Source organism: Pavona decussata, unplaced genomic scaffold (genome assembly GCF_977016875.1).
Source record: "Pavona decussata unplaced genomic scaffold, jaPavDecu1.1 SCAFFOLD_240, whole genome shotgun sequence".
Lineage (NCBI taxonomy): Eukaryota > Metazoa > Cnidaria > Anthozoa > Scleractinia > Agariciidae > Pavona > Pavona decussata.
This window is the reverse complement of record NW_028145645.1, coordinates 429,625-501,713: the sequence shown is the minus strand read 5'-3', so window position 1 is coordinate 501,713 and position 72,089 is coordinate 429,625. Positions and strand designations below refer to the sequence as shown.

Here is a 72,089-nt window from a genome sequence, read left to right as displayed (position 1 = left end):
ATTGCTTTGTATTTTACAGCGTTATAGAATAATTGCGGCTTAATTATATCTAAAAAATGCGTGATTACCCCCAATATCCTTTTTGGATTCCATTAGCCCTTGCAAAGATTTGCTTTTCCTGCGTAGTCATAAACCGTGCAAAAATACGTCTGTATTAGCAGGCACTGTCCTCAAATGGTTAAGGCGTTTCCAACAGATAATTCACTGTAACGAACCAATGCAATAGGCTCTTCCGCCTTATGTTCAATCAAGTGTTCTGATCACAACGCTGAAAACGCGTTTTATGAAAACAAATGATTCCGTTTGTCGTTAACATTTCATTCACCGCATGCCTCAAGTACGGAAAGATTACTTTTATTTTAAACTGGTGTAAATTAAAGCTATACAGCAACACAAGATTTCTACATGTAGTGCATATACTCTTAAATAAATGCATAGTTGATAAGAGTGAGAGTCCCTCGCGAACTTAATAGCCTTTCTAAAGGTATAAGTTGCACACTCTGATCCGTTCGGTCACAATAGCTGTTGCCAGCTGTTCTAGCTAACTTCATACTGTGAGCGACATATTCACTGGCTCCCAACATAATTAATTAATTTTCCAATGTTTCTGTTTCGAAAGTTCGAGGTGACATTTCTCTACAAAATACTGTCAATACTCAATTATAACAATTTAACCAGAACTTCTTGGGTAGATACATGGTTAAGGCGTTCCGAACAGATAATCTACCGAAATGAACAAACGTCGCTACACAACTAACTACTTCGGCATTTAATGTTCGATCAAGTGTTCTGCACAACGCTGACAAAGAGTTTCGGTTTGTCGGTAATGTGTAGCTCAAGGCTTTTTGCAGCAAGTATGGAAAGAAAGCAATACAAATACACAAGATTTCTACATGTACTTACCGAAGATTGCTCACACTTCAGTACGACTGGAAACGCATTCGCAATGCACTAATAGCTTCACACAATGGGGCGGCATACATGAATAACCATAATGGACGAGAAGCCGAGAGCATGGTAAGAGTTATTTTAGTCAGGCTTCACTTTCTGTTGATGCTGACGCGGAAGATGGAAATAACATGTAAATAGAACCTCTTGTCAATAAAGATCATCAGAAGCCGTCAGCTACTCCGTATGTTAGACCTATTATATCGCCTTTTCCGGATTTGAGTTGAGTAGATATCACATGCTTGGCATAAAGGGGAAGTTTCAAAAGTTTCAAGCTCTGAAGATCTTTTTTATTTTGTTTTATTTCAAGACAATTGACGCACCCAAGGGTAATTATTAAGCGTATCAGAAGTGCTTGCGCCAGTTCTCAAGGGCTAGCTTGTATATATCAATATTTTTGTCCGGAAGAGTAGTTTAGCAAGCAGTTTGTGCCTTTGATATTCGTTGAGAAAAATGTTATAAAGAGCTAACAAGAGAATTGATTTTTTTTTTAATTTTCAGTTTATTCAATCTATCCAGCCATTGTTTGAGATAACCGGCAGACTTCACGGTTGGGGGTCGGCCAATTTCCTTCAGTTTTTAGTTATTTTATTTTTTCGGTCAGTTATGTTGAGGGGAAAGTAGTTACATATTTGGGTGTATCAGCTCACTTTTCAAAAAATGATAAAAAATCCCATACGAAACCTTATAAATCCAATATTTTTCCTAAACCCTATTAACTCCACATTATCTCACCCCAATTACTGCATAAATTATCTGAAACCACAATTACTGATTTATCCACCATCTTGATTTTTGAATTCAACCCTAAACTCAAAAACCTAAAAACCTAAATCCTCGGTTTTCAAAAAACCTAAATTTAGGTTTTTCAAAACCGGTTTAAACCGGTTATTCAATTTTATGTAACCTTATTTATATTCGAAAAATGAGTAACACCTTTGATCACAATGATAAAACATATTTTATTCATCCAACATTTGAAAATTACGGAGCCTCATATGATGGTTACATAATCAACCGAAAAAGATTGGAACCAAGAAAAGGATATTTGTCTGAGAACGGCTATTATATAATTTCTCCGGGACGTAACAATACATGCCCCGCTCATCGATTCGTCTATGAGGCCGTAAATCAGACACATATTCCGTCTAAAATACAGGTAAATCACATTGATTCCAATCGCCAGAACAATTCAATTGAAAATTTGCAATTGGTAACAGCATCTGAAAACATCAAATATATGCATCAAGCCAGAAAAGAATTTTTGAACAGTCCATATAATGAAGATGAATTGAGAGTTGTCAATAGATTAATGGAATTTCCACCAATGGAAGACAATGATTGCGAATTTACACGCAAAGAAAATAAGTTGATAAATAAGATGTATTACAGAATGTGCCATGACATGGATGATACTAATTTTCCACTTTACAATGATTAATGATGTTGAATACAATGCTAATTTAATCAACATTTTGATTTAACTATGAATGATGTGTTTTTGGAGGGTCATTTAGGCATGAATTTGAAAACCAAAAGGGCTTAAAGACAAAATGGGTATGGTAATATTATGGGAGTGAATGAAAAAAAAAATTGTCAGAGTCGACAAAGCATATGTGTGTTCTCAGGCTGGTGAGAATGCATCTTCACAAATTCCAGCAGCAAAGACTTTATTCATAATGAAAAAACATATTATGTACATCCATTATACGCAAATTATGCTGCCTCAAAAGATGGATACATCATTAATCGCAAAAGATTAAAAGCGAGGAAAGGTCAAATGATGGCTTCTGGTTATTTTAATTTAAATATGAATAACAAAAAATGCTACACATCTCACAGATTTGTTTATGAAGCTGTAAATCAATTAATAATTCCACCTGGAATGCAAATAAATCACATTAATTCTAACCGCCAAGACAATAGAAGTGAAAATCTTGAATTAGTAACTCCTTCAGAAAATATGAAACATAATTGGCAATATAAAAAAATTAAAGAATCAGATGATGAATTTACTGATGAAGAAATGACAATTATCAATAGATTGTATAATAAAATGACAAACAAAATCAAAAATGGTAACTTTCCATTTAAGAAACAATTACAGGAACATTTTCCAGACGTTGAATTTTGGTGATTTTTGGACGTCCGAAGTATCCAGTTTGTTGGGTATTTCGGTCGTATGGCCAGAACAAAAGAAACACGAAATAGGAGTAAGATTGGTGCTCCGAACACGCAAATTCCAATCGTAGTTGAACAAGTTGGTGTTCAATCTACTATGCAAAACCCAACATCGCAAAACACAATCCACACACAAAATAAACACATTAATAAAAATAATCTGTCGTATAATATTATAATGAACAAATCCAATTTAGCCAAGTTAACTAAAGATCAATTAATAACACTTTTACTTGAAAAACAACATCCTGTTCCAAAGCCTCGAACTAAGAAAATGGTTCCAATTCCAAAGCCTAGACAATCTGTCAAACAAATGGTAAAAGATTATGAGAATACAATCATCAAACCAGCTGTTCAATTTAGAGATGGACCTCAACCTTTGCCGAGAAACAACATAATTCCACCTCCGATTCAATTTGCTGATAAACCCAAAGCTGCACCCAGAGTGAAAAAAGTATCATTTGATAATCAATTAATACCCAGACGTCCAATTCCATTACCTCGAAAAAAGAAAATGGCTCCGATTCCAACACAAAGAACTCAAATCACAGAAGTTGCAAGAGCATTCAAGGGATATACAAAATCTTATGAAGTTGGAATTAAAAATGAAACAGATCCTTTGATTCAAATGAGTTCAACCAGATTAGCTATCGCTCATTTTATGAAACAATTATTAACTCAAATGAAAGGAATTAAATTTATTGAAACTTTGACAATTTATTTTGAACAACAAAAAGGACACCAAACTGTCTCCAGAATTGGATATTTTAATAGTAAACCAAAAACAATAACTAATGCCAATGATTTTCAAGAATCTTTGGATGCTAATGTTGAACAAATTATGAATAATATTCACAAATGGATTAGTGAAGGTTCAGCTTGGATAATTAAATCAATCAATGGACATTACATCAATATTATCAAATATGAGCCTCTTACTGGAAGTTCTTACATTAAACTTCCAACTGAACTACAACATAACAAACATGGATTAATCAATCTACAGAATAAAGACAATGAATGCTTTCGTTGGTTTCATGTCAGACATTTAAATCCACAAATTAAAGATCCACAAAGAATCAAAAAAACTGATAAAGTATTTGTCAAACAATTGAATTATGATAACATTGAATTCCCTGTTTCAGTCAAACAATATAACAAAGTTGAAATCAAACTTTATCAATGTCAATATGCTTTTCAAACTTACGGACATTTATTAAATGAAATAAAAGAAATAATGAGAAATGGACATTTTGATAGAGATGATTTGACAAACAAGCTTACTCAAAATGATGATTTCATTTTGGATAATTCGCCGATTATCGATAAATGGGGTGACAAATATGATAAAAAATATCAGATATTCACTTATGTTTGATTAATAATGTGCATGATTTTGGGGCCAATAATGTCCATAATTTTATCCCAATAAACATTGTATAATTTCATTGTCTTTTTGGATTTTGTCAACTCAATTTGGGAAGAATCGATTTTCATAAATTGCAATATTCTATGCAAAAGATATTTCAAACTGATTATTCTCTTTCTTTTACCATTGATTTGTGGCAGTATTTTGTTTATTTCAACGAATATTTTATGAATTTTGAAATTGGTTGAACAACTGATTTCAACTTTGTTTTTCAAAATAATTTGATCTAATGTATGCGACAAATGGTATTTTCTATTATACACTGTTTTCTTGTATATTTTGAACAAATTGGCATGAAAATTGATGTATTCTGTTTTGAAATCCTCACCAATCACTTGTCCACAATGAATGCAAGTCAATTGACCAGAGATATCTCGAATGTTTTGATTTTCACAACAATATGGCATATTTGATGTTTTATTGGATGATTCTTTGTGATAGTCACAAAAGAAGCAATAATCATAGCAATGCAGGGATTGACAGACAGATGAATCCACCTGCATGGAATCATCTTTGATGGGGATTGGCATGTGTCTGGCACCCATCGTACCATTCTTGTTATTTGTTTTATGGGGCATACACCCAACAAAACATTCAAAAATTGATGAAAAAATAGTCGAAAATTGATGAAAAATGAAAATTGAAAACCAAGTTTTAAACACAAAGTTTGAGGCACAAGTTTTGTCACAAATTTTGTTTACAAACGAAAATGTCCATAAGCATATGAATCAAGACCATTCGGATGTAGATATCGTTTATCATCAAAACATGAAAATGATGTTTTGTTGATGGTGTAACTACCAAGTTCATGATGGTTACTCCTGATTGTTTTCATTTGGTGGTACAATTGTTTTTCATTAAACAACACATCTTTGTAATCAGCATGATTGATTTCTTGTTTTATTACATTCTTTTTGATTCCTTTGGCTGTTTTGCCACCATTGTTGTTATCTTTGATGTATGAATACATCTTGGATCTCAATCCCACAAATTCAGTAATGGGTACACCAGCGGCTTCATCTTTGAATTTTCCAATAACTTTTTTATTTGTTGCATCAAAATATTGGTTATCAGATGAGTAATCACTGTTGTCAAACATATCTTTGTGTTTCCAGAAATCTTAATACACATGTTCGGCTTCAATTTCGTATGTCAAACTATCAGTATCAGTGAATAGTAATTTGGCTTTGTTACCATATTTTCTTTTGATAAAGTTGTAATGAAAGTCATACATGAGAGTCTTACTTAAATCAAGGATACACATACCAACGTATGCTGGTCGATTGAGAGTCAATGATTCCTTGATTTTGTGGACTGCAACCAAGTTTTCATTAAATATTTTGCTATTGATGAATGTTGGTTTAGAAGTCAGTTTCGATAATTGTTTCTCATTGGTAACTAATTTGATATCTTCCCGTTTTCTGATATTCTCCATGGTTTTACCAAAGACACTGTTATTCATTAATTTGAAGAAATCTTTCTCAAAAGCATTCTTTGCATTAGTTCTTTGACGAGTATTGAAATCAATATATGTCTTCAACCAGGGTGATTGGTCAAATGACAGAACACGGTGAATTTTAGTTAATTTGAGTCCCAATTCACGGTATAATTGTAAGTTTCTATAATGCAACACATATTTTGTTTTGTTTCCCAATGTTGGAATCAGCTTGCTGACTTGTCCACTTTTGATTCCAAATTTTTCTGCAATTCTTTGACAATAATCTGACAGCATATCTTGTGTCACTTTGATTTGTTCAGCGCCACATGGATAATCATTGTGTAAATCATGTAATTCACGAGGATATTCCAAATCAACTTCCAATAAATATCCAGTTTTATTATTTACATCAACAGTTTGCCAATTGATATTTTTTATTTGTTGTTTATTCAACCATTTGAAATTCCCGGTTGGTAAATATTGTGACATAGCCCATCCATAAAGATTATTTGCATCCAAATACATGAGATATTTGCTTGATTCATTGGGATTCCAATTTTGCATGTATTTGTTGTTGGCTTTACCGTATCTATTGGCTATGTAACTGATTCCTCCACGAAGGCCCTTTTCAACAAATTGATACATATCAATATCCGTAATGAGTTCCAAATTGACTTCAGTTATTGTCAACATTGCATCCCAAGATAATCCCGGAGATGTAAAATAATGACATGGATCCAATCTATAATATTCCAAACATGTTTTCCTGAAATTTTCAAATACATCAGCCAGCAATAAAACATCAGATTTGAGATATAAATCATGGTATTCGCCCATATTTTTCAAATTAAAAGTATTCCAAACATTTTGTGCATGACTGTATTCTTCATCAGTAATATGTGTATTATTCATTTGACTGTAAAATCCATCTTTGGTTGGTAATTGAGTATCATTGAATTTATCAAAATTACTCATATAATCGTACGGATAAACTCCTTTTTGTTTCATTAATTGCAGTTTTTCACCTTTGAAGACTTCATTGGTATATTTGTATGCATCTTCTGGTAGATTCTTTACAAGATTTGCCAATGATTGATTCATAAACTGAAGACTGTCGATAAATACTAAATTATAACCCAACATGAAGGCCATGTATTTTTCCATATTATTTGGGATTACATTAATTTTGTGTTGTCTGGTTTCACCTTTTCTATCCACATAAGTATTGGTCTCAATAATTTTACCAATTTCTTGCATTATAAAATGACTATCATATCCTTTCAAATTATGAAATATTACAGGGATTTTGTCAGCTATTGTAAAATCCTTGTTACATTGATTATGGGCTGAGCCACGGAATTCGCCATTAATATGACAATGATCTCTGACACGTTTATCTGTTTTCTTGTATTTTTTATCACAAATATGACAAGATGTTGCTTTTTGGAATTTGTCTTCATCTTCTGGAGACATAACTAATGGTTTATTGAATTTGTATTTAATAGTTTGTCTGCAGTATTTGACTTCAGCAAGCATTGCCTCCATGAATTTGTAAACAGCTTTTTCTCCACGATAATATTTTATTGGTTTGGAATATTTGTCATCATAGCAGCAAACAACTTTGTATCCATAACCACAATCAGTGTGTTTTTGATAAGCTTCAGTAAAAGATTGTTGGTTAGATTGATTACAACCATAAATTGGTTCAGTGATTGCTTCAAAATCTGCATAAATCACGAATGGGGCTTTCATTTGTTTTTTATAATTTGTAAATTTTATTTTTGAGCCAACTTCAGGCATTTTGATTGATTGTTCACCATTGATTTCAATACATACTTCCTTATGCTTGGTTAAAACTCGTTCTGATGAAAAACATTGCAAACAATGCATACAAAAATGTTTTCTTTGATGTGATTTGGTTTTGTGGTGCATACATCGATTAAAATCCTTGATAAGACAGTAATGTTTATTTTCATTTTCTGAGATTAACAGCAAATTCAATACATCATCAAACTTTTCTTTTGAAACATAAATTGGATAAGCTTGTTTGTTCTCATATCCGAATACATTGATGTTGATATTGTTTTGTGTTTCAACTTTGTTATATTGTTTGACTGAAACAGGGAATTCAATGTTATCATAATTCAATTGTTTGACAAATACTTTATCAGTTTTTTTGATTCTTTGTGGATCTTTAATTTGTGGATTTAAATGTCTGACATGAAACCAACGAAAGCATTCATTGTCTTTATTCTGTAGATTGATTAATCCATGTTTGTTATGTTGTAGTTCAGTTGGAAGTTTAATGTAAGAACTTCCAGTAAGAGGCTCATATTTGATAATATTGATGTAATGTCCATTGATTGATTTAATTATCCAAGCTGAACCTTCACTAATCCATTTGTGAATATTATTCATAATTTGTTCAACATTAGCATCCAAAGATTCTTGAAAATTATTGGCATTAGTTATTGTTTTTGGTTTACTATTAAAATATCCAATTCTGGAGACAGTTTGGTGTCCTTTTTGTTGTTCAAAATAAATTGTCAAAGTTTCAATAAATTTAATTCCTTTCATTTGAGTTAATAATTGTTTCATAAAATGAGCGATAGCTAATCTGGTTGAACTCATTTGAATCAAAGGATCTGTTTCATTTTTAATTCCAACTTCATAAGATTTTGTATATCCCTTGAATGCTCTTGCAACTTCTGTGATTTGAGTTCTTTGTGTTGGAATCGGAGCCATTTTCTTTTTTCGAGGTAATGGAATTGGACGTCTGGGTATTAATTGATTATCAAATGATACTTTTTTCACTCTGGGTGCAGCTTTGGGTTTATCAGCAAATTGAATCGGAGGTGGAATTATGTTGTTTCTCGGCAAAGGTTGAGGTCCATCTCTAAATTGAACAGCTGGTTTGATGATTGTATTCTCATAATCTTTTACCATTTGTTTGACAGATTGTCTAGGCTTTGGAATTGGAACCATTTTCTTAGTTCGAGGCTTTGGAACAGGATGTTGTTTTTCAAGTAAAAGTGTTATTAATTGATCTTTAGTTAACTTGGCTAAATTGGATTTGTTCATTATAATATTATACGACAGATTATTTTTATTAATGTGTTTATTTTGTGTGTGGATTGTGTTTTGCGATGTTGGGTTTTGCATAGTAGATTGAACACCAACTTGTTCAACTACGATTGGAATTTGCGTGTTCGGAGCACCAATCTTACTCCTATTTCGTGTTTCTTTTGTTCTGGCCATACGACCGAAATACCCAACAAACTGGATACTTCGGACGTCCAAAAATCACCAAAATTCAACGTCTGGAAAATGTTCCTGTAATTGTTTCTTAAATGGAAAGTTACCATTTTTGATTTTGTTTGTCATTTTATTATACAATCTATTGATAATTGTCATTTCTTCATCAGTAAATTCATCATCTGATTCTTTAATTTTTTTATATTGCCAATTATGTTTCATATTTTCTGAAGGAGTTACTAATTCAAGATTTTCACTTCTATTGTCTTGGCGGTTAGAATTAATGTGATTTATTTGCATTCCAGGTGGAATTATTAATTGATTTACAGCTTCATAAACAAATCTGTGAGATGTGTAGCATTTTTTGTTATTCATATTTAAATTAAAATAACCAGAAGCCATCATTTGACCTTTCCTCGCTTTTAATCTTTTGCGATTAATGATGTATCCATCTTTTGAGGCAGCATAATTTGCGTATAATGGATGTACATAATATGTTTTTTCATTATGAATAAAGTCTTTGCTGCTGGAATTTGTGAAGATGCATTCTCACCAGCCTGAGAACACACATATGCTTTGTCGACTCTGACAATTTTTTTTTTCATTCACTCCCATAATATTACCATACCCATTTTGTCTTTAAGCCCTTTTGGTTTTCAAATTCATGCCTAAATGACCCTCCAAAAACACATCATTCATAGTTAAATCAAAATGTTGATTAAATTAGCATTGTATTCAACATCATTAATCATTGTAAAGTGGAAAATTAGTATCATCCATGTCATGGCACATTCTGTAATACATCTTATTTATCAACTTATTTTCTTTGCGTGTAAATTCGCAATCATTGTCTTCCATTGGTGGAAATTCCATTAATCTATTGACAACTCTCAATTCATCTTCATTATATGGACTGTTCAAAAATTCTTTTCTGGCTTGATGCATATATTTGATGTTTTCAGATGCTGTTACCAATTGCAAATTTTCAATTGAATTGTTCTGGCGATTGGAATCAATGTGATTTACCTGTATTTTAGACGGAATATGTGTCTGATTTACGGCCTCATAGACGAATCGATGAGCGGGGCATGTATTGTTACGTCCCGGAGAAATTATATAATAGCCGTTCTCAGACAAATATCCTTTTCTTGGTTCCAATCTTTTTCGGTTGATTATGTAACCATCATATGAGGCTCCGTAATTTTCAAATGTTGGATGAATAAAATATGTTTTATCATTGTGATCAAAGGTGTTACTCATTTTTCGAATATAAATAAGGTTACATAAAATTGAATAACCGGTTTAAACCGGTTTTGAAAAACCTAAATTTAGGTTTTTTGAAAACCGAGGATTTAGGTTTTTAGGTTTTTGAGTTTAGGGTTGAATTCAAAAATCAAGATGGTGGATAAATCAGTAATTGTGGTTTCAGATAATTTATGCAGTAATTGGGGTGAGATAATGTGGAGTTAATAGGGTTTAGGAAAAATATTGGATTTATAAGGTTTCGTATGGGATTTTTTATCATTTTTTGAAAAGTGAGCTGATACACCCAAATATCTAACTACCGGGGAAATATTTTTAATATTCAAACACCTTAAAGTTTTCGAGATCCGACCACTCCCCCTCCCCCCCCTTCCAAAAAAAAAAAAACAGAAACAAAAACCGAGAAATCCGTATGTGGATCTGTTCAAAGAAAGATCGCCTGAAATCTTGAGCTCTAATTGGCCAAGATGTTTTCTACGAAATGTCTGTTTTGTTAATTGCAGATCATCGTTAAGAGAAGTTGTCAACTCCATCTACACCGGATTTTTTCTTTTTTTGGGGGGGGGGGGACTTCTGTGGCAGTGCTGGGGGCGGGGAAGGGATTCCACCCCTCTTCTTAACTTTGCAAGTATAAAAGCTATGACAACGAGGAATGGAGGAGAGATAGTACATACAAAGATGTTTCCTTTGAGGTCCCCAACAAGAAGTGATGACATCATATGACGTTGTAATCACATCATGATTGTCAAATAGCGGCCATCCTGGATATGGATTTCTGGATTTCCCCAAAACTTCAGGAAAGCGCCGAAATTGAACGAAAAGTAATCAGAACCAATAAAGAAATACATATATGGGCTAAATACATATAAGTTACCGAAAGAAAAGTAATTTTTCTTTATTTTAAAAATTAATTTTCCATTTTCTAAAAAAAAAACCAACAAAAACAAAAACGAAAACAAAACAAAACGGCCTGTTGAAATTCAAAGTCAAATCAAAGTCAATGAACAGTAACCGATAGCACCAAATTTTTCCCAGATAAATCTTACTAAAAAATCTTGACGTGTTAGGCCGTTTACTCAAGTATTAAAAAGGTTATCCAGGTTCAAAGTCGCCCCGGGCATAATTCACCCCACCCCACCCCCCCCCCCACCCCCTCCCGCCGTGTTAATAGGGTTAATATTTGTATGTAAAATTTTAATAACATTGATTTCAGTTCTCATTTTTCTGAACTCAAATCTGTATGCTGCAGGGCTTAGTCGCTCGATAAATAGTAAAGTTTAATAGGAATTGAAAATCAAATAAAAAAAAAAAATGGGAGATACACAGGCGGCCCAAGCACGAAATAAGACGAATAAATGACACGTACGCGAACGTGACTCTTGCCTTCGAGCGGTGTTGTGTTACAAAGACTCGATTTGCAAAGGTTTGTATGAGAACTTTACGGGTTTGATTTAATAACCTAAAATTTAATGTTCTGTGAATAAAACTGCCTAGCCTTGTATCCGTGTTGTACTCTTTGTTGTTTCCCGGCGTTTGAGGCCGTTTTGAAGCGTTTTCACCACCAGCGCTAACTCGCGCTTGGGCTGCCTGTGGGAGATACTGCTTCTATCGTCTAGATCTTGTTTACTCCAAGGATAAACCCGTTTTGAAGTGCTTCGCCGCCATGACACTCGTGTGTTCTAAAGTATTTTCTGGCCGCGTGCAACATAGAGACACTTTCCGGCGCTAAATTCGAACCCCTCAGGGATGATAATTGCGGATAGAGAAGGTTTTGTTCATTTTTTCCACATATTCAGACCGAGACATTCATAAAAAGAAAGTTTTACTTCATGGGCACTTTTTAAAGTGTCTTAAAAGACATATGCCTTAAAAGACATACCTTTGCGTGTAAAAGAGAAGGAACATGCTTTCCAGCTTTTTCTTAATTAGTTTTCGTTGATAATGTTTTTTTTTCGTATGTAATAGCAGCCGGCAATGGCTGTTAGGAAAGTTAATGTTGTATGCTCATTATGCATGTAACCTGCTAAAAAAAGTTCTTAAGTTACCGAATTTTCGGCAGCCCATGCACTGCTGCCTTCGAGTTTTACTAAAATTTTGATGACTTTTTTCACCCTGCAGAAAGCATCAGGAGTTTTCCAAATATTCAGTCAAATTAAAAAGTTCTTTTTTCCAAACACGTTTTCTATTAATTCAGATGTAGAAGTTTTCTTCAACAGATTCTTACTACATGTTTTGTTTGATGCTATTGTTACTTCATACTAAAACCAAATAAATAAGGTGTTTAAAAATCAAGCAAGATTTTTCCAAGAATCCAGGTGCACCCAGCGGTTTAATTCGGTGAACATCTGTTTAGATGGCCTCAAGCACCCAGCGTGGTGGAAACTAGTGTTTTTTTTCTTTTGGTGAAATGCGACCTTTTAAAATATCTATCTTTCTTTAGTTTTCGGAATTAAAAAAAAGGCGTTAGAAGTGCGAGTAAAGGCGACCTGAGACGAGCGCGGAAAAATTTGGAAGACAAGATTTGCCCCCTTAAACTCTCTACGACTTTAATAGCCAGCTAAAAAATCCGGACAGATCAAACTGTGTTAGCTGGTGCAATTATCCATTATTATTAAGACATCAGAGCTATTTAGGAGAACAGAAAACTACTTTTTAGGTGTCATCCTTAAATTTCTCAGTTGGATGCTCCTAAAAAGTGATCTATCAGTTGTGATAATGGTATCAATTTTTCGTCTGGTAGTTTTCTAAGGAAGACGTATTCGGGGTGGTATTATAAATAAAAAGAAGGGAGAAACAGCGAGCACATGTTCAGTCATAAGATGATTAATTAGAGTAAGAGAGAGAGGGAGAGGGAACGAGAACTAACTTAAATTGCATTGCAGTGGATTATTCACATTTTTAATTTTATCGTTGCACTTTCTCGTTAAAAAGCCAATGGTATTTATACAATATTTTAGTAATTCTCATTTATTGTTAATTTTATCGTTACACTTCCTGTTAATAAGCCAATGGTATTAATACAATATTTTAGTAATTCTCATTTATTGTAAATTTCTCCGTTACTCTTCCTTTCAATAAGCCAATGGTAGTTACGACTTTTTAATCATCATCCTCTGTTCCGATCGGTCATTTATCTTTAAGTTCCCTGTCGCAGTCCAAACCACGGGCAAATTCACAAATGTTCCTTCGCATCTTCTCTCGCTTCCGCTAAAAATTGAAAAAAACAATATACAATATTACTAATTGCATTGCAACTGATTTCAGTTTCGAGTGAGAATAGCTTGAAAGGATACCTCAAAGTTCTCGGTTTTCTTTTGGAAAGAAATAATGAATTCTGATACATGAATCGTCCGAAGTTAGCGATATAACTTACAATGCATTACACAAATTCAGTTTGGAGAAGGAGAGCTTATAAGACGGTTAGTATTTTTTTCATTGTCGTGAAAAGAATTGTGAGTACTTTACCATTCTGCAAGTAAGTGTTCAAGATAAAGCCAAACTGAAAAGTTGAAAACACAAAATGAAATGGAAGCCCTTTCAATTTACAGGGGCCCGAAGATCAGGCATAAATGGCTAATATTGAACTATCGTTTGTCGCATGTTTACGTTTAGTAAACACCTCGAAGTTGATCGCTCACGCCCTTAGAGGAAGTGTTTGCTCACTAAACCTTTTTTTTATTTACAACATTCTCTTTTTCGTGATTGTCGTGCATTCTTTAAAGCCAAAGTAGGTAAACCTGAGACAGCTGAGAGCTTCCCAACGCCTACCTCCGTTATTTCCTTGCTGCTCTCGTCCTCAAAGTATCCATCGTCGACACGCTCCTGGCGGCCCTAAAAACAACAACAAAAAAAATGGTTTGAAGTTTTCTTTCGTATTAATACCTTTGATGCCCGTAGAACAATTATAAAATAATAATAATAATAATAATAATAATAATAATAATAATAAAGGCGTGCCTCTCAGGACCTCTAAACATTGCTCGCACGTTTAAAGTCGCAATGTGAGCACTCGCAAAAACTCAGTCGCCAATTGGGCCTTTTTATTTGAGAAAGACATCTTTAACTTTTACTTGATCTCTTCTTTGTAATAACCATCAACGTTCATCAGCGTCGCTAGGAATAAGAAAATCATGACGCAACCCACTGCTGTAACTTTCTTCATTGTAACGCTTCCAAACGTTCTGAGGTATTTCTAGTGTTCACAATTTGGCTTTCCCTCCCTTTGCCGCTCGACAAGATTTTATATTTCGCAGAGTCATTATACAAACGACACTATATTGGCCAATAAAAATGTAAGAACTGTATGGCGCTGTCAATCACTAAAAGCATTTGTCAGTTTATCGCCTCAAGTCTTGAGCTTTAATTGGCTAGTTGGCAGTAAGGCCATCGAATGGTACCGTTTGGTAACAATAGCAAGCCGTCATAGTTGCAAACATGTTTTTATAAGGAAAGTCTCTTTGGTCATTAGCAGATCATCGTGTAGAGCAGTTGTTAACATCTGTTTGTAAAATTAAAATAAAATTAACTAATCCCATTTCTCATTATTCTGAACTCAAATCTTTATGCTGTGGGGCTTAGTCGCTGGTCTCTTACGATTGATGAATTATATGACGTTTAATAAGAAAAGAAAAGAATAATGGAAGATACTGCTACTGCGGTCTTTTTCTTGTTTATTCCAAGAATGAAATCGTTTTAAGACATATCTTTGCACATAATGGAGTGAGACCATCTTTCCAGCTTTGTCTTAAAAAGATAAAAAATATTCCATCACATTATTTCAACGCGAATTTTTCATGTTATAGCAGACAGCAATGGCTGTTTGTAAAGTTCATGTTGTATTCTCCTTGTACGTGTACGTGCGGTGGAAACGGAGTATAAAGTGACCAAGATCAAAGCAAAGCAAAACAGGGAAAATCTCTGTACGCGATATAAAGCAACATAATCGAATACCGACTCTGTCCCAGCACTCACTCATGTTTAGAGGTTACTACAAACACGCGTATATTGGACTTAACTGAAACTGTGAATACTCGAGCTGGCCGATATTCCGGGTAGCAGAGGTCAACTTACTTATAAATGACTGACGGCTTGGGATTGGCAACTAAAACATATAGAAGCTAAATTTACTTCTGACAAGGGTAAAACAAGAAACTGCAACATTGCAAATAATTTCGTTTCACCGAACACAGGTTTAAAAACACAAACATCGAACACAGTAGAATTTGAAATCCCAAATCACCGCAATACCGTAAGGTTGCGATTTTATTCACCGAAATATCGCACAAAAAAATGATCAACACCGCAAATCCCAATGTCGCCCTCTCAATACTCAAAGTTTTTATTAAAATATAATCCGAATTTCTTGGGTGGTTAAGGACGGTGCCTACTTGTGTTACGGCGCATACGTTCTGCGCATCTCGAGATACTCGGGTTTCCTATGGGTGGTGCCTACTAATACAGGTATATTTTTGCGGGGATTAAAACCATGCGGAGAAAGCAGAACTCAGCAATTGCTCTTGGTATCCAAAAAGAAAATTGGGGGAAATACTGCATTTTTCAGAGATAATAAACTTCAATTTGGAAAAAAAACGCCATATATTGCTTTGTATTTTACAGCTTTTTAGAATAGTTGCGGCTTAGTTATCTCTAAAAAATGCGTGGTTACCCCCAATTTTCTTTTTGTATTCCAATAGCTTTTGCAAAGATTTGCTTTTCCCGCATAGTCATAAACAGTGCAAAATACTTCAGTATTAGTAACAACCGTCCTTAACTGAATGGTTAAGGCGTTCCCAACAGATAACTGATCCACTTTAACGAACCAGCGCAATAGCTTCTTTCTCCTTGTGTTCGATCAAGTGTTCTAACCACAACGCTGACAACGCGTTTTATCTGATAAAAAAGAAATGATTTAGTTTGTCGTTAACATTTCGTTCACGGCTTTTTGCCGCAAGTACGGAAAGATTACTTTTATTTTAAACTGGTGTAAATCAAAGCCATACAGCAACACAAGATTTCTACATGTAGTGCATACAGCTGGTTCGACAAAGGTTGTCCAAAAAAGCGTAAAAGCGTACGCGACAATGCCGAAAGGTTGTCTGGGAAATACCCAATAAATTTCGACACAAGCTCAAAATCCATATTGCCCGCCATCTCATGTCTTCCCTGTACGGTCGAGGCATTTATATGGATTCTGAGCTTGTGTCGAAATTCATTCGGTATTTCCCAGACTACCTGTTGGCATTGTCGCGTATGCTTTTACGCGTTTTTTGGAAAACCTTTGTCGAAACAGCTTATACGCTTAAATAAATGCATAGTAAATAAAAGTGAGACTCCCTCGCGAACTAAATAGCCTTTCTTAAGGTATAAGTGGCACAGTCTGATCCGTTCGGTCACAGTAGCTGTTGCCAGCTGGACTAGCTAACTTCATTCTGTAAGCGACATATTCACTGGCTCCCAACATAATTAATTAATTTTCCAATGTTTTTGTTTCGAAAATTCGAGGTGACATTTCTCTTCAAAATACTGTCAATACTCGATATTTTTTATAACAGTTTCACCCGAATTTCTTGGGTGGATACATGGTTAAGGCGTTCCGAACAGATAAACTACCGAAACGAACCAACTAACTACTTCCGCATTTAATGTTCGATCAAGTGTTCTGCACAACGCTGACAAAGAGTTTCAGTTTGTCGGTAATGTGTAGCTCACGGCTTTTTGCAACAAGTACGGAAAGAAAGCCATACAAAAACACAAGATTTCTACAAGTGTACTTACCAAAGACTGCTCACAATTCCGTGTGACTGGAAACGCATTCGCAATGCACTAATAGCCTCACACAATGGGACCGCCTACATGAATAACCATAAAGGACGAGAAGCAGAGAGCATGGTAAGAGTTATTTTAGTCAGGCTTCACTTTCTGTTGATGCTGACGCAGAAGATGGAAATAACATGTAAATAGAACCTCTGGTCGATAAAGATCATCGGCCGCCGACAGCTACCCCGTATGGTAGACCTATTATGTCGCGTTTTCCGGATTTGAGTTGAGTAGATATCACATGCTTGGCATAAAGAGGAAGTTTCAAAAGTTTCGAGCTTTTATTTTGTTTAATTTCAAGACAATTGACGCACCCAAGGGTAATTATTAAGCGTATCAGAAGTGCTTGGGCCAGTTCTCAAGGGCTAGCTTGTATATATCAATATTTCTGTCCGGAAGAGAAGTTTAGCAAGCAGTTTGTGCCTTTGCTATTCGTTGAGGAAAATGTTATAAAGAGCTAACAAAAGAATTCATTTTTTTTTTAATATTCAGTTTAGTCAATCTAAACAGCCATTGTTTGAGATAACCGGCAGACGTCACGGATGAGGGTCGGCCAATTTTCTTCATTTTTTAGTTGTTTTCTTTTTTCGGTCAGTTATGTTGAGGGGAAATATTTTTATATTCAAACACCTTATAGTTTTCGAGATCCGACCACCCCCCCCCCCCCAAAAAAAAAATACACGAGTAATCCGTATGTGGATCTGTTCAAAGAAAGATCGCCTCAAATCTTGAGCTCTAATTGGCCAAGATGTTTTCTACGAAATGTCTGTCTTGTTAATTGCAGATCATCGTTAAGAGCAGTTGTCAACCCCATATACACCGGATTTTTTTGGGGGGGACTTCTGTGGCAGTGCTGGGGGCGAGGGGGGGGGGGGGGGGGAGTCCACCCCTCACCTTAACTTCGCAAATATAAAAGCTATGACAGCGAGGAATGGAGGGGAAATAGCACGTCCAAAGATGTTTCCTTTGAGGTCCCCACCAAGAAGTGATGACATCATATGACGTTGTAATCACATCATGATTGTCAAATGGCGGCCATCCTGGATATGCATCTTGGATTTCTGGATTTCCCCAAAACTTCAGGAAAGCGCCGAAATTGAACGAAAAGTAATCAGAACCACTAAATACATATATGGGCTAAATACATATAAGTTACCGAACGAAAAGTATTTTTTCTTTATTTTAAAAAAGTGATTTTCCATTTTCTGAAAAAAAAACGGCCTGTTAAAAGTCAAAGTCAAATCAAAGCCAATGAACTGAGTAACCGATAACACCAAATTGTTCCCAGATAAATTTCCTAAAAAAAACCTGACGTGTCAGGCCGTTTACTCAAATGTTAAAAAAGTTATCCAGGTTCAAAGTCGCCCGCGGGCATAATCCGCCGTGTGAATAGGGTTAATATTTGTATTTATTATATGGCCGTGTCTCAAAAGGACTGGAAACGATCAAATTCAAGAACTTGATTGGCTAAAATTGATAATGACGGCGGTCTAGATTTTCCCATCTAGACCGGCATCTAGACCGATCTTATTGTAACATTTGTCCTCCAAACGTTACAAACAAAAAAAAGAAAAAAAAATGGCTTGTTCTTGTTAATACAGTACTAAATGGAAGAACCAGTAGCCCTGAACGTGGAAGCAGGTAAAGAGAATGAGCAAACGTTGGCAAATTTGAGTCCAGCCGAGAAAGCTACGAGCAAAGATGAAGTCGAAATTGAGAAGTTTTTGTGAGCGCAAAAATCCAAAAACACTCAATACAAGACTAAGAGCGACTTAAACGTATGGAAGAAATTTTGTGAGTCAATGAGAGAGTCTAGAGCAATTGAAAACATACCTACCAATGAGCTCGACCTTCTTTTGTCTAAATTTTTTATCTCCGTTCGTAAACAAGATGGCACCGAGTACGAACCGTGTACATTGAGCGGCCTCCAGCGAAGTTTTCAACGCCACTTGCATGAAGAAGGAAGTCTAATCAACATTCTTAAGGATAACGAGTTCTCCATGTCCAGAGAGGTTCTTGCTGCCAAACGAAAGAACCTGGTTCGCCAAGGAAAAGGAAACCGTCCAAATGCCACAAGAGAGCTAACTGAAGCTGAAGAAGATGCACTTTTTGAAAATGGCCAGTTCGGTGTTCAGGATCCTAAATCATTACAAAGGGCTTTGTGGTGGTTTCTTTCCCTCCATTTCGGCTGGAGGGCTCGAGATGAGAGCCGTAAGCTGTGTTGGGGTGATGTAGGCTTGGCCAATGATCCAGAAACCGATTCTGAATACCTTGTGTGGAAGTCAGAAACACGCATCGGACAAGATGGTGGCCATCAAAGAGCCTTTGAACCGAAAGCGTATGCAAGCCTAAACAAGTCAAGATGCCCAGTTGAATTTTACAAAGCGTTTCGAAGCCATCGTTCCGAAGCCATGTTAGATCCAGATGCTCCTTTTTATCTCGGCATAAATCACCGACGAAAACCGAGTGAGAAAGTATGGTATCTGGATAGGCCCCTCGGAAAGAATGAAATTGGCAAGTTCCTCAAAGACGCCTTTGCTTCAGCCAAACTCGATGAAACAAACAAGAAGAAGGTTTCTAATCACTCCGTTAGGAAGACCAGTGTTGGACGACTCCTCGAAGCAGACGTTCAGCCAATTTTCGTTGCACAGCTAAGCGGTGATAAAAATTTAAAAAGTCTCGACAGCTACCATTCAGCATCTCTCAAGCGACAGCGTAAAATGTCTACTGTCCTGAATCGTGGACCAGATACATCCGCTCAGTTCGAAGAAAACCAAGCCAGTGCCTCCACTTCAACTCAGCAAAATGTCTTCACAGTCCAACAAATCCAACCTCAGGCAATTTTTGCCGGAGCACAGATTGACAAGTTTGAAGGCTGCACATTCAACATTAACGTTTTCTGTGGCGATCAGTCAAAGATTGCAAGGCTGAATGAGAACTGATCGCTGAGCGATCGCGGCACAGACAGGCATTAAAATTTGTTGGACTTTTGCTCGCATTTTAGAAAATTTTCATTGAGCCTGTAGGAAACCAACGGTTATTTTGTCTTCATTCATTGACGAGGTTTGTACAAAGTTGTACTTTGAACAGTTATTTTTGTCACGTTTGGACTGGAGACTAGTGACAGAAGTAAGCCAGCTAAATGCTTGAGCCCGCGCAGGGGAACAAATATACTTTTTTCCTTTTAATTTCCTGTTTGGCCATATAATAAACATCTTATTAACCGAGCTAGGTCGGTCTGTATGGGAGAATCTTGACCTCGGTCGCTGGTACAGACCTCACTGCGTTCGGTCTGTACTGGCGACCTCGGTCAAGATTCTGCCATACAGACCCCCCGCTCGGTTAATAAGAACTAAGTAAAATTTTAATAACATTGATTTCATTTCTCATTTTCTGAACTCAAACCTGTATGCTGCAGGGCTTAGTCGCTGGTCTGTTGCGATGAATAGTAAAGTTTAATAGGAATTGAAAATAAAATAAAAGAATTATGGGAGATACACAGGCGGCCCAAGCGCGAAATAAGAGGAATAAATGACACGTGCGCGAACGTGACTCTTGCCTTCGAGCGGTGTTGTGTTACAAAGATTCGATTTACAAAGGTTTGTATGGGAACTTTACGGGTTTGATTTAAATACCTAAAATTTAATGTTCTGTTGATAAAACTGCCTTGCCTTGTATCCGTGTTGTACTCTTTGTTGTTTCCCGGCGTGTGAGGCCGTTTTGAAGCGTTTTCACCGAGTTAGCGCTCCCCGGGGGGGGGGGGGGGGGGGCCCGGGGGTTAGCGCTGGTGGTAAAACGCTTCAAAACGGCCTCAAACGCCGGGAAACAACAAAGAGTACAACACGGATACAAGGCAAGGCAGTTTTATTCACAGAACATTAAATTTTAGACCTTTGTGAATCAAATCTTTGTAACACAACACCGCTCGAAGGCAAGAGTCACGTTCGCGTACGTGTCATTTATTCCTCTTATTTCGCGCTTGGGCCGCCTGTGGGAGATACTGCTTCTATCGTCTATATCTTGTTTACTCCCAGGATAAACCCGTTTTGAAGTGCTTCGCCGCCATGACACTCGTGTGTTCTAAAGTATTTTCTGGCCGCGCGCAACATAGAGACACTTTCCGGCGCTAAATTCGAACCCCGTCAGGGATGATAATTGCGCATAGAAAAGGTTTTGTTCATTTTTTGGACATATTCAGACCGAGACATTCATAAAAAAAAGTTTAACTTCATAGGAACTTTTTAAGGTGTCTTAAAAGACAAACCTTTGCGTGTAAAAGAGTAGGAACACGCTTTCCAGCTTTTTGTTAATTAGTTTTGGTTGATAATGTTTTTTTCTCGTATGCCAGCAGCCGGCAATGGCTGTTAGGAAAGTTAATGTTGTATGCTCATTATGCATGTAACCTGCTAAAACGTTCTGAAGTTACCAAATTCTCGGCAACCCATGCACTGCTGCGTTCGAGTTTTACTAAAATTTTGATGACTTTTTTCACCCTGCAGAAAGTATCAGGAGTTTTCCAAAAATTCAGTCAAATTAAAGAGTTGTTCTTTTTTTTCAAACACGTTTTCTATTATTTCAGATGTAGAAGTTTTCTCCAACAGATTCTTACTACATGTTTTGTTTGATGCTATTGTTACTTCATACTAAAACCAAATAAATAAGGTGTTTAAAAATCAAGCAAGATTTTACCAGAAATTCAGGTGCACCCAGCAGTTGAATTCGGTGGACATCTGTCCAGATGACCTCAGGCACCCAGCGTGTTGGAAACTAGTGTTGTTATGGGTAAAATGCGACCTAAATATCTATCTTTCTTTAGTTTTCGGGATTAAAAAAAAGGCGTTAGAATTTTATACAATAAAGAATTGAAAAATTGTCAAATACTTGTGAACTGTTCGTGGCTAGACTAGCCACGAACAATTCACGAGTATAAGGCGTTAGAAGTGCGGGTAAAGGCGATCTCGGACGAGCGCGGAAAATTTGGAAGACAAGATTTGCCCCCTTAAATTCGCTACGAGTTTAATAGCCAGCTAAAATAACCGGACAGAACAAACTGTGTAGCTGGTCCAATTACTCGTTATTACTAAGAATCAGAACTATCTAGGAGAACAAAAAACGACTTTTTAGGTGTTTTTTTTTTTTAATTTCTTAGTTGGATGATCCTAAAAATAATGTATTAGTTGTTATAATGGTATCAATTAATCGTCTGGTAGTTTTATAAGGAAGATGTATTCCGGGTGATATTACATAAAAAAAAAAAAGAAATGAGAAATAGCGAGCACATTTTCATTCATAAGATGATGAATTAGAGTAAGACAGAGAGGGAGAGGGAACGACTAATTTAAATTGCATTACAGTAGTTTATTCATATTTTCAATTTTACCGTTACATTCGGTTCGTTAATAAGCCAATGGTATTAATACAATATTTTAGTGATTCTCATTTATTAGTAATTTCTTCGTTACACTTCCTTGTAATAAGCCAATGGTATTTACGACTTTTTAATCATCATCCTCTGTTCCGATCGGTCATTTATCCCTAAGTTCCCTGTCGCAATTCAAACCACGGGCAAATTCACAAATGTTCCTTCGCATCTTCTCTCGCTTCTGCTAAAAATTGAAAAAAACAATATACAATATTACTCATTGCATTGCAACTGATTTCAGTTTCGAGTGACAATAGCTTGAAAGGATACCTCAAAGTTCTCGGTTTTCTTTTGGAAAGAAATAATGAATTCTGATATATGAATCGTCCGAAGTTAGCGATATAACTTGCAATGCATTACACAAATTCAGTTTGGAGAAGGCATTGAGAGCTTATACGACGGTTAGTATTTTTTTCATTGCATTTCATTGCATTGCAACTGATTTTGAGAATAGCTTGAAAGGATACCTCAAAGTTCTCGGTTTTCTTTTGAAAAGAAATAATGAATTCTGATATATGAAACGTCCGAAGTTAGTGATATAACTTGCAATGCATTACACAAATTCAGTTTGGAGAAGGCATTGAGAGCTTATACGACGGTTAGTATTTTTTTCATTGTCGTGAAAAGAATTGTGAGTACTTTACCATTCTGCAAGTGTTAGAGACGAAACCAAACTGAAAAGTTGAAAACACAAAATGAAATGGAAGCCCTTTCAATTTACAGGGGCCCGAAGATCAGGCATAAATGGCTAATGTTGAACCATCGTTTGTGGCATGTTTACGTTTTGTAAAGGCCTCGAAGTTGATCGATCACGCCCTTAGAGGAAGTGTTTGCTCACTAAACCTTTTTTTTTAGAACATTCTCTTTTCGTGATTGTCGTGCATACTTTAAGGCCAAATTAAGTAAACCTGAGACATCTGAGAGCTTCCCAACGCTTACCTCCGTTATTCCTTTGCTGCTCTCGTCCTCAAAGTATCCCTGAAAACAACAACAACAACAAAAAAAACAAAGAAAAATAGTTTGAAGTTTCTTTCGTATTATACCTCTAATGCCCCGCGTAGAGCAATTATAAAATATTAATAATAATAATAATAATAACAATAAATACAAAAATGCTTCAGACAAAGGATTGAAAGTTACATAACCTCATCTAAATTGTATAACAAGGCATCATTTTCGTCATAAATTCCAAGAGCCCCAGATAAATTCTGCCTTTCTTCGATAGTCATTAACGGAGCCAAAAATATCCTTGTATTAGTAGGTATCGTCCCTTAGAAACTCAAGTTTCTCGAACCATTTGGCGATGCACAGAACGTAAGTTGCTTCAGTCTTGACAGACTATACATAAACAAACATGATGGAAAGTACAGTACATTCCAAAATTCCCGACTACTTCTTGTTGCATCTTTTGCCAAAAAGTTGAGGTTGGGATATATGGTGACCGAGTTCGGATGGATTTAAGGATTATTGTTTGAAAGAAACAGGGAAAAAGTGATCAGACTTTTGAAGAAACAACTATAGCAGCTTAAAGAGATTAAGGAGACACTCGTTGACTCACGTTAGAAGGGCCATTCTTCGACGGACCCAAACCATCAACGTTCATCAGCGTCGCTAGGAATAAGAGAATCATAATGCAACTCACTGCTGTAACTTTCTTCATTGTGACGCTTCCAAACGTTCCGAGGTATTTTCTCGCGATCACAATTTGGCTTTCTCTCCCTTTGCCGCCCGACAAGATTATATATTTCGCAGAGTCATTATATAAACGACACTGTATTGGCCAATAAAAATGTAAGAACTGTATGGCGCTGTCAATCACTAAAAAGCAGTTGTCAGTTTATCGCCTCAAACCTTGAGCTCTAATTGGCTAGTTAGCATTAAGGCCATCGAATGGTACCGTTTGGTAAAAATAGCAAGCCGTCATAGTTGCAAACATGTTTTTACTAAGGAAAGTCTCTTTGGTCATTAGCAGATCATCGTGTAGAGCAGTTGTTAACATCTGTTTGTAAAATTAAAATAAAATTAATTAATCCCATTTCTCATTATTCTGAACTCAAATCTTTATGCTGTGGGGCTTAGTCGCTGGTCTCTTACGATTGATGAATTATATGACGTTTAATAAGAAAAGAAAAGAATAATGGAAGATACTGCTACTGCGGTCTTTGTCTTGTTTATTCCAAGAATGAAATCGTTTTAAGACATATCTTTGCATATAATAGAGTAAGAACATGTTTCCAGCTTTGCCTTAAAAAGATAAAAAATATTCCATCACATTATTTCCATTGCGAATTTTTCATGTTATAGCAGCCGGCAATGGCTGTTTATAAAGTTAATGTTGTATGCTCCTTTTGGCATTCAATCTGAAGCCTATGTGTGTTTTGGGAGAGAGAACGACATCACGAGAAAACATAATCGCCATAAGGAATAAAATGACCGCGTTCCTTTGTGTAGTAGCTTTCAGTTAATTAAAAAAAAAAATTACTTTGAAAAAGTGGAGCGAGTTGCCGGCACAAATAACAAACGCTGAAACTCTCGACCGTTTTAAGAAACTCTTTTAAGGACGGTGCCTACTTTTGTTACTGCACATACGTTCTTCGCATCTCGAGAAACAGTGACATCTTGCAATCCTCGTTCGATCACGAGCTCAGAGCAGCTGTTTTCTATAAGAATACTGACTTTGAATTTTTTTCCCAATAATTATAGAATTCACGTTTTTTTTTTTTAATTTTTGTAGCAAGAGTCTAAGGAGAGATCTGATCAAGTTCAGAAGGCTTCATTCTGCGGAAAAATATATAATTATGTAGCTTTACTAGAATTGTAGCTCTTTTTAGGGACGATTTTACCATGCCCTTTCGTCGAGCCGTGTCTCTGGCTTTAGCACAACATGATGTAGAATATTACAAAAAAGCTTAGTATCTTACCTTTAAAACTGTAAAATAACGGTAAATACCTTAGCAGGTTGCTAAAATCAGAAAAAAAGTCTGTAGTGTTACATTGAATCAGGCACTTGAAAACTTCAGAACTACTCGGGGAAAGCCGTATTGAACTAGTACTAAAGGATGGTCGGACTTTTTGCCTTGCCCGTGAATAGGAGAGCTTTTCCATTCACCGATGACACTTAGACAACAGATAAGAAAAGAAACTAGTGTAGAAAGATGTCTTGTAGGTAGATTTTCTAAAGAACTTTAATATGTATTTTTTTATTTATTAATTATGTGAGTTTGCCGACTCGTTGAAGTTGTTTTACAAATACTATCTCGTCGAATTGGAAAAAGAGCTATTAACGAAAGATGTGAATACTTTGTGATCTGCGAAGTCACTGACAAAGGCTTGCAAAGGGTCTATCTTATTATAGTGACTTCAAAATAAAATGAAAACCTTTGAAGAAAATGTTATCCCTTTTACTGTATTTTATAGTACTAAAGTATAATGACCAATAAAATTCCAAAATCAGCTGAATGAGGTTCTCCCTTTGCCTTGGAATCATATTCAATTGTTGTGCTGTGTCACATTGTGCAACATAAAACCAGAAGCCCATGAGTAGTCATGAGCTCTTGATAAAAACTAACATTTGCAGCATTTTAATTACAAGCAAAAAAATTTTATCATGACAATCAAGATGTAATATCCGACGGCGCATACGACTTGATTGGAACTTCTCAAACTCATTAATAATTCATGCAGTCAAAAGCCAATAAATGACCTCCATTTCGGTCAGGTGGATGAATCTTGATACCCCAATGAAACACCAGATGAAACACCACCAGGTTTTCATCTGAGATGAAACATGTTTTTCATCTGAGATCAAACATTTGCATTTTAATGAGATTAATTTCTTATTGTTTCATTTGAGAAGACATGTCAAAAACTCGGGCTTCGTGCTTTATCACGGGTTCCAAATACCTCGAAACAGATGAAAGCACTCGGCCTGCGGCCTCGTGCTTTCATCTGTTTCTCAGTATTTGGAACCCGTGATAAAGCACTCGCCCTCGTTTTTGACATATTACTTGAAACATAATAATTTTATGTCTTCAGAAGAATATTTATTTCAATTGAAAGAAGCTTTAGTATTCAAAACAGCTTTTTGATTGAAAACAATGATCTGTTTCTTCCACATTGAGGTGGCATCTTGGATATTGACTTTATCGTTGGATTTGTTTTTCATTCAAGTATTGAAATTTTACAGGGTGGCTTAAAATATGTTGAAATTAACCTGAGGGTTAGAAATTGAAAGTGACCTGATGTCTTAAATAATACGGTTGCTTTTGAGCTTTGGGTGTTCCGGCTGAATTAAAATGAAATCAGTTCTGCAGGTTATTGAAAACATACAGCAGGAAATACTGAATTAAGTTATTTAATACGCGCATGCTCCGTCCAGTGGCCCAACCTCTTACCTTTTCATGCCCATTCCAAGGTTTACCCTTACCAAGGAAAATGGACCTCTTTCTTACACCTTAAAGATAGGTAAAAAAAGAAAAGAAATTGTGTAATAAAAACAATTGCGTGTTTGAGCAAGGCTGCTTTATCAAACATTTGCTTAGTTTTAACCAAATTTTAGCAAAATTCCCGCGACAATGCCCCTTTAAGATCACGACTGAAACTAGGGAACTTCACGACATTGAAGATTTAAACCTCAACCATACATAATTAACAATAATTACTCCACGAGCGTGTGTTGGATACAACATGATAGACAGCCAACGAAATGAGCAGCGCCGAGTTGCTATGAACATCTCGTATCTAACAAGCGCGATAGGAGTGAGATACAACCGGGAAAAGGTTGTTAAATATTACTTTCTTTTCCCCCTGACACGTTCTTTTACCATGTTCATGGGGGACGGTATAATGGTTCTAATACCGTGGCCGTCAAACCAATAAAGTTCCAGAACAGCGTTAAACAGTAACGGCCAGTTATTTAAACAAGGTCTAACTTAGGCCGTGGCTTAAGACAATAAGTGGCCCTCCAAATCTGTTGAGAGGTGGTTTATTTTAGGGAAATAAATAGTTTTCTAGTCTGGGATGCAAGCCTTCTTGTTACTGTAAACAGCAGACAATGTTTAGATATGACTGTGGGAAAAATTGAAAATGTCTTAGAACGTGGTTTTGTTAAACACCGTCTAAATTGTCTTTTAATAACTGACCCTAAATTTTTAATATAGGACATCAACTCTGTAAACAACATGTACAGAAAGTTGCAAGCTGAGCTAAAGACGTGTATCAGGCTGACCTATCCCGTCACTCCAAGGATGTCGAGGTGAGTTGAACTTTAATTTGTCAAAACATCTCTTCAATTCTTCCTTAAATATTGGCATCCTATAACAGTACACCACTGGGTTGACGATTGAATTGGCCATATATAAAACAATTGTTACCAGCAAAACGATTCTTGAAATACAGTTTTGACACCACGTAGGCAAAGTGTAAGTAACTGTAGCTGGAAGCCATGAAGCTAAATGAAGTAGCAGAGAACATGACATTCCTCATTTCGTTCAATATTCTTAAGTCCTCTCACTTTGACATGTTTGACTGCTTTCACAGAAGTACAATAGTTACTCTTCTAGATATGCGTTTATTGTACTTCTCTTTTCTATGCTAACTCGATTGTCACTGGCCAAGAGGTCAAGGTAATTTAAAATTTCAATAAAATATATTTTCTAACAATTTGTAATGGAGAAAAGTTTATCAGTTCAGTGTTTCAGCTCATCTTGGTATAAAGCTTCATAGCTTCATAAAGTTTGAATATTATTTTTCACCAGGCTGTTAATCGGATAATCTCGTTTAACGAAAGCAAATCCAAAGCAAGACTGTTTCTCATTAATTTTCAGGTTCAGAAACTTGCAAAGCAACAGCTAGCAAGAGAAGTAGCTATATATTTCCAGTGATTCTGTCGTATCGCGTAGAATGCTAGGACACATTTATGGTACACAATAACCGAAGGGGCAAAATTGGAGTTAAGTAAGACTGAAAAAGAACCTGGCAAAGGCCCAATATTAGCCAAGTAGAGCTCGCTTGTTTGATTTCCAGAAGTGTGGAATTTCACATTTTTGGAATTCCCTTAACTATAAAGCGACGAAATGTTAGCTCTGAAAATTATTTTCTCGACAATACAGCTTTCTTTGGTTGCATGCGCAAGTCATTTTCAAGAGTTTTTATCAGAAAATTAAAAAATAATAATAAATTCGACTTTTTATGTAAACAAAATCTGCAAGACAGGAAAGTTAAAGTGCTAAGTGCAAACAAAAGTGCTCAAAGATAATGAAAAGTATTGTAGAAAATCAATTTTCTTAATGTAGATAACCTGTCTAATAAAATGGAAAGCTGTCACAGAAGGGTGCTCGCACTCTGAATTTGCCTTATAGATAATTAATTATTGTTTGATTCTGTTTGGTATAATGACAAAAGAAAATTATTAATTTCAGTTTAAAAAATAACTTTGCGTAAGAATTTTCAGTGATAAATGAATATTCGATTCAAAATCTGCAGTTTTACCGACATCTACCTATCTCGTACGGTGGACACTTCTCGGAACCTGCTAGGAGTCAAATTTTATTATCAGGCCACTGCAAAGAAAACTTCTTTGTTCAGATTTACGCTATCTGAAATGTCCAACGCAAACAAAACGAATTGGATTTCTAAGCACAATCTTAATGAAAGTTTAAGGCAACGTGCTGCCTATGAGAAACTTCTGAGATTTTGATCACAACTTGCCGAATAAGATAGCTTCTCGAAACTGATATTCTACTGAAACGACAAAATGAATCCTTTGCGGATAGATATACAAGTATGCCCGGGGGGGGGGGGGGGGGTACTCCTCTACATAAACTATAGAGGTATGGTATGTTTCAGGAGCCGATTTGGTATGAAATAGGGATTTCTACCGGCTGGCCCCAGTTGTTCAAAGGCTGGATAACTTTATCCAGAGGATAAGTCACTATCCGACAATTTCAATCTGTGCAAAGATTTCAGTATTTCCTCGTGCTCAAGCGAATATGCACACTCTAACCACTGCTTAGTAGGTGAATGTTCAAAAACCTTGGACAACATTTAACGTGAAGTATATTGTAGACGCTGAAGAGTGCCTTATCCAGCGGATAAAGTTATCCGGCCTTTGAACAACTGGGGCCTGGCTGCCCAGATGAATCCGATGCTTGAAAAATACACTCGGCTGCTAACTGTTCGGTGGTGAAGAGGCCACACAACATCGTTAACACGTTCCAATGAAGTAACGGCAAAAGAAAACACCGAAGAACACGCCAATATAATTGGTATAGTTACCAAAAAGTGGCTATACTGAGAACTAAAAATTCGTTGATTTGATTCTGAATAATATATACTGATAAACTCGGCTGCTAACCGTTCGGTGGTGAAGAGGCCACACAACAGCGTAAACACGTTCCAATGAAATAACGGCAAAAGAAAACACCGAAGAACACGAAAATACAATTTGTTTAGATACCAAAAAGTGGATTTCACGAGAATTATAAGTGTGTTTATTAAATTCTGAATAAGTGAACAAATATGGTTCAATCTGAGTTGCAAGTAAAAGTATATGCAACACACCCACGAGAGGATCAGCAACTGCGAGATTGATCAAAAGGAAACTTGTCTTATGTAGAGTTTGACGCTTTCTCCAAAAGACGTAAATAGTGAATGTTTTTCCAATGCAAATAAGGAAATCTTCAATGGAAAGAACAACGCAAAATACGATAAAAACTGCAGAGGACATGTCTTGTTAAATGCGTTTGTGGTCAAAATAGGTCCAGCTAAATTCACCGAATCAACCGGGTAAATCCGAATCTGATAGCTATTTTTTGTGCAAACTGTCCAGTGACCTTATTGACGAAGCAGGTGCTTTAAAATTAATCAAGGAAGTGAAGGTTATTGTTTATTTAGTTTTTTTTGTCTGTATATAGTGCTCGGGTGGGCTCAAAATAACCCCATGAAGCCTATGTGCACTGAAGGTGAATTAAGCAGCGGAACGGAGAAAGTTCAGTTTTTTGTTTTTCAGGAGGCTCGAGCTTTAAAGCTTAATTAACACTGTACTTCCTTGATGCCTTTCTCGGTTTAAACCTGTTAAGCATTTCTTTAAAGACGGGCATCCTAAAGCTATATATGATTAGATTAACAATGGAACTGCCTATATTAAAAAGTGTTCCACTGTAAAGTAGTGGAACTGAAAACTCGCACTCACAGAAAACATAGATAAAATACGATACACTTCCCGGGAGCCAGCAAACAAATGACGCCGCTACAACAATAAACAAGGTTCTTGACAACTTCATGTTCTGTTCCTCGTTATTTTGTCTGTTTTGTTGTTTTGTGGCGGAAACCGCTCTGAATTGAAGTCTTGTTCGAATACTCAAGTAACTGATGCAGATTATTACGAGAGATAAAAAGACCATGACGGAGACGGGCACCATTGCATAAGTATAACCGAATACTTTGAATGAATTAAGCGAAAGCAACGTTGCCACCGTTAAACCACCCGCCCAAACAACAGCAGTTTCACATATATACATCTTTGTGCTTGCGACTCGGTGCCGAAGAGGCCAAATAACAGCAGAAGCACGCTCCAAGGAAATTAGAACAAGGCCTGAAAATAAAGACGTAAATGAAAACATTGTTGGAATTATGACCGTCATATTGTCATGTGTGGTTTCTTTCATCATTTTACCTTTTTCAAAATGCCGTGGAATTGTCCCTGATGCTATACCGGGTAATTCTGTTAATCCGACTAAAAGATCTGCGACGGCCAAGTTGATGAGAAGAATTTAAGTTCGCTTCATTCGTTTACGATGAGTCCAGAAAACATAAATGGCAAAAATATTTCCGATTGTAATTATTGCGCATTCAAGTACAGTCGAACCTGTATATAACGGCCACCCTCGGGACTTGAGGAACTGGCCGCTTAATACAGGATCACTAAAAATGCTCACTGGGCGTCGTCTAATGTCAATTTTAATGGCGTTTCATACAAAACACTTCATGCAAGGAAACAATAGGACAATCAACACTCTTTCAAGCGATCAATACTTTAAAGTTCAGTGCCAACTTGTAACTTAATGGTATAATATACGTAATATTGTGTAAAAGTACTATCCAATAAATATAAATTGTCCTCTTACTCTTCTACGGTATACAGTGCTCTATTTCTATGACTTACAGTTCACAACAAAATATCTCATTCCATCATTTCATAGTTGTTACGCTCAATGTTCAATGTCACATGGCTGAAGAACAAGTTAATTAAAGATGAATTTCTTGCTAAAGAAGGAGCATATTCAAAACAAATTTCTTTTAGCGTTCGTGATATGGTAATGTACTTCAGCACTGTGCGGACATCTGAAAAGCGTTAACGATATTAAACGGCCGAATATCAGCTTACAGTAGCTTTGTACATGTTATTTCTTTATAGTGATGCTGGATTGCATTTTAAACACAATAAAATACCGCATAAAATAACATACGGCTTAGTTTCCATTCAAGGGTGACCGCTTAATACAGGTTAAAATAACAAAGAAAGACAAACATTGGACTGCTACAGGGTGGCCGCGGCCGCTTAATAGAGGTGGCCGCCTTATACAGGTAAAAAATGCAGCGTTTGTATAAGCGGAAAAAAGGGACTTTGAAAACTGGCAGCTTAATAGAGGGTGGCCGCTTAGTACAGGGCCGTTATATACAAGTTCGACTGTACCACGATACTGCAGATGATCTTAGCCGCAGTGGTCGACATTTTAAAAGCACTTCTAGACCGAGATAATGTTACCAGAATTCCTTCTCTTTATCCATCATTCCGATTTGATTACTTGATGCGTGTGAACATGGATTCAGCTAAGTTTCTTCACGGGAGTTCAAATGAAGGTTGCTTTGGAGAGGAGCAGCAGGTTCGTGTTCAAAAAAAGCTCTGCTCGAGGTGTGCGTGTTCAAAAGTGACAAGAGTCTTCCGCAAACAGGATGTCACAACCAACGAAGCAAAGACAATACTCAAACTATTTATATATTTACTTTGAGTTCAGTTTTTGTCAAAAAGTTTTAAATTAAAAATTGACGGCATAATACAACGAAAAATTAATTTGTACGCGATTCTATACTCCTTTTCATCAATCTTAAATGATAAGAGATTTGACTGGGATAACTGATGAATTATCACTCACATGCAACGGATATTTAATCTTTTTCTTCCAAGATGAAAGTTTTGAAAGTCACTTACTACGACTAATAAAACCATTTATTTTTTTTCCAGTTGTTTGAACTTTCAGTCTAAATAACTAGGAATGCTATCAGCATTAATTTTTTTCTCAGGTAATTGTTTAATGTAGATTTTAAACTATCTTTCAATTAAACCGCACTCATGCATTAGACAAGTTAGACAAGTCAAGTTAAAGTATTGTCTACGATAAAACTTTAAGAGTTGTAATCTTTGATTTTTCTCTTTTTCACCGCTTTCCTTTCTTATTCTTCTTAGATTGTAGGACTTCCAATCGTGAATTCTTGTCAAGAAACCTATTTTTGTTTTCAGAAGCCTTGTTGTCTCTGTTAGGTTTCATCATCCTTAGCTATGTTTTGTTTGCAAATTGTTTTTCTTCAATGCATGATATTGTAAAACATGCTTGTACAACTAATTCGAATTCGCTCTGTTTTTAAACGACTTCTTCAGTAATGGTGGCTTTAAACATGGGCATTCTATAACTGTACACGATCAGATTAAGTCACAAGTGAGTTGGCGAATAATTGTAGAATATCTGCTATCCACAGTAAAATCGATTTTTATAGTTACGTCAGCATATTCAACCTTAAAAAACCAAAGTGCTGTACATCATTATCACTGGAAGCCAAAAGGCAAACGACAAACCAATGGCAACGAACAAAGTTTTGGGCAATTTCACGTTCTGTTGAATAGTTTTCCTGTTATGAGCTTTAACTGCAGGATTCGTGCTCCGTACACGCTTTCTAATTGTCATGTACGTCGCCAAAATCACACAAAGACAGGCAAGTAACATTGAGTTAATGATTAAAAACGAAGTCTTCTTGGCTATTTTGTTATTAAGTGTAAAAAAGAACACAGTCATTCTATCATAAGCCGGCCGCCCAAACTAAAACAATGCTGATGATGTAATTTTGAGTGCTTGCCACTCTGTGACGAAAAGGCTAAAGTACAGCATAAGCGCACTCGAACGAGATTACAAGAAGGAATAGAAAGGAAATCAGGCTTGCGAAAGAGCCAACTATGACCGACCATTCATTAACGAAGATAACCTTTCCTTGAGGTATGGTTATGGTTGCTGTAAATATCAGTTCCTACAAAAAGATCAGCAACTGCAAGATTGATTAGTAGATAGCAAGGTCGTTTGAGAGAAGCTCTTTGATTTCAGAAAACGAACACTATGAAAGCATTCCATCACGAGCCAGAGTTAACCGGATGTGAAAAAATTCGCCAATTCTGGCTGCTAAGGGATGACGTCACAAATCTGCTTAGCAGCCGTCATCGTATTCGATTTGTAGTCATTTGCGGTTGCACGGTTGGAGCTTGCGGTTACGAAGTCTTACCAGGATAGAATTATTGTTTTATGTTGAAATAAATCTTACCAAGAGCACAGTGGCAGAGCGGAAAAATTGTTCGTTCTTCCCCTTTTCTCATAGACAAGCTATATGGCAACTTTCGAATTTCTTGGAATTGAATTGTGCTCAAGTGAGCCCTTGAGAGAGTTTGTTGTTCTTCGATCGTGCGAATGTAAGACGTAAGTTTCACCGAGCATATCTTATGAGGTAAGGCCAGGCAGGTAATCCGTAAGTGGCAAATGTTCGCGGATAAAAATGGCGGGCTTTTAGATCGAAGGTTATACAAAGAAAAAGCTGTCATATGCATCTTTATTCAGCGTTGTGTGAATTAGAGTAAGACAGAGAGGGAGAAGGAACGACTAATTTAAATTGCATTGCGGTGGTTTATTCACATTTTTAATTTTACCGTTGCACTTGGCTCGTTAATAAGCCAATGGTATTTATACAATATTTTAATACGTCTCATTTAATGTTAGTTTCTCCGTTACACTTCCTTTTAATAAGCCAATGGCATTTACGACTTTTAATCATCATCTTCTGTTCCGATCGGTCATTTATCCTTAAGTTCCCTGTCGCAGTTCAAACCACGGGCAAATTCACAAATATTCCTTCGCATCTTCTCTCGCTTCTGCTAAAAATTGAAATAACAATATACAATATTACTCGTTGCATTGCAACTGATTACAGTTTAGGGTGAGAATAGCTAGAATGGATACCTCAAAGTTTTCGGTTTTCTTTTGGAAAGAAATAATGAATTCTGATATATTAATTGTTCGAAGTTAGCGATATAACTTGCAATGCATTAAAAAAAATTCAGTTTAGAGAAGGGGAATTTTTACGACGGTTAGCTTTTTGTTCCATTGTCGTGAAAAGAATTGCAAGTACTTTACCATTCTGCAAGTTTTTAGAGATGAAGCCAAACTTAATAGTTGAAAACACAAAATGCCCCTTAAATTTAAGAGGAGCCAGAAGGTCAGGTATAAATGGCAAATATTGAACCATCGTTTGTCGCATGTTTACGTTTTGTAAACACCTCTAAGTTAATCTCTTACGCCCTTAGAGCAAGTGTTCGCTCATTAAACCATTTTTTTTTATCTATAACATTCTCTTTTCCGTGAATGTCATGCATTCTTTAAGGCCAAAGTAGGTAAACCTGAGACATCTGAGAGCTTCCCAACGCCTACCTCCGTTATTCCTTTGCTGCTCGCGTCTTCAAAGTATCCATCGTCGACACGCTTCTTACGGCCCTGAAAAAGTAAAAAAGAAAAAAAAAAAAAAAAAAGGAAAAATTGTTTGAAGTTTTCTTTCGTATTAATACCTCTGATGCCCGTAGTGCAATTATATAATAATAATAATAACAATAATAATAATAATAATAATAATAATAATAATAGTAATAAATACAAAAATGCTTCAGGCAAAGGATTGAAAGTCACATAACCTCATCTAAATTGTATAGCAAGGCATCGTCTTTGTCCTAAATTCCAAGAGCCCCTGTTAAAATCTGCCATTCTTCGATAGTCATAAACCGAGCAAAAAATGTCCTTGTATTAGTAGGTATCGTCCCTAAGAAACTCAAGTTTCTCGAACCATTTGGCGATGCACAAAACGTAAGTAAAATAAGAAAAGGAGGCTCGTTTATCGGCCTGCTTCAATTTTGACAGACTATACATAAACAAACATGATGGAAAGTACAGTGCATTACAAAACCCCGACTACTTCTTTTTGCATCTTAAGCCATAAAGTTGAGGTTAGGATACGTGGTGATCGAGTTCGGATGGATTTAGGGATTATTGTTTGAAAGAAACAGGGAAAACGTGATCAGACTTTTGAAGACACAACTATAGAAGCTTAAAGAGATTAAGGAGACACTGTTGACTCACATGCTTGTTAGAAGGTCCAAGAACCATTGAACTACCAACGTTCATCAGCGCCGCTAGGAACAAGAGAATCATAACGCAACTAACTGCTGTAACTTTCTTCATTGTGACGCTTCCAAACGTTCTGAGGTATTTCTCGTGTTCACAATTTGGCTTTCCCTCCTTTTGCCACCCGACAAGATTTTATACTTCGCAAAGTCATTATATAAACGACGCTATATTGACCAATAAAAATTTAAGAACTGTATGGCGCTGTCAATAACTAAAAAGCAGTTGTCAGTTTATCGCATCAAATCTTGAGCTCTAATTGGCCAGTTGAAATTAAGGCCATCGAATTGTAATAATATAAAGCCGTTATAGATGCCAACATGTTTTATATGAAAAGTCTGTTTGGTCATTGGCAGATCATCATGCAGAGCAGTTGTTAACATCTGTATCTAAAACTAAAATAATATTAATCTCATTTCTTATTATTCTGAACTCAAATCTTTATGCTGTGGGACTTAGTCGCTGGTCTGTCACGATTGATGACTGATTATGACGTTAAAAAGGAAAAGAAAAGAAAAGAATATAAAAGATACTGCTGCTGCCGTCTTTGTCTTGTTTATTCCAAGGATGAAATCGTTTTAAGACATATCTTTGCATATAATTAAGAGTAAGAGCATGTTTCCAGCTTTGCCTTAAAAAGATCAAAAATATTCCATCACATTATTTCCATTGCGGATTTTTCATGTTATAGCAGCCGGCAATGACTGTTTATAAAGTTAATGTTTTATGCTCCTTTTGGCATTCAATCTAAAGCCTATGTGTGTTTTGGGGGAGAGAACGACATCACAAGAAAACATAATCGCCATAAGGAATAAAATGACCGCGTTCCTTTGAGTAGTAGCTTTCAGTTAATTAAAAAAAAAATTACTTTGAAAAAGTGGAGCGAGTTGCCGGCACAAATAACAAACGCTGAAACTCTCGACCGTTTTAAGAAACTCTTTTAAGGACGGTGCCTACTTTTGTTACTGCGCATGCGTTCTTCGCATCTCGAGAAACAGTGACATCTTGCAATCCTCGTTCGATCACGAGCTCAGAGCAGCTGTTTTCTATAAGAATACTGACTTTGAACTTTTTTCCCAATAATTATAGAGTTCACGTTTTTCTTTTTTTAATTTTTGTAGCAAGAGTCTAAGGAGAGATCTGATCAAGTTTAGAGGGCTTCATTCTGCGGAAAAATACATAATTATGTAGCTTTACTAGAATTGTAACTCTTTTTAGAGACGATTTTACCATGCCCTTTCGTCGAGCCGTGTCTCTGGCTTTAGCACAAAATGACGTAGAATATTACAAAAAAGCTTATAAACATACTAGTATCTTATCTTTAAAACTGTAAAATAACGGTAAATACCTTAGCAGGTTGCTAAAATTAGAAAAAAGTCTGTAGTATTACATTGAATCAGGCACTTGAAAACTTCAGAACTACTCGGAGGAAGCTGTATTGAACTAATACTAAAAGGATGGTCGGACTTCTAGCCTTGCACGTGAATAGGAGAGCTTTTCAATTCCCCGATGGCACTTAGACAACAGATAAGAAAAGAAACTACTGTAGAAAGATGTCTTATAGATAAATCTTCTAAAGAACTTTTATATGTATTTTATATTTATTAATTATGTGAGTTTGCCGACTCGTTGAAGTTGTTTTACAAATACTATCTCGTCGACATGATTGGAAAAAGAGCTGTTAACGAATGATTCTCAATGATGTGAATACTTTGTGATCTGCGAAGCCACAGACGAAGGCGTGCAAAAGGTCTATCTTATTATATTGACTTCAAAATAATATGAAAACCTTTGAAAAAAGTGTTTTCCCTTTCACCGTATTTTATAGTACTAAAGTATAATGACCAATGAAATTCCAAAATCAGGTTCTCCCTTTGCCTTAGAATCATGTTCAATTTTTTTTTCAATTTTTTTTTGCTCTCTCACATTGTGCAACATAAAACCAGACGCCCATGAGTAGACATGGGCTCTTGATAAAAACTAACATTTGCAGCATTTTAATTGCAAGCAAAAAAAAAGTTTTCGTGACAATCAAGATGTAATATCCGACGGCGCATACAACTTGATTGGAATTTGAAATCATAATGATTTTATGTCTTCAGAAGAATATTTAATTTCAATTGAATTAAAGCTTTAGTATTCAAAACAGCTATTTGATTGAAAAAAATGATCTGTTTCTTCCACATTGATATGCAGTGGCTCAACCCCTTACCTTATCATGCCCATTCCAAGGTTTACCCTTACCCAAGAAATTGGACCTCTTTCTTACACCTCAAAGATAGGTCAAAATGAAAAGAATTTGTGTACTGAAAACAATTTCATGTTAGAGCAAGGCTGCTTTATCAAACATTTGCTTAGTTTTAACCAAATTTTAGCAAAATTCCCGCGACAATGCCCTTTTAAGATCACGACTGAAACTAGGGAACTTCACGACATTGAAGATTTAAACCTCAACTATAATTAACAATCATTACTCCACGAGCGTGCGTTGGATACAACATGATAGATAATCAACGAGATGAGCAGCGCCGAGTTGCTATGAACATCTCGTATCTAACAAGCGCGATAGGAGTGAGATACTTGTTTCATTAAAAACAACCATGAAAAGGTTGTTAAATATTACTTTCTTTTCCCCCTGACAAATTCTTTTGTCATGTTCGTGGGGCATGGTATAATGGTTCTAATACCTTGGCCGTCAAACCAATAAAATTCTAGAACAGCTTTAAACAGTAAGGGCCAGTTATTTAAACAAGAAACTAAGGCCGCGGCTAATGAAAATAAGTGGCCCTCCAAATCTGTTGATAGGTGGTTTATTTTAGGGAAATAAATAGTTTTCTAGTCTGCCATGATGCAAGCCTCCTTGTTACTGTAAACAGCAGACAATGTTTAGATATGACTGTGGGAAAAATTGAAAATGTCTTAGAACGTGGTTATGTTAAACACCGTCTAAACTGTCTTTTAATAACTGACCCTAAGTGTTTAATATAGACATCAACTCTGTAAACAACATGCACAGAAAGTTGCAAGCTGAGCTAAAGACGGGTATCAAAATACTCAGGCTGACCTATCCCGCCATTCCTAGGATGTCGAGATGAGTTGAACTTTAATTTGTCAAAACATCTCTTCAATTCTTCCTTAAATATTGGCATCCTATAACAGTACACCACTGGGTTGACGATTGAGTTGGCCATATATAAAACAATTGTTACCAGCAGAACGATTCTTGAAATACAGTTTTGACACCACGTAGGCAAAGTGTAGGTAACGGTAGCTGGAAGCCAGCAAATAAGAGACAAACTTATCATGATAAACAACGTGTTTGACAACTTTATGTTACTTTCCATGTTTCTCCTTCGTTGATTAACAAATATGAGAGGAGTGCGTCTTACTCGCGTCCGTATAATCACGTAGCATGTACACACGACACATAGGGATGACAAAATAGTACCGTTTACTGGCACATAAGCGTATTTAGGACTAAAAACTTCAACAACTGATAGAATAGAAAGCGTTCCAGTGCCAATGCCGGCTGCCCAAATGAATCCGATGCTTAAAAAATACACTCGGCTGCTAACTGTTCGGTGGTGAAGAGGCCACACAACAGCGTAAACACGTTCCAATGAAATAACGGCGAGAGAAAACACCGAAGAACACGCAAATACAATTGGTATAGTTACCAAAAAGTGGCTATACTGAGAACTAAAAGTTCGTTGATTTGATTCTGAATAATTGATCCGATATGGTTGAATCTGAGTTCCAAGTAAAATTATATGCCACACACCAAGGAGAAGATCAGCAACAGCGAGGTTAATCAAAAGGTAACTTGCCTTCTGTAGAGTTCGTCTCTTTTTCCAAAACACGTAAATGGAGAATGTGTTTCCAATGCAAATAAGGAAGTCTTCAATGGAAAGAACGACACAAAATACGATTGCGACTGCAGAAGACATGCCTTGTTAAATGCGTTTGTGCCAAAAGTAAGCCCAGTCTTTGAATAAGCCCGCTAACTCAGAATGTGATTGCTTTTTGTAGTGAAAAATGCTGACCGTACCTGACAAAGCAGTTGATTAAAAATTAATCAAGGAAGTGTAGGTTATTATTTATTTAGCTTGTTTGTCTGTATATAGTGCTTATGATGCACATTAAAAGCTAAATGAAGCAGCGGAGAACAAGATGACATTCCTCATTTCGTTCAATATTCTTAAGCCCTGTCACTTTGACATGTTTGACCGCTTTCACAGAAGTGCAATAGTTACTCTTCTAGATGTGCGTTTATTGTACTTCTCCGCTTCCCTATGAAATCTCGATTGGCACCGGCCAGGAGGTCATGGTAACTTAAAATTTCAATAAAATATATTTTCTAACAATTTGTAATGGAGAAAAGTTAATCAGTTCAGTGTTTCAGCTCTTCTTGGTATAAAGCTTTATGACTGCGGTTAGTGTAAGTTTGAATATTATTTTTCACCAGGCTGTTAATCGGATAATCTCGTTTAACGAAAGAAAATCCAAAGCAAGACGGTTTTTCATTAATTTTCAGGTTCAAAAATTTGCAAAACAGCTAGCAAGAGAAGTAGCTATATATTTCCAGTGATTCTGTCGTATCGCGTAGAATGCTGGGAAACATTTATTGTACATGATAACAAAAGGGGCAGAATTGGAGTTAAGTAAGACTGAAAAGGGACCTAGCAAAGGCCCAATATTGGCCAAGTATAGCTCGTTTGCCTGATTTCCAGAAGTGTGGAATTTTACATTTTTGGAATTCCCTTAATTATAAAGCGACGAAATGTTAGCTCTGAAAATTATTTTCTCGACAATACAGCTTTCTTTGGTTGCATGGACATGTCATTTTCAAGAGTTATTATCAGAAAATTAAAAAAAGTAATATTAAATTCAACTTCTTATGTAAACAAAATCTGCAAGACAGGAAAGTTAAAGTGCTGAGTGCAAACAAAAGTGCTCAAAGATAATGAAAAGTATTGTAGAAACTCAATTTTCTTAGTGTAGGTAACCGGCTGTCTAATGAAATGAAAAGCCGTGACAGAGGGTGCTGGCAATCTGAATTTGCCTGATATATAATTTATTATTTTTTGATTCTGATTGATATAACGATAAGAGCGCGTCTTATTCGCGTTCGTATAATCACGTAGCTTGCACACACGACACAGAAGGATGACAAAATAGTCCCGTTTATTGGCACATAAGCGTATGTAGGACTAAAAACTTCAACAACTGATAGTATATTAAGCGCTTCCGTACCAATGCCGGCTGCCCAGATGAATCTGATGCTTGAAAAATACACTCGGCTGCCAACTGTTCGGTGGTGAAGAGGCCACACAACAGCGTAAACACGTTCCAATGAAATAACGGCAAGAGAAAACACCGAAGAACACGAAAATACAATTTGTATAGATGCCAAAAAGTGTTTTTTTTTTTTCTGTGAATTATAAATGTGTTTATTAAATTCTGAATAATTGAACAAATATGGTTGTCTTAGTTGCAAGTAAAAGTATATGCAACACACCCACGAGAGGATCAGCAACTGTGAGATTGATCAAAAGGTAACTTGCCTTCTGTAGAGTTTGTCGCTTTTTCCAAAAGCCGTAAATAGTGAATGCGTTCCCAATGCAAATAAGGAAATCTTTGATGGAAAGAACAACGCAAAATACCATAAAAACTACAGTAGACATATCTTGTTAAATGCGTTTGTGGTCAAAATAAGTCCAGCTGAATTCACTGAATCAACCGGTAAATCCGAATCTGATAGCTATTTTTTGTGCAAACTGTTCAGTGACCGTTCTTGACGAAGCAGGTGATTTAAAAATAATCAAGGAAGTGAAGGTTATTGTTTATTTAGTTTTTTTGTCTGTATATAGTACTCAGGTGGGCTCAAAATAACCCCATGAAGCCCATGTGCACTGAAGGTAAATTAAGCAGCGGAACGGCGTGACATTCTTTATTTCATTCAATACTCTTAAGCCTTTTAATTAACTAACATACTTTTTGGCTAAAAAAAAATTACTCATTATATTTGTGGATGTATATATGTCCAATATATTGTCGTCCTCTTATATCGACTCTTATATCGACGCTAGATTAATTATTTAACTCGAATTTCTACTGCGTTGTTGTATGACTTAAGGCTAGCTAGTAGTACACTTAGCTTGTAGATAAATTCACAAATACGTCATTGGCCGAATATTAAAATTCTAAAAGAAACTAAAAAAAAAAAAGTCCCCAAAACAGCATAACTGTGAACAAGAGAATATGTGTGTGTCGGAAGGTGTGTATTCTGTTGATCTGAGGGATGTAATTCTGAAAGGCATTGCCTTAGGCTTTGTTTCTTCAGAACAACAAAGCATTTTTCTCTCTATAGCAAGCAGTGCTGTTCATCGGAAAAGCACGAGAGGAATTGAATGAATTAATGTCCCTGTCAAATTTGTTTATAGCATGAAGTGAGCAATTTAACAACAAAGGTATTTAACTGAAAGAAATATCTGCCCGTGCTGACTGACCAATCGGTCAATAAAAAATTAAATGTAATGATTAACAATGAGCCAAGGCGGAGCGTAGCGCCGAGTTGGCTTTAATCATCTCATATCCAACAAGCGTGATTGGAATAATTGTTTTATTTTATTAAAAACATAATGGCTTGCTAGATCTTACTGATTTCACTTTGCAAGAACAACCAGAAGACAATTTAATGATCGCTCTTTCTCGGGCAAGGTAAAATGGCCCATAAACCATGGCCGCTAAGCCAATCAAATCCCTGGAATTGCATTATGCAATGATCCAGTTTAAAAATTTATATTAGTAGCTGCCAATACACACGGTGGCACAAATGGATAATACTACAACATCTATCTTTTGTACTGATTTCACCTTTAATCCAGTCTAATTCAACTAAAGTCGCCATACTATACCTTTTGATATATTTTTTTATATATCAATCCTATCCTATACTATAGTCCATACCGTGTTGCACCAACACTTGTGGCAGACTGATTTTGAGACGGACTCGAGATGCCAAGCTCAACTAAGAGTGATGGATCTGAGACCGCCTAGGAACTAGGTTTCACTGTTGTAGCAATACAAAGTGCACACTGATTATGGATCAGTTCAGGCCTTGCCTTCATTCAAAAGCACTTTTGGGCTTAACCCGGTTTTTTGGAGGAAATGGAAATTTTAATTAGTTCCCTCCCCCTCCCGAATGTGATACGAGCCCATTGGAGGGTTACCTCCCAGTTTTTTGACTCGTTTATGTCGTTTACTGAGCAAGGATTCACAATACGACAGTGCAGAGGGAGATCTATACACATTAACTTTAACCTTAAGCCATCGACCTATCGTAGCATTAACCATCGCACCACTGAAGCTAGGAATTAGATGAGGTTAGTAGTACTCGTTACTGTCATAAACAGTAGTCTAGAAATATATTCACAATATCAAACGTGGTCATCATTAGGCGACCAGCCTCAAACGAAAACTTGACAACGAAATCAAAGCAGCTGCATCAAATCGGTTCTACCAAATCCAGATTTGCTAGAAACTGAATAAAGTTGATACTAGTAAAACAGATAATCCAGAAAACGTTCGAATACACGCATTAGATCCAAACTTGCATTGAACACAAGGAGAAAGTTCAGTTTTGTGTTCTTTAGGAGGCTCGAGCTTAAAGCTTAATTAACACTGCACTTCCTTGATGCCCTTCTCGGTTTCAACCTGTTAAGCATTTCTTTAAAGATGGGCATCCTAAAGCTATATATGATTGGATTAACAATGGAACTGCCTATATTAAAAAGTGTTCCACTGTAAAGTAGTGGAACTGAAAACTCGCACTCACAGAAAACATAGATAAAATACGATACACTTCCCGGGAGCCAGCAAACAAATGACGCCGCCACAACAATAAACAAGGTTCTTGACAACTTCATGTTCTGTTCCTCGTTATTTTGTCTGTTTTGATGTTTTGCGGCGGTAACCGCTCTGAATTGAAGACTTGTTCGAATACTCAAGTAACTGATGGAGATTATTATGAGAGATGAAAATATCATGACGCAGACTGGCACCACTGCATAAGTATAACCGAACACTTTGAATGAATTAAGCGCAAGCAACGTTGCCACCGTTAAACCACCAACCCAAACAACAGCAGTTCCACATATATACATCTTTGTGCTTGCGACTCGATGCCGAAGAGGCCAAATAACAGCATAAGCGCGCTCCAAGGAAATTAAAACAAGGAAAAATAAAGACGTAAATGAAAACATTGTTGGAATTATGACCGTCATGTTGTCATGTGTGGTTTCTTTCACCATTTTACCTTTTTCAAAATGTTGTGGAATTGTCCCTGATGCTATACCGGGTAACTCTGTTAATCCTACTAAAAGATCCGCGACGGCCAAGTTGATGAGAAGAATTGAAGCTCGCTTCAGTCGTTTACGATGAGTCCAGAAAACATAAATAGTAAAAATATTTCCGATTAAAATTATTGCGCATTCAAGTACCATGATACTGCAGATGATCTTAGCCGTAGTAGTCCACATTTTAAAAGCGCTTCTAGACCGAGATAATGTTACCAGAATTCCTTCTCTTTACCCATCATTCCGATTTGGTTACTTGTTGCGTGTGAACATAGATTCAGTTAAGTTTCTTCACGGGAGTTCAAATGAAGGTTGTTCTGGAGAGGAGCAGCAAGTTCGTGTTCAAAAAGCTCGCTCGAGGTGTGCGTGTTCAAAAGTGACAAGAGTCTTCCGCAAACAGGATGTCACAACCAAGGAAGCAAAGACAATACCCAAACTATTTTTGTATTTACTTTGAGCTCAGTTTTAGTCAAAAAGTTTTAAATTAAAAATTGACGGCATAATACAACGAAAAAAAAAATTTGTACGCGATTCTATACTCCTTTCATCACTCGTAAATGATAAGAGATTTGACAGGGATAACTGGTTAATTTTCACTCACATGCAGCGGATATTTCATCTTTTTCTTCCAAGATGAAAGTTTTGAAAGTCACTTACTACGACTAATGAAACCATTAATTTTTTTCCAGTTGTTTGAATTTTTAGTCTAAATAACTAGGAATGCTATCAGCATTAATTTTTTTCTCAGGTAATTGCTCAATGTAGATTTTAAACTATCTTTCAATTAACGCGCTCAGGCATTAGACAAGTAAAGTTAAAGTATTGTCTTCGATAAAACTTTAAGAGTTGTAATCTTTGATTTTTCTCTTTTTTACCGCTTTCCTTTCTTGTTCTCCTTTGGTTGTAGGACTTCCAATCGTGAATTCTTGTGAAGAAACCTTTTTTGTTTTCATAAGCCTTGTAGTCTCTGTTAGGTTTCATCATCCTTAGTTATGATTTGTTTGCAAATTGGTTTTCTTCAATCCATGATATTGTAAAACATGCTTGTAGAAGTAATTCGAATTCGCTCTGTTTTTAAACGACTTCTTCAGTAATGGTGGCTTTAAACATGGGCATTCTATAACTGTACACGATCGGATTAAGTCAAAAGTGGGTTGGCGAATTGTAGAAAATCTGCTATCCACAGTAAAGTCGATTTTACAGTTACGTCAGCATATTAAAGCTTAAAAAAACCAAAGTGCTGTACATGATTATCGCTGGAAGCCAAAAGGCAAACGACAAACAAATGACAACGAACAAAGTTTTGGACAATTCCACGTTCTGTTCAATAGTTTTCCTGTTATGAGCTTTAACTGCAGGATTTGTGTTCCGAAGACGCTTTCTAATTGTCATGTACTTCGCCAAAATCACACAAAGATAGGCAAGTAACATTGAGTTAATGATTAAAAACGAAGTCTTCTTGCCTATTTTGTTATCAAGTGTAAAAAAGACCACAGTCATTAAAGATCAGCCGGCCGTCCACACTAAAAAAAATTCTGATGATGTAAGTTTGAATGCTTGCCACTCTGTGACGAAGAGGCCAAAGCACAGCATAAGCGCGCTCCAACGAGATTACAAGAAGGAATAGAAGGGAAATGTTTGCGAAAGAGCCAACTATGTCCGACCATTCATTAACGAAGATAACCTTTCCTTGAGGTATGGTTATGGTTGCTGTAAATATCAGTTCGGTTGCTCCTACAAGTAGATCAGCGACCGCGAGGTTGATCAGTAGATAGCAAGGTCATTTGAGGGAAGCTCTGATTCCAGAAAACGAACACTGTGAAAGCATTCCCGATGCAGACCAAACTTGTTTCGATTATGACAACAACGCCAAATATCAAAGTTACTGCGCTGGACATTTCATATAGCGTAAATCTGAGCAAAAGTCTTTTCTTTGCAGTTACCTGATAATAAATTTTAACCGCTAGCAAGATTCGACGCTTAAAGAGAGGACAGATTTTAAAAAATTAATAATCAGAATGTTTGACGCCTAGCAACCTTCCAGAAGTGTCGACCGTAAGACATAGGCAGAGGTTCAATGTAAGACTGCAGATTTTGGTTAGAACTTTTTCTTTTTTTATCTCTTTTTGTTTATACCTTAACAAACTCAAATGCAAAGTAATTTTCTATACTAAGATTAATTATTTTCTCTTGTCATTATACCAAACAGAATCAATCAATAATTACAAATGGGGCAAGGGAGCTATACTTGGCCAATATCGGTCCTTTACCGGGTCCTTTTTCTGTCTTACTTCAATTATATTATCGTGCACAATAAATGTTTCCATGCATTCTGCGGCGATGAGACCGAATCACTAAAAAATATATAGCTACGCTCTTGCTGTTGCCTGGCATCGTTTGAAATTTTGAAATGTGGCTGAAATGTGAAATTGAGTACAGAAAGTTGAAATTAGTGCAACAAAGGTGAGATTAAAATGATTGACAGGTACGCAAAATTTGCAAATCGGCTGTCACGAAACAAAATGGTGAACAGCTGAGTTTGAAGAGAGAAACAGCATTTTAATTGAAAGTTTAAAGGAAAATGCAAAGAAACTCAACAAAGCACAAACACACTGGCTAAGAGTTTGGAGGTCTTGGACAGCACAAAAGAGCCACGACCAAAATATTGAAAACTATGCACTGGAGGCACTCAACACAATTCTCGAGGATTTTCACGGAAAAGTGCGTAAAAAAGACGGGAAAGAATATACGAGCATGACAGTCTTCGCATTGCAATTGAACGTTACCTATGAAGACAAGGTTACAAATACTCCATAATTAGAGACCAAGAGTAAAAAAAGTTCGAAGCAAGTTCTTGAAGGTAAAGCTCGGGTGCTGCGACAACAAGGTAATCTTTGACTTTTCCACTGATGAAGGGCTAAGCCCGAAACGTCTGGAATTATTTCAACATAAGCTTAATGGGACTCAACACTCGTATTCGAGAACTATATTTTACTTTTTACTGTTTATAAGTACAATTGCCACGCAGCTAAGGGAAATTTTTCCGTTAAACTTTAAGCCTAAAGTCAAGCGGCCGAACAAGTATCGGAAGTCTGACAAACACTGAATTAAAAGAGCTTTGGAAAAGCAAAAGGCTTAGAACAAGTCCTGATACAAACGGTTTGGTGGCTGAACTAATTCAATATTTTTGCCTAGAGCATCGTGTTGAAGATTTCCATGTCGGCTTGGACGAAAACAAACGTTGAATTCATCGAGAACCAGACTAAAACACGTCAGTTTGGACTGTCTGCAAAGTCCCGGCTCCTGAAACTTAGTCAGTTCGAAAACATGCCGAGGACGGTGATTGACTTCAGACTTCTTTTAACATTGACTTAAAATTTTACTTTGTGGTTTGAAAACTTGCTCATATGACTGAGTTATTTCGCATGCAAATATCTGTAAACACATCAACCGTGGAATAAATCCTACGGGTTAACGCTTGGACTATTATAGAATGTGATTACTGAAGTACATGTGAGTGGGATTTTTAAGAGCGGCTGCCTGTAAGAATCGAGAACTGCATTTCAGCGACCGCTTGGTCAAATTTCTGATATTTAGCCTTAAGATATCCTTGGATTAACTATTTTAGAAAATCATATTTTGAAGTTCCAAGGTATTTTATTTTTTGAGAAAACTGCAAGAGTTTGAAAGGCGGCCTCGGGTGCAGTCACGGGCCGATGAAAACCGCGAAAATTTAGGTCAAAGGACGAAGCCCCGTTCACGGTGTAAAATAACCCAATGAACTTGAAACTTTACACATACCTAGACCAACCATCTCACCAAAAATTAATACAATAAACATTCCAAACTCGCTGGCTGCTTTCTAAAGCATGCAGATTTGTGTGCGCTACTCAAAATGGCCTTGAAACTAATGCCTATTTCCATTAAAATAAGTGTTTCTGGTATGTAATTTTCTCTAAATTAAATCTCATATCTTAAAAGACGAAGGAAGGAACTTTATTTTTTCCAAGTTTCAAGCTCTGATTCAAACTCTTTCCCACTCAAGGAAGACCGAATATGCGTGCGATACAGAAATTCGACCAAGTGGTTGCTGAAATGCAGTTCTCGATTCTTACAGGCAGCCACAATTAAGGCCATAAAGTTGATAAAAAAGAGAGAAAAAAATTTAATTCACCCCATGCACATGCGTTGAAATGTGAACTCCTCACGATATTGCGACTGGCTAGAAAAACTAGTCTTCTACAGGGCCAGAGTGGAGCGACAATAAATATAACGCCTCTTAAAATTCAAAATGAACATGCTACTATATATGTGGCTAATAAATAAATGGCCTAGCGCATTTGGAATACGCAATATTAAAAATATATGCCGTGAACAACAACAGCACCAAAACAACAACAACAAAACAGACAAGGATAGCATCTGAAGATCATACCTGTAGGCGAAAACCAGTAACTTTGTTTGGAAGAGACACCGCGAGAAAATAAAAGTACCAGAACCTATAATAAAGGATTTTACCAGCAACAAATTGTACAACGAAAAAATGCAAAAAAGAGCAAGGCTGATTTCACGGTCAGGGAAATACATTTTTGAATTATATATTTTTTTTTTTATTGTGTTAGACTGAAAAAAAAAGATTATTCCATATGTTTAATTTAAGCATGTATGAAGCAACGGATATAGCTTTAACAAAAGACGAAAAAACTGGGTTTTTTTTTCTCTTTTATGAATCTTAAGTACAGTTGATTGACCCGTGCATAGACATTGATGTTTTCCGAGCTGCAGGTGTTAACCCTTCTGAAAACACAAACATAAGAACTTACTTAATGCAGTCCCTTTCGAATTCTTATCTATTTTTTACCCATTTATTCCTAGTTTTGTTTCTTTATTTAGTCGTTGTTCTTGTTTTTTTCTTTGAAGCATGATTTATCTGCAAGCGACATCTTTTCTTGTTGAAGATATTCTGATTAAAAATAAGTTTTCACTGAATGTAAACATATTGGCATATTTATTATGCAAATTACTTCAGGCCTCAATATGAAGACAAAAGATTGTCTCCCGGCACCAAAAAATAATATTGTAAAACCATTGCTAGTCACAGAGAGACAATAAACAGCCGTGTGTAAGGGCGAAAGCTTCGACACTGAAGGTAAGTTACCATTGGTCCAAATAACCCAAAGAAATGGTTCAGTCGAGGAAAGAGCTAGTTCAGTAGAATTCGCGACAAATTTAGGAACGAATTGAGAGTTGGATTATCGTGAAATATCCTACCATTTCAATTCTATGCCAACCAATACAACTCTTGCGATAATATAATTATTAAAACTAACACGTATTTATAAATTCAATGCCATAAACAACCGAATCGAACTCCTCCGCATTTAAGGAACGAGAGAGCTTTGTGGCATTTAGTCAATCGTTTAAGATTTTTTCGTGCACGAAAGACCTACAGACATGTCATGGTTACTTTATACAGTCAAACCATCATATATTAAGTTGTTATCTGATTTGCAAAAGAAAATTTTAAAGCAGTTCCCGGTCATTTCACAGCCGCTTTCATGCATGTGCCGAGGATAAACTGCATGTTGTATCTTGTACAGAGTGCACGATACTTTAAGATTAATATGGAGAATAATATATACTTGCGTCAGGATGCACTTAGTTTAGCCGTTTTAAAAGTAACGTCTCTATTTACATCGTTAGATAATAAACATATTGTGTATTCTGAATCTTGTGGAAAGAACATCTATTTTTCTTGGTCTAAAAATGGTTTAAAGTTTTGTGATGAGTTAAAAGCGAGAAATGTTTAGTTAAAAGCAAAATAATACTCCGCAATTTATTATTGTTGTCTTTTAACTTATTAGCATAGATTTTATTGGAACAATACTTAAGGACATTATTTCAGTGTACTTCACACGACAATCGACAATACGTATCTTAGCTCTGTTGACCTTTTTTCCCGTACGCTGTCCGCTCTGCTACTCTCTCAGGCATATTCTACCATGGATGAATCTTCGACGGCTGTCTGGGCCCGAATTTACAAACTGAATATAGACCGTACAATTTTGTCTATTCAAACCTTGGCTACCGTTAGCAACCGAACTAATTATATGAAATGCAAGCAATGTGAAGTCCATTAGTTACTTGGTTACCTTCTCAGTTAGGACGGAGCGAAATTTAGGTAAACTACGTTATAATTTGCAATTAGGCTAAAATCCGAAAAGGAAAGACAACCTTACAACACATATATACATCATTGCTAAAAGAGAAGAAAATTTGATGGGAGGATGACTACACAGAGGCATTCTGAACTAGAAATATCAAGCCAACAAGACATTAAACAATAAATAATCAGTGCACTTGTCTCTGTACGAAAAAAATTCTGCAGCAACAGGATATTCGTTGTAAACCTTTGCAGCCGGTGGTTTTCTAAGCTCTCAGCTCGTACTTAAGTAGGCAGCGCTGCCAAGTGGCACAGAAGTGGCGTTTAATTTCTGCGTTTGCCTGCTGACAGGCAAGTGCAGTTCTAGATTTTAGCATCTTGTAGTATCCTATTTTATGATGTAAATTGTTAAACGTAATTCAGCCGGCCTGGGTGCTGCAATGATTTATCTTAATAACTATATATCTATGTATCTGTCTGTCGACTTCAGCCTTTCGCGGGCTTTACTATCCGAGGAACAGGCTGAAACGTTTACTCACAGGTAACTAGAGCATTCTAAACAAGAGTTTCTATGGAGCAGAACCATGTCTGTATACGGACATTTCATGTTAAAAGTAATTTTGAAAACCATGTCTTTCGGATTTTTCTTCAGTTCTATTGTTGCTAGCTATTACTATTGTGGGATGCTTTTGACACATTTTTGAACGCCGCCTTCCCATCGAAAGAAAATTGGAGAAAATTAATTTTCGAAGTAATTTCAAAATCCATCCGCACAAACTGTCACAATGATATTAACTTCTGGTTTCACATCAGACGACCATCGACAATTCGGAAAGCTGTACAAACTAACAGACCTAATTATCTAACAACGTTTGCTCGGTTCAGTGCTAATGTATATGCAAAAATTTGACTCAGCTCGAATGCAATTTAAATTAATTATACACCTCGAAGAAAGTGGCAAAACTCGCTTGGTTAGTAAAAATAATGGCGGTGGGTGATCTAATTAACGAAACGAATCTTATCTCCAAATTTTGGGCGTGAATATTTATGGCACAGCCTACTTTTAACTGAATGATCCCGGGGAAGAAGTTAACTTGAATTTAGTCAAACACAGGTTGTGTAAATACTGCGTTAACAGATCGTTTTACAATGGCTTTGGTTTTCAGGAAGATTTAACAAAATCGGCCACATAATATTACTGTCCATAACTTTATAGTTACTAAGGCTTAATACACCTAAAAGTGTACGATACAATTCGTCTCAACAATTGACAAGTGATGTGAACATAAAGATAATGATGCGAAATAATTAAAACTGGCTTTTTATAATTAAACCTTCAAAGTGGACAAGTGCACCACAAATTATAAAGCTGGTGTAAACAATTTTTAATTAATAGCAGTCGTGCCTCCACGTGGGACCATAGTCTATTTCCCAGATCTCCCACGGTCATTCGGAAGGTCACTTTTCAGCAAAAACATCTAGTGCGACCACTTATCGTAAGCGACTGACCAAAAAAAAATGATAGTAAGGTTAATTTTTGGGGCTGATCGTTGTAGTTGACATTTTGTGTTGTTTTAAATTTCATGCAAGAGATCCCTTTACACGTGATTCGCTCCCACAAAGGAAACAAATTAGATAATGAGAAGATGGGCAAATCAGTCCATTCTCGCCCCAGCTAGAGCCGCGGCGACCCTCTTAGCCAGCGCCACCAATCGGGGATTCCCGGGGCTGGGTACGAGAATGGGAAGGAATGGAGAGTCTGCCATTAGAGAATGGAGAATCTCGATTCATGGCGCTGGCCAAAAGAATCGGGGCCTTGAGGACAAGAATGCGTAAACCTAACATGTTGCCGACTTTTGTTCTTACGTTTTAGAACGTTTTACTTCTGATATCCCATGTTTCCCTCTACACTGTAATGAGCTCGTGTCCAATCATGAGTCACTCTGACTTCAGTGCATACACTTAGATGATTAACTTCAGAGTCCACATTCCGATCTACATAACATATTGACCTGGATCCCTGGAAACCTTTTATTAAGACTTTTTTTGCAAAGGCAAACTTTCATCTCCTTGGCTATCATCCTGGGCTGAGATGCTTGAAGCATGGTTAGCGCTAACCATTGGTTAAGAGGTATTAAAACCTATAGGTTGTCATGGCATTTAACCCGGGTTAGCGCTAGCCATGCTTCGAGCAACTGGGCCCTAAAACTTCTTTGGCTGCAAGTTTAAACTGGTTTTGTCATCTCTCAAAACTGAGATGGAAAACAGCAGTGGCCTGAATTATCATGTTCGTGCGCCACCACCCTCCCCAAAGTTCAGTTATTTTGGGTTGTGCGTTACAAACGCTATCTACTTCAGATAAATTATTTATACTCATTCATTCAACGTAGCTTATCTTTGGTCTGTGGATATGGAATCCTAACGTGTTATATATCTGGCAAGACAAAGACTTTAGCCTGCAGAACTTTGCTACGGTACTTAATTTATTTTTCGGTGTTTTACAAAATTACTTTTAGAAAGTCTCTTGAATGTTGATTTTGGATTTTGGATTTCGGGAAAAAATTTAAATGAATGACTCAGATCTTAAAGTTCTTTGCGGTGAGATTCTTTTCAAAGTTGTAACGATACGTTTCCTGAATGTTATGCTAAGGAATACTCGCTTCGGCAATACACAAATATGAAATCCGTGTTTAACAGAGATGAAAATCTTTTATGAACGTCAAAATCTGAACAGCACTCGCGCGAATAGCAGTTCGTATATTAGCTCGCAACCAGGGATTATTCTACAATACTAAGCTTAAGTATATCTACATATATTATGAGAATCACAATAACATTACGTAATTCCATTTTGCAGTCTAATCTAAAAGGTTAGCCATTTGTATCAATTCAGTTTAACAATTGGCCAGGAGGTATAGAGTTCCTTTAACAAAAGCTGGTTTAGTTGGTTAGCGGGGAATGTTCACTGCTTTTACAATATTACTTGTTTTCCAAACAACACGGGTGGATAACAGCTTTACAAAGGAGTAACGCAAGTTACAGCATCACACTTCAACAGTTAAGGACAGGTGACCTAAAAGATTCCAAAACAAATTAACAAGTGTTTGTTTAGATTGACTAAACTGAAAATAAAGAAATTCAGTTCTTTCGTTAGCTCTTTATAACATTTTTCTCAACGAATAGCAAAGGCACAAACTGCTCGCTAAAATTCTCTTCTGAGCAAAAATGTTGAGATATACAAGCTAGCCCTTTTGTTAAACTAATTGTATTTTTATCGATTGTAGATGAACTGGTTCGTGGTTACATTCACTCTGCTTCTTATATCTGTGGGTCGATCTTCTGGTAAAAAGAAAGACTTCATTGCGCCGTAGCATCTCACTGAAACACAACAGGCAGAGAGAGTTCCATTACGTGCTGAGGACTATCCTAGGTCGCTGAACATGGCAGAAATATTCTTCAGGAAGAGAAATGTTTTTTGCAGTGATTCTGAATATCAATGTCCAAACGGCGCCACATGCTGTGAAAAGCCTTCGGGTGGATATGGTTGCTGTCCAGTTCGTCATGGTATTTGCTGTGGTGATGGGTACCATTGCTGTCCTGTAGGGTACAGTTGTGATTTTGAAAGTAAAGGCTGTAGAAAAGGGTAAGCGTTTAGTTCAGTTTGTGAAGTGAACTGAATAGTGCAAGGACTAAATCTGGGGGCCAGAAAGATGTTGAAGTGCACTGCTGCTGTAAAAGACAGATGTTTACTGACTTTGAAAATTGTGGTTGTAGACAGGGAACAACTTTTAATTTCCTCAGCTTATAAAATTAGTTTGCACAATTCATCGAGCTATGAGGTGGTGATAGTACCATTGCTCATGTCGGAAGATATACAAGTAATTTTGAAACGAGGTTAAAGCGAGGGAAGATGTTGAGTTCAGCTTTTACTGATGAGCGTAAGAATTACAACTGGGCTAATTGCGAGTCGGACAATCACAACCTGACTCATCCAGTTTTGTTCTACATGATACGTGTGGGATTTTTTTAAAATGGTGGTTTTACAAAGGGAAGAATTTAGTTGTTTGTGAAATGAGCACTGAGGGGCCAGATTCACGAAACCTTCCTTAATTATGAAGTATCCTATAATTCAACAATAGTCTATTGTCATGAAGCAATGCTTAGGAAAAGGGTTTCGTGAATTCATGTGGCCCCAAAAGAATAAAACTCTAAGAAGAATAAAATGGAGTGCGTCAATTGTTGTTCTAAATCATACGTGTGGCCGAGTAGTCAGACTTGAAAAAAAGTCCTGGGGCCTGATGGAGTGCTTCCAGCTGTCCTTCAGAACGCATGCTCAAATGATTTTGGAACGGACGAGCCAAGGGGATCTTAACTACATTTCATCTCCTCATCCCAGCGTTGGAGAGATGAAAAACCCTGGGAACGAGTATGATAGGTACTGAGATCAATTCGCTTTTATAGCTCCCACTCGCAACTATATAGACTAGCTGGTATTGCTTTGGACAAAAGGTAGAAATATTTGACTAGATAAAGCCTTGTCCCCATTGTAACTTGAAAAACTGTACCAGCTTACAACGGCTGTTTCAAGAGGCGATAGAAAGCTGAGACTTTTATTGCATGAAGCTGCGAAACCATTAAGGAAGTTAATATTAGGCTCCACCCACACCCCCTTACTTTGAAATGTCAGCCATCCGTCCGTACTAAATCCCTGCGTGCAGAGGTCGGGAGAGAGACTCCTAAATTCTAAAGGTTTTAATATTTGTCGGTTGCGTCCACAGAGGTCAGTAAGGAAAAGACGACAGAGTGCATACAGTACAATAAATAAAGTAGTACAATAAATAGTACAATAAATTACTGTAAAATAACATTTACATAAGCAAGCGAAAATTAAAGTTAATAGCCGACGTTTCGGCGTCATTGTGACACCATTCTCAAGGCAAAGTGGATAAGTTAATGCGAAGATTTGATTTCTTTACTCTATGGTGTCACGATGACACCGAAACGTCGGCTATTAACTTTAATTTTCGCTTGCTTATGTTTCAAGAAATCATCAGTGATCAAAACTTTAATAACATTTACACTTCTTAAATTCTTCTATCTTTAAAAACTTCCTTGAAAAAAGTTGACCAGCTTCTTTCTCCCTGTTGCCAGCCTTATTGAATTTCATCACTTATGAAAAAAATTTTTAGAGCGGTTTAAAATGCTCAGCATAATTACCCTTTGGGGCGTCAATTGTCTTGAAATAAAATAAAATCCAAAAGATCTTCAGAGCTTCAAACTTTTGAAAGTTCCTCTGTATGCCAAGTATGCGATATCTACCTTAAGTTTTGGTTTCCAAGGAGCGTTGTGGCAACTCAAATCCGGAATAAGCGAATAATGGTGTAGCCGACGGCGGCCGATGATCTTTGTCGACAAGAAATTCTATTTGCATGTTATTTCCATCTTCCGCGTCAGCATCAACAGAAAGTGAAGCCTAACCAAAATAACTCTTACCATGCTCTCGGATTCTCGTCCTTTATGGTTCTTCATGTATGCCGCCCCATTGTGTGAAGCTATTAGTACAGAGCGGATGCGTTCCCAGTTGCATAAGGTGTGAGCAGTCTTCGGTAAGTACACTTGTAGAAATCTTGTGTTTTTGTGTGGCTTTCTTTCCGTACTTGCTGCAAAAGGCCTTGAGCTACGCATAACCGAAAAACTGAAGATTGTTGTCAGCATAGGGGGAATACTTGATCGAACATTAAATGCGGAAGTAGTTAGCTGTGTAGCGACATTGGTTCGTTTCGGTAGATTATCTTTTCGGAACACCTTAACCATGTATCCACCCAAGAAATTCGGGTTAAATTGCTATAAAAACTTCGAGTATTGACAGTATTTTGTAGAAAAATGACACCTTTCGAAACAAACAATGGAAAATTAATTATAATTATTTTGGGAGCTAGTGAATATGTCGCTTACAGTATGAAGTTAGCTAGGCCAGCTGGCAACAGCTACTGTGACCGAAAGGATGTCAGAGTGTGCCACTTATACCTCAACAAAGGCTATTAAGTTCGCGAGGGACTCTCACTCTTATTAACTATGCATTTATTTAAGATTATATGCACTACCTGTAGAAATCTTGTGTTGCTGCATGGCTTTGATTTACACTAGTTCAAAATAAAAGTAATCTTTCCGTACTTCGGGCAAAAAGCCGTGAGCGACATATTAACGATCGACAAACTGAATAACTAAGTTGCCTTCATTAAGCTCGTTGTCAGCGTTGTGGGGAACATTTGATCGAACATAAGGCGGAAGAAGCTATTGCTTTGGTTCGTTAGTTGATTATCTGTTGGGAACGACTTAACCAAAAAACCGCCCGAAAATTCGGTTTAAATTGTAATCAAAACTTTGAGCATTGACGAGGACATTAGGATTTGCGGTGTTGATCATTTTTGTGCGATATTTCGGTGAATAAAATCCAAACCTCGCGGTAATACGGTGATTTTTTATTTCAAACTCTACAGTGTGCGATGTTTGTGTTTTTACGGTGCTCGGTGAAACGAAATTATTTGCAATGTTGCAGTTTCGAATTCGTATTTTACCCTTGTCAGATCTAAATTTGGCTTCTATCAGTCTTCGTTAATCCTGACTATTTACTGACCTTTGAATTAAAAGCAGGTATCTTTGTAAATTTATCGACACTGTGTTAAATTTCTAACAAATTATAATCAAATACTGTCTAGTTACGATAACGAAGGATTTGAAAAAACATTTTCGAATAAAAAGTAGCGAGTTTAAACATGACGTTTCGGCGACGACACTTCACCATTATCAAATGGTGAAGGAAGGAAACCGAAGAAGAAAGAAAGAAAGGAGGGTGTAAAACTACATTAGAATAAAATGAGATGGAGTAAAACAAAAGAATGTGCAAAATTAAATGAACAGTTTTGCTGGTTTGTAGTCTTCTTGAGTGTTACGTAAAAAGAGACCGACTCTGAACTGAATAACAACATGGATAGGAATAAACGAAATTTAAATGAAAGTGATAGATTGACATGATTGACTTGTTTGATTAACAAGGGTTTTTCCCACCCAATATAAATTGATAAATAATCTTTCACCTCCATAATTGACAGAGAAAATGAAAAATTTGTGAAAATTTTTCGTTTTTTTTTCCTTTTTTTGTGACAGAAAGTTGCCTTTCTCTGTTTTATGACAGTTACAATACTTTTAAACTGCTTTTTCTTTGAGATCTTTTTTTGTTGTTGTTGTAAGTTTAAGTTGGGTTTGCTGCTTTCGTAACCGTTAAACGATGCGTGAAAACAAAATAAAATACGCAATCCAACAAAAAGTTGGTAGATGAGGATATATGAGAAAGAAGGAGCTCAAGAAGGCTGATGCTAAAAGGAACGTATCAACTATAGATCGCGTGTGATGAACAGAAACAAGACGTTCATGACCGGTGGTTTCCACAAAGTTTACTCATAATTTAATAGAGATTTTGACCAGGTATTCAGTTAATTCAATAGATAAGTTTTTGTAGCGATTATTGCCTACACAAGAAGATAGCTGCAGATGTAACCTTGCTTTGGTTCGATTTTCTTATGGCTTTTTAAACTTTAAAAAAAATTAAAGCCCTCAATGTTCCCGTAGCCTCCCACGTAGTCGTTTTTAGGGGACTCGTATTACCTCCTCCCCACAACGACAAAGAGCCGTTCAACTTAAGGTCCTTGTAGAAAATGTCGCACATGCCCCGAACAAATTGCAACAACAAAGCGAGTTTCAACTGCAAAATCTTAAAAGTACCGACATATCGGGTAATATTTCAGTTTCCTTTGACACTGACAAGGTCGACAAGATTGAAGGCAAAGCTTGGTAAATATTAAAGCAACTTTGCGGATCCAGTCGGCAAATTGACGAAAATATCGCTTTTTCCCGTCACGAATTATTTGATTTCAGTAAGTTGATAGGCATTTAAAAGAGAAATTTTTAACGTAGGGCACACAGCTCATGTACGCTTACGTAAGCTCAGTAAAGTTCTGTCTCCGCCGTGATGATTTCACTGTTCGAGACCGCGAGAGGCGTTTTGAGGTCAAGGTCAACCTTTCAGATTTTAGAAGGTTCACTGTGATTGGCTTAGCGGCGGGAAGGAATGTGGCGCTTGGGTAAGCAGGCGTTTGTAGGGAGGAGGTAATACGAGACCCCTAAAAACGACTGCGTGGGAGGCTAATGTTCCCGCGGCGTGTAAACAAATCACCTGTACAGGTCTGTTATTGTCATGAACCTTTCTTCAAAAAGCGACTATCTAAGCAAACCCCTGAATATTTAAGGTCGAGACTTCAACTGAGGGTGGGGATATAGTTAATCTTCAATTACTGTGTTTGCTTAAGTATATAATTGTTTGCCAGAGTGGATTTTTAATTTTTTTCGCAAGGACCTTCAATTATCGGTGTCAAGGGATCAATTTCATGAGTACCTTCTTAGCATTGAACAGCCCTCTTCTTTTTAATTAACCGTCCTTCAAATATTTTCCGCATAGGACTTTCTTTATTAACTTCTACAGACCCCAGTTACACGACATAACTTATTCCATTTTAATATCGACGGTTGAAAAAGTTTGTTTTTCACTCGGCGTGTGTATCTAGGCTCAAGTTAATTTCACAAGAAGTGTAACAATATTTAGCTGCGGAGGAAAACTCAAGGAAAGAAAAAATATCACAAGTCACTAAAACTGTCCAAATATAATCCATTTTTGTCACTACGCTAAATGTGGATTTTGAATTTGTTTCACAAAGCCTTCCGTGATCGCACACTTGCCATCACTCACTCGTCGCGCAATTTCGTTTAAGGGTCTTTTAGAAACGAAAAAAAAAAATGCACCCAGTTAGCAACCGTTGACTAGAGAAACATACAGAATTCAGTTCAGTACATTCACGGATCACTTGCGCCCACGAACGGATATGCCTGGAAAGATTGCGCCGAACATTTTTCCGCTCTAAATACTTCTACAGGGCACGCAATATAAATGATAGTCTCCTACGCAGCCGTTCTTTTTGTCGTCACGTAATGCTCCTCCCCACGAGCATTGCGCGACGACACAAAGAACGGATGCATTGGAAGACTATATAAATGACGAACCGGTCAAATGAACGGCTACAAAGAAGGCCAGTGTAATAGTTACATTTCAAGTTTTTTCACTCTTAAAAAAAAACTGTGAACATGCAATGTATGATGAACGTCTCTTTTTGAGAAACATAACCCCAAACTCCCAACCTCTATAGAAGGGAAAAAAGGTAGAAACTCACTGATCCGTGTAAACCTTAAATCGCGGTTGCTAACTAAAACCAGTCAACAGAGAAATAGAATTGAGTAGAGCGGACGAGCCGAGGGGGAGCCCAACGTCGTTCCCAGGATCTTTCATCTCTGCGTCCAGAGGTGGGAGATAAAAGGAACTGGGGACGAGTTTAATGGGTAATGAGGTCATGCCGCTTTGATAGGCTCTTTCTCGCAACTATCAAGACTAGCTGGCCTTGTTTAAGACTAAAAAAAGAAATATTTTTCTATATGAAGCCGTGTCCCAATGGCAACTTACCAGCTTACCAATGACTATTTTATGAGGCGATAGAAAACTGACAGTTTGAAGCTACGAAACCATTAATTAAGGAACCATTTGCATTTGGTCTTGCTTTGGACCGAAAATAGAAATGTTTGTTAAGATTAAGCCTCGTCCCCATTGCAACTTGAAAAAATGTACCAGCTTGCAATGCCTGTTTAATGAGGCTATAGAAAACTGATAGCCTGAAGACACGAAACCATTAATTTAGGAAGCATTTGCTTATATCAGGCACAACCCTCGTCCCATTTCTTTGAAATGTCAACGATCCGTCCGTGCGGAGGCGGGTAAGACTCCTAAATTCTAAGGGTTTTAATACCTGTCGGTTGTGTCCACAGAAGTTAGTAAGGGAAAGACGACAGAGTGCATAACCTAGTACAATAAATTACCGCAAATAGCATTTAAACTTCTTAAATTCTTCTATCTTTAAATCTTCCTTGAAAATTGTTTACCAGTTTCTTTGTTCCCATTCCCTGTCTTATTGAATTTTTTCCGCATATGGATACAAGAGGGAGAAAATTAATGACCATCCTGAAAGAATTTAGGGGTTAGCTTCACTTTAATTAGAAACGGTTTGGGGCTTCAGTATGGATTAACAGTTAATTCTAAAATTTTATTCAAATTGAAATGGTTTCGTAAACAATCAATACACTCGACTGAGCTAACTTAAGTTTTAATGGCTTCTCGTATTCACTGTTACAGCGGGTGTGTAAAGAGCTACTGTAATCGCTTGTAAACAGAGTCCCTAACTTAATACTACCTGTATTGTACAATTTGATTGGTCGTTTCTAGGAGCTAATCAACTGTCAATCACTGTCGAAAATTGTTTAGACTCTTTAGAAACTAACTATACTGTCTCTGACAGTAGAGGGTGTTCAAATGATGACAAGGAAACATGACCAATCTTCAAATAAGAACACACGGTTGTAAGTTTGAAATACATGTTTCGGATGACCTTAATCCATCTTCAGTTTCAAGTGTAAATAGAACCGCTAGTTGGTGTGATATAAATACTACGGGTAGGTATAGAATAATAATAACTAAATAACAACATGGATAGGAATAAACGAAATTTAAATGAAAGTGATAGATTGACATGATTGACTTGTTTGTTTAACAAGGGTTTTTCCCACCCAATGAAAATTGATAAATAAGCGCTCAGCTCCGTACTTAACTGAGAAAATGAAAAGTTGTGAAATTTTTCGCTTTCTTTTCCACTGATCTTTATGACAGAAGGGGTACATAAGGGTATATCAGACAAAAGTAGCACAAGAAGCCTGATGCAAAAAGGAACGTGCCAACTATAGATCGCGGGTGATGAACAGAAATAAGGCGGTCATGATCGGTGGTTTCCACAAGGTTTACTCATAATTTAATAAAGATTTTGACCTGGTATTCAGTTGACTTAATAAATACGTTTTTGTAAAAACCATTAGTGCTATTTACAAAGTTTAAATTTACAAACAAACGCGTGAAAAACACTGGACTCGTCTGGATGTGTTCGGACCTTATTCACGCCCCGCTCTGGACACTACTTCAGAGCGGAAAATGCAAAAAGCATGTGCGAACTCTTCCGGAGCGCGCGCAGGGCACCAAAATTTTCAAAAATGGCGGCACTTTAATATGTATATTATTTATTTTCAACTTTTTAATGCTCCCGCAGATATCCCGGTAAGTAGCGATAAATTTCCAAATGCAAATGCTTCCTTAATTCATGGTTTCGTAAACTCAAACTGTCAGTTTTCTATCGCCTCATAAAATAACCGGGAAGTAAGCTGGTACATTTTTTCAAGTTGCCATTGGGACACAGCTTCATCTAGAAAAATATTTCTTCTTTCAGTCTGCAGCAAGACCAGCTAGTGCATAACCTAAAACAATAAATTACCACAAATAACATTTACACTTCTTAACTTCTTCTATCTTTAAAAACTTCCTTGAAAATCGTTTACCAGTTTCTTTGTTCCCATTCCCTGTCTTATTGAATTTTTTTCACATATGGATACAAGAAGGAGAAAATTGATGACCATCGTGGAACAACTGTCCACATCCAATTGGGGGCAATCCACGATCACGAACATGGACAGACTTTGGCTCGTTTCATAATAAACCGAAAAACGAACAAGTATCGGCCATCTTAGATCGAAATGTACTTTCTACCAGTTTGAGTAAACACCTTTTCATCATGAAGTTTTCAACGAGTTCAGAGAACCTGAGAACTGGCGTAAGAACTACTAATACGCTCAAAAATTACCTTCAGGGGTGTCAGTTGTCTTAAAATAAAATATAATCCAAAAGATCTTCAGAGCTTGAAACTTTTGAAAGTTCCTCTATGAGCCAAGCATGTGATATCTACCTTTAGTTTTGGTTTTCCAGGGAGCGTTGTGGCTCCTCAAGTCCGGAACTTACTGCGGCCGATGATCTTTTTTGACAAGCGGTTCTATTTACACGTTATTTCCATCTTCTGCGTCAGCATCAACAGAAAGTCAAGCCTAACCAAAATAACTCTTACCATGCTCTCGGATTCTCGTCCTTTATGGTTATTCATGTATGCCACCCCATTGTGTGAATCTATTAGTACAGAGCGGATGCGTTCCCAGTTGCATAAGGTGTGAGCAGTCTTCGGTAAGTACATGTAGAAATCTTGTGTTTTTGTATGGCTTTCTCTCCATACTTGCTACAAAAAGCCTTGAGCTACACATTACCGACAAACTGAAGATTGTTGTCATCGTTGTAGGGAATACTTGATCGAACATTAAATGCGGAAGTAGTTAGCTGTGTAGCGACATTGGTTCGTTTCGGTAAATTATCTTTTCGGAACACCTTAACCATGTATCCACCCAAGAAATTCGGGTTAAATTGTTATAGAAACTTCGAGCATTGACAGTATTTTGTAGAAAATTGACACTTTTCGAAACAAACAATGGAAAATTAATTATAATTATTTTGGGAGCCAGTGAATATGTCGCGTTAGCTAGGCCAGCTGGCAACAGCTACTGTGACCGAAAGGATGTCAGAGTGTGCCACCTTTACCTCAACAAAGGCTATTAAGTTCGCGAGGGACTCTCACTCTTATTAACTATGCATTTATTTAAGATTATATGCACTACATGTAGAAATCTTGTGTTGCTGCATGGCTTTGATTTACACCAGTTTAAAATAAAAGTAATCTTTCCGTACTTGGGGAAAAAAGCCGTGAGCGACATATTAACGACAAACTGAATAACTAAGTTGCCTTCATAAAGTTCGTTGTCAGCGTTGTGGGGAACATTTGATCGAACATAAGGCGGAAGAAGCTATTGCGTTGGTTCGTTAGTTGATTATCTGTTGGGAACGCCTTAACCAAATAACCGCCCGAAAATTCGGTTTAAATTGTAATCAAAACTTTGAGTATTGACGAGGACATTGGGATTTGCGGTGTTGATCATTTTTTTGTGCGATATTTCGGTGAATAAAATCCCAACCTGGTAGTATTGCGGTGATTTGTTATTTTAAATTCCACGGTGTACGATGTTTGTCTTTTAACGGTGTTTGACCGATACAACGAAATTACTTGAAATGTTTCAGTTTCGTGTTTACCCTTGTCAGATCTAAATTTGGCTTCTATCAGTCTTCGTTAATCCTGACTATTTACTGACCTTTGAATTAAAAGCAGGTATCTTTGTAAATTTGTCAACACTGCGTTAAATTTCTAACAAATTATAGTCAAATACTGTCTAGTTACGATAACGAAGGATTTGGAAAAACATTTTCGAATAAAAAGTAGCGAGTTTAAACATGACGTTTCGGCGACGACATTTCACCATTATCAAATGTTAAGTTCAGTAACGTTATATAAAGGAAAGGAAGGTGTAAAACTACATTAGAATAAAATGAGATGGAGTAAAACAAAAGAATGTGCAAAATTAAATGAACAGTTTTGCTGATTTGTAGTCTTCTTGAGTGTTACGTAGAAAGAGACCGACTCTTAACACTCAAAAAGACTCCATACCACCAAAACTGTTCATTTAATTTTGCACTTTCTTTTGTTTTACTTCATCTCATTTTATTCTAATGTAGTTTCACACCTTCCTTCCAACATCCATTCAACTTTTGTTGAACGAATGTTGGTCAAATCCGTTTAAATAGACCTCTATGCCAACCAAGGCGTTCTTTAAGGCGGCCTAATTTGAAGTGAATGTCCAAGGTCAGTTCAAGATATGGAAACGACTGCTGACCAATCGAATACGATGACGACTACTCAAAAAACGTTTGTGAAGTGACGTCACCCCTTATCAACCAGAATTCAGGACTATTTTAACATGTCGGTTACCTCTGGCTCAGGATCAATGTATTTAACAATGTGAACGTTTTAAAGCTGCATTCCACTGCACGAGTATGTACTGTTTTACAATCGCAGAAAAAAAGCGATGTCTTTGAATTACCTGTCAAAAATGGGCGTCGATAAAAAACAGAAAATGAAACATTCCGGAACATCTCGGTAAATTCCGGAACATTAAAAGAACGAATTAAATAATTGAAAAAAAATTAACGGAAAAAGATATATGAAAACTTAAAATGTGACAAATTAAATGTAAAACAAAAAAAAATTTATTATTCAACACATTGTAACACTGCCCAAATATAGTCATGGTGAACTCAATATACGTGGTCTGCACATGAAGGATATCCTGCGATAAACGTAATTTTGTGTATCGGGAAGAAAAATGGCAGAGCGCTTTTTTAAAAAGTAACGACCTCACAAGTACACCAAATTATAAATAATGCTGTTTCATAAAACACAAAGAAGGCAATCAAGTTTGCTGTCAAGATTTGTAACGGTTAGTGCAAAAACTTTTACTGATTATCATTTTGTTTATAAACTGGCAAATTACAGTTAAGCAAAAAAAAATTCCCTAGACTTTTAATTGTATTATCCTGTATTCTAGAAAAGGCTCGGAAATCACAAACAGTACTTCCTTAAATTGGTTCTCGCAACAATTAAACCGAGTTCTCGACTCTTCTTGAAGAGATCGAGGAAACCACCTGAGAAAACCGAGCTCGCAATGTAAGTGCCTCGAGATAATTTTTCTCTCTGGTAGACAAAAAGTTAGAGGTAGTACAAAGCAATTAGTCTCAGAAGTATTAGAGGTGGCTGAAAAAAAGGATCAGAACAGATCCAGAGTTCATGCAGGCAACAATGCACTAGATGCGCTTGTCAGAACAACGAGGAAAGATGATGAAGTTGGTTTAGCAATAATCAAGGAAACACTCAACCGAGAAAGCGTTGAAAAGCTTTTCCAGTCTGCTCAGCTTGGCTCAGCGGACACAACAAGTCCTTCGCAACTTCAAAATACTGTTTGGTTCCAGCTTTTCAGGCTATAACTTTGAAGAAATTTTTGCCGGGGCTATTGGCGCACTAGACGAGTACTCAATTTTAAGTCGAAACGTGAGGAGTGGTCGCCCAGTCTCCCTAGCCAGGGGCTCATGTTAAAAACGCTCGACTAAAGAAAACTAAAAATATATGAAATACACTAAATATATACATAAACACTTATCTAATTCTAATTCGCCGAAGAGATAGCCGCTCCGAGTCAAGGGTGGAGAAAAGGTGGTTTGAGCTCGTATCAAAAGTTAATTTAGTAATAACTCTGGCTGCACGATTCTGTAACTTTTGGAGCTTATCACTCAAGTAACCGCTCAAACAGTCCCAAACGGGGCTGCAGTAATCAAAATGAGGCATAATTAAAGCGTTATAAATTTGGATTGCAGTTTCTTTGGATATAAAGGGCCTCACACGTTTTAGGACCCCCTATAGCTGAAGAGACTTTCTTGCAAGTCTCTTTAACGTGTTTACCCCCAAGAGAGTTGGGCATCTATGGTAAGACCCAAAGATTTGGTCTTATCGACTCTCTTGATAATTTGGTCATCAATTCTAATTTCTATATCGTCGCATTGGGCAGATAGTCTTTGTCTTGATCCAATAATAGTTGATTCTTTTTTAGCAACATTTAGACTGAGCTTGTTAGCTTTCAGCCAACGGCTAAGCTTAATATTTAATTCAGAGGTTAGAGCTAGCCGGTAAGCTCTGTTAACGTCTTAGCAGATAACGTAAGGTTGGTGTCATCGGCAAAAATTCTTGGTACGGTGCCCCGCAGGGAGTCGGGAAGAAAATAACAAAGGACCCAATATGCTACCCTGTGGCACGCCGCAACTAAGGGTGCGAGCAGATGATAGTTTGCCACTTCCACGTGTATTTAATATGCAATCCTGCTCTGAAAGATTTCGCTTGTCTGTCAAGGATGCTGCATTAAATTTGAAAGCTACTCGTGTATTCCATCCATCTGCGTCGTTAACTCTATCCTCATTTTTCTTGTGCAAACCTTACTCGTTTTTGCACATCAGTGACGGTTGGAACTCTTTCTTTTGCAACTGTAAAAAACGGTTATACCTGACAATTAAGAATTCAGGACACTGTTTTTGCTGACAGCTCCGACCTTCACAGAGACTTGGGCTTCTTGTATGATTCGTTTATATGAAACTTGCCCCCTCCATCCCTGGCTCTGCCTCACACTCAAATTCAATTGAGGTCCCCTTTCCTTATAGTATGAAAGACTAGTATTCGAATTATGTTAAAGATGACTTCTAAAAACTATATCAAAATTAATTACATCAAAGTACTGCAAATAGCAACGAAACTGAATTTTTTACGTCCAGGAAAACACGGTAAAATTGCCTTGCTTGTGACCTACTCCAGACGTGACTACTCCTATTCATCAACATCACCTCTTGCGATATAACTGTAGAATACAGACCTAGTCAAGTTAAGTTGGGACAGTCTTCACAACCAAGCCAGTTCTGTCCTTCTTATGCTCCCTTACCTTCTCTGCGGAACAAGGCTAACGTACGCGTACCGATTTATTGATCCGATTTAGCCTGAGTTGATTTAAGCGAAACGGTCTATTGGGCGGATTTGGCTTGATTTCATTAAGAAAGCAAGTCAGTGGACGAAAACCGACTTGATTTATTAAAGAAATAAAAAACGCGCCGAGTGCATTGTTGAGTTATATAAGCACGCGGGAATTTTTAAGAACACGAGAGAAGTGCAGAGAGGCACGAGCCGTAGGCGAGTGCCTCTCTGCACTTCTCGAGTGTTCTTAAAAATTCCCAAGTGCTTATATAACTCAACAATGCACGAGGAACAAGTTTTTTTATTTCTTTTATAAAATATAAACAATCGCAACTCGTCAGATCAGACAAGTGCGAATTTTAATGAATCAACATCAACTTTCTCCTTACACGTCAGAAACAATGTCATTGGTTCAAAATTTGACAGAAAACCAATGAAAAACGTTTTGTATCGTTCACGAATCAGTTGAAGCGAAAAGTTCTCGAAAAAGCTAAACAACCAGCTAAGGATTCTCTTCAAAAGTTCAAATAATTCACTCATTTGTGGATTAAGAGAGATTCAAGTTTATTTGAACCGAATTTATAGTGCACGAATTGAACATGCCATGAGAATCACCGCGGTGTTGGAGGATGTTGATCTACAACTGCGGATGACATTTCTCTTGGTTGTCGAGAAGAAACGGACTGGAATTGTTGGGAAGACATTTGCTTCATCTGTGCTGTCTGAATGGATCCTGTTAGAGCAGATGACAGAACTGCACTTTCTGAAGTGAGTTGACGATGGCCGGGAATTGTAATGTTGGAGACTGTTCGGGTTTCTGTGGCCCGAAATGTGGCAAATGTGCCGATCTGCCAAGCCCGCTTCTGACCACAAGGTTATCGCTGTTGCTCGAACGCAATGATTTGTGTAGACGGTGGACAGCACTGCCTTTTCGCTGATCTCTTTCATCATATTGCCCAGAGTGTTAACACCGAGCGGGCGATTTTCGTACCAGACGGTTTGCACGGCGCCGTTTGCTTCGGTTCAGTCGCGTCGAGGGAGCTAAAAGAGAGCTTCGCACTTTGGATTCAACTTGGACAGATACAACCTCAGAACTCGATAACCATCGGTTAGTGTTTACAATATCATTGAGAAACTCGAAACCGCAGTCAAACGAGGGAAATTGCTCGGCCATAATGGCGGTCTGTCGCTGAATTTCGCAGATTTTCACAGGCAAAAAATCTGACGTGTGCTCCGTGCATATGTACAATTATAATGCACGCACCATACGTATGCTTCGTGCATTGTGGAGTTATAAAGAACTCAGTTTGACCAATCACAGTCCTTGCTTGACCCTGGCTATTTTATAAAAATATTTATCGCAGTGCAACAGTCTTAATAAGTTGCAACAGAGTTTATAAATTACAGTCAACCCAGGTCACGCGTGAACAATATTTTTGAAATTTGAACAGAGTTTTGAAATTTACATGTCAGTTTTCAAAATCGCCAACGAGATTTCAGAGTTCCCGTATAAATTTCCCTAGCTTATTGACAGTATAAAGCTATAAATTTTTCTTTACATTGCAAAATTGAATATTTCAAGAATAACAATTGTTTCCCAAGTATTTTGAATTTTTTTTTCAGTTAATGCGTCTTTTTCGGAACGATTTCCAGAGAGATGTCCAACATTTCATTCACACATCGGACATTACAAAGAGAAATTCGAATGTTCATTCAGTTCATTCTTGGAATTACTGTTCACGCGTGACCTGGATTGACTGTAATAAGTTGGACAAATTTTAACCCAGCGCTGTATCCGGGAAACAATAAACCATGCTGACAAGTCATAGTGGTACGTTAGCATAATATAGGTAAAGTTTAATTTAAGACTCCAAACGTTTTGGTTAATAAAAATAGCTTCAAAATCATATAGAAATGTGTATCTTATAAAATTATGTAAATGGTGTATCGTTTAGTTGTACTTAGGCCACTTTTTTGGAACCTGCTGAGCGCTCTTGGGTGTGCTTGACCTAGTCTCGCGGCTCTGCATTAAAGCTCGCTCAAATGATAAGTAATCGTTTTACCGCCTATGCTATTTTGCGCCCTGATAAAACTGATGTTACTAGCCGCATTTAGAAAACACGATGGCCTCTTAACACTAGTTTTTTTTTTTAATATAAGAAACGGTTTCAGACCACTTTTGTCTTCTTTCTCCAGTTTCTAGTTAAGACCGTCATGGACAACACAGATGAAATTATGTGGACGATCTCTATTGTATCACTTATTGCCTTGTTTCTTCTCAACACAAGTCGAATTCTACAAGCTAGCGAGTTGTGCCAGCAATGTTTGATTCTCCTAAAGAACGCAGCTCATCAAGGAGAAGTCGAATTAGCCTACGCGGCCACAAACCGTCTGTTGTTTAGGGCATGTTTACTTCTCAACGATCACCAAAGTGCTATAGAATGCGGTAAAAAACTTCTGGACTGTCTTAGCAGCCTTGGTTTAAGAGCAGAAGAAAGCGAGGTATTTTTTGAACTGGCAAAATTATATCAACTTCAGCAAATTTAAAGAAGCAAAAGGGCTTTACAACAAAGCATTAAGAATCTTTATAGAAACAGGCGACAGAAAGAAACAGGCCGAGTGTTACGGAAGTCTTGGAACTGTCTGTCGATCTCTCAGTAAATACGGAAAGGCTGAACAATATCAAAGGAAAGCACTTGCAATAAAAAAAGGAATCTGCGACAAATCCGGAGTAGCCACGTGTTATGGAAACCTGGCATGTGTGTGTCATTCCCTAGGTGAATATAAAAAGGCATAAGAACATCTAAACAACGCACTTGTAATAAACAAAGAAATTGGCGACAAAAAATTAGAAGCCAAATGTTATGAAAACCTTGGAAGTGTTTCTGCATCTCTCGGTGAATATGCAAAAGCTGAAGAACATCAAAGGAAAGCACTTGCGATAAGAGAAGAAATTGGCGACAAACACGGTGAAGCCAGGTCGTATGGAATCCTTGGAAGTGTCTCTGAGTTCCTCGGTGAATATGGAAAAGCTGAAGAATATGAAAGGAAAGCACTTGCGATAAGAAAAGAAATCGGCGACAAACAAGGAGAAGCCTGGTCTTATGAAAACCTTGGAAATATGTCTAAATCTCTCGGTGAAAATGGAAAAGCTGAAGAATATCAAAGGAAAGCACTTGCGATAAGACTAGAAATTGGCGACAAACACGGAGTAGCCACGTGTTATGCAAACCTTGGAACTGTGTATCATTTCCTGGGTGAATATAGAAAGGCTGAGGAACATCTAAACAACGCACTTGTGATAAAGGAAGAAATTGGTGACAAAGAAGGAGAAGCCGCGTGTTATGGAAAGCTTGGAAGTATGTGTGAATCTCTCGGTGAATATGGAAAAGCTGAAGAATATCAAAGGAAAGCACTTGCGATAAATAAAGAAATTGGCCACAAATGCCGAGAAGCCACGTGTTATGCAAACCTGGGAACTATGTGTCATTCCCTGGGTGAATATAAAAAGGCTGAGGAACATCTAAACAACGCACTTGTGATAAAGAAAGAAATTGGTGACAAACAAGGAGAAGCTGCGTGTTATGGACTACTAGGAAATTTGTTTCGTTCCCTCGGTAAACATCGTAAGGCTTAACAGCACCATGTAAAGGCACTTACCATAAGCACAGCGATAAGTGACATAAGTGCAGAGGCTGACTTGCACCTCCAACTTGCACACGACGCCATGTCAGAATTCAATGAAGATGTAGATAATGAAATATCTTCGAATCTCTCTGCAAGCATGCGTTATTTTTAGCCGCCTTTTCTTCAGCAAAAATAGACAGGATGTCATTTACCACTATAAAGTAAGGAAGTGGAAAAAGTAATTTGTATATATATATTTGTATATAAGTTTGATTTGATGTTTTATTTTGTTGCTCCTTTGGATTGCTGACGTTAGCATAGTCATCTTTACAGTAGGGTTGCCTCGGACTGATATATGCGGTTCATTAGTAGATTTGTACGTTCTGTTTAATATTTTTTACAAGGAGCTTTTTGGTCAAATATGAATTATTGCAGGTTTCATTTCATAAAAGAGACAAATTAGCATAGACTTTACAATACATGGTTTAATTTCGCTAACCTTTTTAAAAAGACAGGATGTCTTGCTCCACTATCAGAAACAGGGAGCACAAAAGGATTTTGTATATACGTCAAGTTGCTAAATTAATGCGGTCTGGAAACAGAGACACCTAGTTAAGCCTTAGCCCTTTCACTCCTAACAGCGTTTCACTGTTTCTGCCTTTAATGGATATTTTAAACCGAAAACTGACACTAGATAAAGTATTGTTAAAAAGCTTTCATATAAATGGTCACACAGTGACACGACTTATAATCGTCCTGGGTGCGGAGGACATACGTGGTGTTTCATGATGAGGAGAAGTTTGTCCTTCAGTTAACCACAATAGCAGATTGCCTTCAAACAGTTGCTATAAAGTAAGCACAAGAGCGTTTTCCAGTGACTTATTCGGATGTTAAAAGTATAAATATTTGTAAATATTTTTGGCAACTCTTCGTACATAAAGGTCATGATAGAAAATGCACAAACTACTCATAGTCCTCTAAATCCCAAAATAATGTTTAACTTAGATTTACTGATAAAATTAATGTAGCTAACATAAGTAGTTGTTTGATTGGTTTATTTGGTAACAATATCTGTTAATTGTATGGCTGCCAGAGAGCCAGTTTACTCTAATTGTACTGAAAGAGGTAGAATTTCACGTGCTGCTTATCACATTTAAGGTAAAGTGGGTAAATAATAAAATTGGTTATTGACTGGTTAACTGACTGGTTGTCTTTAATACGCGCTTTA

At 36.9% G+C, this 72,089-nt stretch overlaps 2 protein-coding genes and 1 long non-coding RNA gene across 9 annotated transcripts; 1 reads left to right on the top strand and 2 right to left on the bottom strand.

Moving 5' to 3' along the window:
- Nucleotides 1-13,395: 13,395 nt before the first annotated feature.
- Nucleotides 13,396-36,852, bottom strand: LOC146457575 (uncharacterized). Of its 7 annotated transcripts, XR_014858443.1 has the most exons (4): nucleotides 36,195-36,411; nucleotides 14,283-14,345; nucleotides 13,563-13,721; nucleotides 13,396-13,488 (listed from the first exon to the last, which is right to left on the bottom strand). It is a non-coding gene; the product is annotated as an uncharacterized LOC146457575 (long non-coding RNA). The 7 variants fall into 7 exon arrangements; XR_014858442.1 differs by having other exon boundaries at nucleotides 13,396-13,721; nucleotides 36,195-36,395; XR_014858447.1 differs by lacking the exons at nucleotides 14,283-14,345; nucleotides 36,195-36,411 and adding exons at nucleotides 23,692-23,730; nucleotides 24,311-24,511 and having other exon boundaries at nucleotides 13,396-13,721.
- A 7,021-nt stretch (nucleotides 36,853-43,873) lies between these two features.
- Nucleotides 43,874-44,981, bottom strand: LOC146457574 (somatostatin receptor type 5-like). The gene has a single exon (XM_085091830.1). It carries the CDS (start codon nucleotides 44,777-44,779, stop codon nucleotides 43,913-43,915), a length of 867 nt encoding a protein of 288 aa, XP_084947956.1. The 5' UTR covers nucleotides 44,780-44,981; the 3' UTR covers nucleotides 43,874-43,912.
- Nucleotides 44,982-62,922: 17,941 nt separating this feature from the next.
- LOC146457573 (uncharacterized) lies at nucleotides 62,923-71,014 on the top strand. Its single transcript, XM_085091828.1, has 2 exons — nucleotides 62,923-62,970; nucleotides 69,431-71,014. The coding sequence occupies exon 2, from the start codon at nucleotides 70,356-70,358 to the stop codon at nucleotides 70,869-70,871; it is 516 nt and encodes a 171-aa protein (XP_084947954.1). The 5' UTR covers nucleotides 62,923-62,970; nucleotides 69,431-70,355; the 3' UTR covers nucleotides 70,872-71,014.
- The last annotated feature ends 1,075 nt before the right edge of the window (nucleotides 71,015-72,089 follow it).

Bases quoted from the DNA above. Each gene is read 5' to 3' on its own strand.
- LOC146457574 (XM_085091830.1), bottom strand. From the start codon at position 44,779: ATGTGGACTACTACGGCTAAGATCATCTGCAGTATCATGGTACTTGAA.
- LOC146457573 (XM_085091828.1), top strand. From the start codon at position 70,356: ATGTCTAAATCTCTCGGTGAAAATGGAAAAGCTGAAGAATATCAAAGG.